The 72,089-nt window shown below is 46.2% G+C and overlaps 1 protein-coding gene across 2 annotated transcripts; it reads left to right on the top strand.

Moving 5' to 3' along the window:
- The first annotated feature begins 15,395 nt into the window (after nucleotides 1-15,395).
- On the top strand, nucleotides 15,396-45,326 carry LOC138285508 (uncharacterized). 2 transcript variants are annotated; one of them, XM_069225502.1, is made up of 2 exons: nucleotides 15,396-15,768; nucleotides 41,900-45,326. In XM_069225502.1, exon 2 carries the CDS (start codon nucleotides 42,029-42,031, stop codon nucleotides 43,730-43,732), a length of 1,704 nt encoding a protein of 567 aa, XP_069081603.1. In that variant the 5' UTR covers nucleotides 15,396-15,768; nucleotides 41,900-42,028; the 3' UTR covers nucleotides 43,733-45,326. The 2 variants fall into 2 exon arrangements, with proteins under 2 accessions (XP_069081603.1, XP_069081602.1); XM_069225501.1 differs by lacking the exon at nucleotides 15,396-15,768 and adding an exon at nucleotides 16,016-17,017.
- Nucleotides 45,327-72,089: the final 26,763 nt, after the last annotated feature.

Raw genomic sequence — 72,089 nt, forward strand, 5'->3', positions numbered from 1 at the left:
TAAAAGAGAGGCTGCAGAGCTGCCATGGCAGCCTGCACAAGGAGCCTGCTGCTCGAGTGAGACTCTGCCCACACCAGATGCACTCATAGTCCTTGTTACTGCCCATGGACAGATCGGTCACCCCTAAAGCAGGCCCCCTCTAGCCCAGAGAACATGGTGCACTGTTTCATGAGTGAGGGCATATGTGCAGCAGCACATCTGTCCCTGTGCTGGCATCTAAAACGCAATGCCGGCCCGAATAACGGAGGTCCATTGAATAACATGGGCTGGCATCAGACCAATACTCACCTCGTGTTTGGTATCAAACACTGTGCTTTTTAACCATGAACATGATGCCCATGTTTAAGATTAAAAAGCAGATGCCCAGATGGCACCCTTGGAGGGTGCCCACCAAGTTACCCTGTCCTCTACTGTTTTGGCGGGCTCTCCTGAGCCGCTGCCGCCACAGACAGAAGTCTGACCTCCTGCAGGTGGTGCTAGCACCTTGGCAGGACATAAGACAAAGGGCCTTGGCAGGAAGCAGGTCACACCTCCTCCCTCCCAAGCTGGCTAGTAAGATTAGCATCAGGGCTAATGTCTCATATGCCCAGAGTTGTCCCCCCGGTGGGGGACAAAGACCTTCCCGTCCCACCCTGCCCGGCAGGTGGGAAATTAGCTATGCAGGAGGCATGCACCTCCCTCAAACTAGCCACACCTCTGAGGTGGGCTAGGAGATCTGCACAGCCAAGGAAGGGTATTGCCATCTTGCCAGACCCTAAGAGTAGTGGGTTCTGGGTAAAATAATGACATACTCCCACAAGAAGTTGTCATTGAAGGGGAGGACTAGCCGCAAGGACAGTAGCCCATTGGCCACTATCCCTCACACCTTTAAACCGCCCTAAATCAGGATTTAAGGGGCTCCCCGGCACCAGAACTTGGATCCTACTTGGAAAAGAAGAACGAAGCACAAAGAGACATCTGCACCAACAACAGGACCTAGATTCCAGGCCCAGCACAAAGAAGAGGACACAGAGTGACCTAAGAAGACCAGTACTTGAACTGTGTGCCCAAGGTGAAGATTGGTTGGTGCCAGCTAGAGGGACCCCTGTGGACACTAAAACTCCAAGGAAGACTCCCCTGACTGGTGGCACCAGTCCCTGTAAACTGCAGAAGTAAAGAGGGGCTGAGATCAAAGAACTGCAACCCAACGGACTCTGTGTGTCTGATCCTAAAGAAACTCCGTGCCTAGTATCTAAGGAGTGGGAGTGAGGCCCATGCCATGTTTCAAGCCTTTACTCCCTGCCAAACGACCTCCAGCTGCCAGAAAGTCAGTAGACTACCCTTGAAGCTACCAAGGCTTGTCTGTTACCAGCATGGAACCTGAGGGCCACATGATGTTCACTGACTCCAGGCTATTCCCCCCCCACCCCCCCCCCCCTGCATAGAGACCAACGTAGCCAGCGACCCCTCACCTGTGGGACTGCAGCCTGAAGGATGTCACTTCGACTGGAATAGCAAAGCAGCTTTGGCACGACAAGCCCGAAGATTGACAGCTAGGAGCTACCTCTGCACCTGGAGCCACCGGACGAGGTGGTGAAGATCCCAATGTCGATTCATGGTCCTAGCCCCCCAAACACCTCTACATCCGAAGGGTACAGAGTGAGTCTACCCCCCCAAGTGCAGTTTTGCAATGGACACCAAAACGCACCAACAACTGCGGACCATTCAGCACCAAGGACAGCCAAGTCACCTGTGCAACCGGACACCCTGGGCAAGGTAACAAATGTCTGACTGTTGAATCTTGGTCTAGGTCCCCACACAACCTTAAGTTCCTGTGGGTTCGCCGGAACTCACTGTACAAGTGCCCAAGTGCACACTGCTATTTGTCCCATTGACTTCAACAGAAGCCCTTTAAATCTGCAAAGCACTATATTTTTTAAAGACTTCATAATTAACAACTCCGGTTGCACAAAAGCTACAAAGTTCAGTTTGGTGTCTAAATTAGGATAAAAATCTAATCTATTTTTCTAAATGGGTGTCGGGTTTCTGTTGAGTCGTGTCATTCACTTATCGTCCATGTTGGCAATGTGAAATGTTTTACACATGTACCTTTAAGTAGCCGGACTGCTTTTTGCCGTACTACCAGGAGTGAGCTAGGGTTTGCTGGGAGGGAATCCAAGGTCCACTACTAGGTACTGTGTTGGTATTCCATGGTAAGACTACTTAGTCATACCATATAATACCTTCACCTTGCTACAGATACAGAAATGGTTGTGGTAAGATCAATGGTTTTGCAGAATTGTCTTGCGTTAGACATCCTTTTAGCAAAGGAAGGCGGAATCTGTTGAGTTCTAAAAACGCAACACTGCTGAATGTACATACCTGAGAGCAGTAAAGAGATAAAGAAATACCTTTCAAATCTGAAAAGTCTGAAAAATGACTTAAATGACCTGGAACAGACAAACATTTGGGAAAAGTAAGTGAAGGATTCTCTAAGGTAGGATCTTGGTTTGGAAATTTGGGAAATGGAGTTGTGAGAATGATTCTGAAACCTTTATTGGTTGTGACAGTCTGCATAATTTGTGCACTTGGGTTTTACAATTTCTGGAGAAGACAAAGAGTACAGAATAGACAGAGGAGGGAAGAGATTGAAATTGAAAATAAGAGAAACAGATACAAGACCATGAAGAGAGCTGAAAATTACTGCAGACCTACAGCTATGTGTTATCAGACTACAAGATTTTGATTTTGTCTCTTTGTAAATATCCTTTTGTGATGGCATAAATTGCCCTCAGAGGAGTGACTAATAGAGATCAAATTTGACTAATACATTAGTGGCATATAAGTTAGTGGCATATAGGTTAACATACAGTGACTTATACATCTTCATTTAAATGCCTAACAGAGAAATTAACACGAAATGTAAAATGTGCTCATTTGATTTATGGTCGACAATGTGGCCTCCATTTGTGGCATCGAGTTTTAACATGAAAGATATTGTGCACTTATATTAGAGTTAAATACTGATGTGAATTAATATTGAAAGTATTATTTTTAGAGAAACAGTAGAGATGAGGTATATCATGAATATTAAATGAACAGGAATTAACGTGAGATACATGTGAGCAGAGAAATAAATGCATGTTTAAACCATTTCTAATGTGTCATGAATAATGTTTGCAATTAAATCATTTGCTTTGCATATTTGATTCAAATTACAAGGTGTATAATAGGATATATGTTTTAACTGTATCAATGTGAATTTAGCATTTCTTAGCTAAACTAGACCTGAAGATTAAGTTTTGCAGAAGTAGAGGAAAATTACTCGTTTATTTTGTTTCCTTCTGACCTGAATTATTTTCTAGGTAGATGACTTGCTGTTGAATGTCCTATTGTATTAAAGACCGAAAACATGTTTCATTGTTAACAAAGTAACACTATTTGTTCTAGCTGTCGAACAAGACAGGAAGCCTTATTAATTTCACGTGAGAATTGGTCAAATCATCCTGTGTTCAGAGAGAAAAGATCCCAAAGGTACAACAAATAAATATCTTATTTTGGCAGAACTGTATGAACTCATCTAGATAACCATGCATTTTCCGGAATAGTTGGAAACCTGATGGGTGCGTGGAATTCTTATTGGATGCTGATCCTTGTGGGCAAGATGAGCCCACCTGGAGTAGCAATCGGAAACTTGTGGACATTTCTAGTTAGTGAGACTTTTGAACGTTTTAGTTAGTCTGCTGCACTATGCTGAAGCCTGGGTGTTCTTGGAAGTTCATGCTGTCACCTCCTGTCCCTCTACTATTCTTCTGCCATATTTAGTCTTTATGATACGAGTTTCCTTTTAATTCTAATTGCCTCACTTGTTTATGCTGTTCAGTACTAGTATGCCCAATTAATTCTGAACTGCTGACCTGCTCTATGTGCAGCCCGTGTTCTGTACTGTCCCGACGCTGCTGCCTAACGATGCTGTAAAATGGTGAATGCTCTGCTTGATTAAACTTTCCTGTCTGCTGTCCCATGAGAAGAGATATAATTCCTAATGTGGTTTCTTGTTTCCTTTTCAACTTAGATAATTACACCAATGTATTTTTATAGTGCGTTACCATAGCTAGATGATTTTCCAAATTGTTTTGTGTCTTCCTTTGTTTTGTCCACATGTTAGCCTGTTCCCACACATGCAAGTCCAAATTCATATTAGAGATAAGGATGGCCCGGCTCTGAAACTAAATGTTATTAACTGAATTTTGATGATTTACTGATGTCACCATCTTCTGCTTTGAAATCTGACTTTAAGGGGCATATGATAGTCTTGTTAATCTGTGTCATACTTTTGGAGTGTTTAATTGCATTGATGTTTGGTAGACTTAATCTCCTTAGACATTTCGGTCAGCCTATGCCTTTCATGTATGTTTATAACTTCATTTTGTGCACCATTTGTGTTACATTAGCCTTGTTTTTGTAATAAAGCTTTGAAGCTTTATTCAGTTTGGAGTTTTGTTTTATGGTTATGTTGGTCAGGGTGTTTAAAATGTTTATATATTTCATGTTGTTGGTTTAAATTGAATGAGTCCATTTATCACACTTCTCACTGACATCCAAGAACCAGTCGACTTCCAGTGGTGATATAAGGTATGATGTCCCACCAGAGTGCTTGCGGTTTCTGAACCTGAGGCGGGAAGAAGGCCTCCGTTGGCGCTCCAGCAGAGCCTGCCTGTTGTTAGACAGGTCTGCTGCAGGGTATCATATCAGTTTAAACTTGTTTTTCCTTATGATCTTGCTTGAAATTGCTATGACCAACTTCCACTCTCCGGCATTCAGTACTCTTCCCAGGTGTTTATCACAGCTACTTCTGAATGCTACTAATTTTTCACTGTCATTGCCTGCACGACCCTATACAGCAGAATCTTTTTGGTGTTATACAGGGGTAGCAGAACGTAAAGGACTGAATGTGTTTGTGTTTCTTTTCCATCAGTTCCCCAAGTGTGCCTTACTGACATCACTAAGGCCTCATATGCTAAATACTGTCCCTTGTTCACATGTTAAAGGTTTATGAGTTCTTGAAAGGCGAGAAGCTCAGTGTCTTCAAAGAAGCATCTTGTGTAATGTTCCTTCATCACTGCATTTTTTATGTCTACGTTCATCATTTCTCTAAGCCTGGGGTAGCACCATATGAGCAGGTCATGGGTGTATGCCACACTGGCTACCTTTATGAGTGGTTTGAAATTTTCAGTATGTGCAATAATCTTTTACCATACATACTAGAATTTCAAGTTCTGTGGCAAACACCTCCCCAAGCAATTTTCCAGAGATAAATTTCATAAAGATCAAAGCCTGGAAAATACTGAGACATGCAGATTTACGTGCAGTTGGCACATAAATCACTTTATGCCACAATTTACAGGGGTAAATTTGTAATAGGCCATTGTTATCACAGATGTTAAAAACCTATACACTACAGAATGAATTTAACAGATGTGATAATTATTGTATTCGGGGCTGGCCAGTAGTAATAAGGGCTTACGATGAGCGTGCGAGAGGCAGGGCCTCCAGCAGTGTCCCACTCTAATGAATAATCTGTTCGGTTCGGTGGGTATCCAATGGTCTCTGAACTGGGGATGAGGGTCCCACAATAGCACATCTCAAATATTTAGCCTTCTCAGTAGTCTACTTCTTCATACAATCACCCAATGCAGCTATGCTGCCAGGTAATGCAATTCATATGTCCTCATTACAAGTTGGTCAGTATAGGGTGGGGTATTTGGACAGGGAGGAGGACCGCCAGCTGAACATGGCTACACCGGGTGTTGGTTTTTCCAAGGCCTAGGGGCTGTGGGTACAGTGGCCCTTTGGGGTCAGAGTTCTTCGTCTGGATCTTTCGTGGTCAGAGGTTCCTCTGGATTCCCTTTGCAGGCGCCATCGTGGAGGGGTGGAGAGGTCAACCCAGAGTGGGCACTTGCTCTGAATCGCCTGGGGATCCTCTCTAGGTGGTTGGACCACCTGGACACGGGCCATGGGCGTAGGGTGCAGAGTGGTTAGGACCCACGCATTCGGAGTGAGGTAGGAGCCCTTAGTTGCTGGTTTCTTCTTGGAGCTCTTGGTCCTTTCGGGTGCAGGGTAGTCTTGTGGAGCATGGCAGAGGTCGCCGGCCCCACCCGATGTGTCGCTGTTCTTTTGCAGGTTCTTTGAAGCAGGAGACAGACCAGTAGGGATGGGGCCAAATCAGTTGTCTTCTCTGCTGAGGGCTTTAGCTAAGCAGTCCTCCTTCTTCTCAGGTCACCAGGAATCTGGTGAGCTAGGTTCAGGGAGGCCCTAAAATCCTAGATATAGGGGGCGTTTTAGGGGTCAGAGGGCAGTAGCCAATGGCTAATGTCCCCGAGGGTGGCTACACTCTCCTTGTGCCCACTCCCTTTGGGGAGGAGGGCACAAACCAAATCCTATTGGTCCCTGTCCTCCAAACCAAGATGGAGGATTCTGCAAGGGTGGGGGGGGGGTGTATCACACCTCTGGACACCTCAGGGGTGGTTACTCCTACTTGCTTTCCCTACTTTTCCCGCCAGACTTGCCGCCAAAAGTGGGGCTTTGTCTGGGGGGCAGGCAGCTCCACTAGCTGGAGTGCCCTGGGGCAGTGTAATCTAAGGCTTGAGCCTTTGAGGCTCACCACCAGGTGTTACAGTTCCTGTGGGGGATGAGTGGGAGGGTGTGAAGCAGCTCCACCCAGGACAGGCTTTGCTTCTGACCACAGAGTGCACAAAGGCTCTCACCCCATGTGGTCAGAAACTTGTCTGAAAGTGGCAGGCTGGCACAGACCGATCAGTCCTATACTAGCAGTTTGGCTAACATACAGGGTGCACCTCTAAAATGCCCTCTGTGTGCATTTTTCAATAAATCCTGCACTGGCATCAGTGTGGGTTTATTGTGCTGAGACGTTTGATACCAAACTTCCCAGTATTCAGTGAAGCCATTATGGAGCTGTGGAGTTTATAATGACAAACTCCCAGACCATATACTCAATATGGCTACACTGAACTTATAGGGTCTAAAATGGACTTAGATACTGTAGGGGCCTATTGCTCATGCAGCTATGCCCTCACCTGTGGTACATTGCACCCTGCCTTAGGGCTGTAAGGCCTGTTAAAGGGGTGTCTTACCTATGCCACCGGCAGTGGTTTGTGGATATGGCACGCTGAGAGGGGTGTCTTGTCGACTTTGCCTTTTTCTCACCACCAGCACACACAGGCTGCTTGGTGAGGGGTCCCCTAGGGTGGCATAATACATGCTGCAGCCCTTGGGGACCTTCCTTGACCACAGGGCCCTTGGTACCATGGGTACCTTTTACAAGGGACTTAACTGTGGACCAGGGTTGTGCCAATTGTGGAAACAAAGGTACAGATTTAGGGAAAGAACACTGGTGCTGGGGCCTGGTTAGCAGGATCCCAGCATACTTTCAATCAAAGCTGGCATCAACACTAGGCAAAAAGTGTGTGTGTGTGGGGGGGGGGTAACCATGCCAACAGTGGCACTTTCCTACAAACTCCTATTCAGAGTTTCCAACATGGAAATGAGGCATAACATGCAGAATTGTTTTTTAACATTTAGCATTAAGCTGGTACCTGCCTATTGCACCCTGTGACTTATATGGGCCTGTTTCTCATAAGTGTCACTGCAAACTGGAGCGAAAGTGGAGAATGAGCCAAGATGTCACAGGCATGCACGTCTTCAAATGCGCCCCAAGATGCTATGTCCAGATCAAGAACAACAAGCTTACAGCATTCACAGACTACATCGATGCCAGCAGTAGCAATGAAATATCTGCCATCATTAAAAGCTTTACCTTACCTTCGACCTGCTCCAGTAACATCACAACCTCACATAACCACTGCAACACACTCTCTGAATTCTTCTGTGATAAGACCACTTTCATATACTGCACCTTCGATCCTCAACTGGACCCCGTCTCCCTTGCAACTTGACTTCCCAAAGAACCTGAAGAATGGACTCTGACCTTATGGTCTAAGTGTTCTGACGTGGATGTCTGGAGATGTCACATTTATGCCTGGCACAAGCTAGTGGGTGTGAATGACCCCTGGGGACACTCTAAGCAATGGAGTAAAGGTTTCCAGGCCTAACCCTACCTTACTGCCCCATTTATAATATTGGCTGAAGTCTTTGGCCACACTAAATTTGGGCTGGAGGTGTTTGCGGGGAGTATACTATGATAATCCAGGCTCCTCACAAATCTAACACTATACTAGATGTACAGACAGACGTCTAGTACAACAAAGGTGAGCTTTCAGCAACCAGAAAGAGAATAAACACAAATTCTGTTTTCCTGCTTTAAAGTATGCTACGAAGGTCATAGGAAACCCCCCAGCATACCTGTCAAGAAGGTTCTGACACTGTGATGTCAACAAGAGGCCCATTGTAATACAGGCCGGTCTTGCTGGAGGGACAAAGAAGAATGCAGGCCTGGGTGTTAGATACATTTGCTCGTGACAGGGAAGGCCACTTTGAAGTTAATAAAGTCCTTGGGCTTAGCCCTCAGGCCATCTTGTCAGGACGCAACACCCCCTCTTTACACCCAAGGCCTTTTGGGCTCACACCCTCATTCACACCAACTGAAATGTAAATTAACAGACAGGAGAGAGCAAACTGCTGGTTTAGGTTTCAGGGCAAGGCAAATGTTACTTTTAAAAGTCATCTCTCCAAATTCTTTATTACAAATCTAACTACACCAGTTTATAGGGCTTGTAATAAACATTTCAAAAGGTCTAAAAACTATATTTGTTGCTGTTTCCTATGCAGAGATAACATTTAACAAACCTAATATTGTATCCCAATGCTTTCATATGGAACTGCCAACCCTGTTATAGTGAAAATAGCTTTGAGGTGTTAGTCACAGTAAGGATATGTTTAACATTAATCTTTTCATGTCATATTTTAAAATACCATGCATCCTGCCTTATTGGTCAGTAAGGCTTATTTAGGGATGTTTTAGGTCTGTCAAATGGGTTATTTTGGCTGGTTGATGTTGCTGTTTAAACTGGTACTGCCACGCTACTGGTAGCGGATCTGCAGTTATATTTGCTTTGTCCTTACAGAGGGTGGCACAATGTGTGCTGCAGCCCAGTGGTGACTTTTAACTTACAGGCCACGGGTATACTATGGGTGCCATATACTAGTGACTTATAGGTAAGTTAGGAATATACCGATTTTAGAATGCTTAAAGAAGGAACACAGGCACTTTACCACTAGCGAGCCAGGGTAAATTGCACAGAATTACATAGCAGGCAAAAAACAGGGTTGAGCAAAACAAGGGCTGACCCAGCAGAAAGGGCAAATTTATAACACATGTTAAATAAATTTTAATAATTGTTGCATCACCTTTTTGAAAGAGCTAACTTTCTTATGGCTACCAATGTGTCTTCAAAAAAACTCGCAGGAGCTATTGTCATTGCCACGGTCTTTTACCCATGTTGTAGAGCACGGTTGTTGCTGTGCAACATGGCTTCAATTTATAAGAAAGCGCTATAAACATTATAAAAGAATGCTATGATGCAAAACGGTAAAAAAAAAAATGCTTATAACCCCTTTTGTTTTATAACTTTTAGCCATACTGCTCTACAACATGGCTAATATACACTGGCAAAGCTAATAGCTCTCATATTGGTGAGACGTACGGCCTTTTACAATGTTTGTTTTGAGTTGGAAAACAAATTACGTCCCACCTGGATACCCCTCCATCATCCTGCCCGTGTTTCTCGCATGGCATCCACCAGGCTGTGTGAACACTCAATCGCTCTGGGGATGTTGTTTTGAAATTATTAACACAGCATCACTTTAAACATGCGAATAGGAATTGAAAAATCTTCTATATAGCCGTCAACAGCCTCCTATAGCACTAGCAAACACCTCTGGCAATATCATATGTAAAAGCTAAAAAAAACTTAAATGTGTTGCTGTGAATAAGCACTGAGTGCCTGGGCTGTTAAGCAAGGCATGAGCAGGGAGAAAGGGTTTTCTTTTTCCCTGCTGTAGTTTTACCTTCCATGAAATGGATGAGATCCAGTGCCCACTGTTCCACCCAAAAAAAATGAATTTAATAACATTGGAATATATTTCTGCCATTGTCTATACAAACATTTTACTGGAGAAGGCAAGGGTAGAACTACACCGGAACACATGTGGATAGACGTTCTTTACGATCCAGCGGCACCATCAAGAGGAAGAAGTTTAACATGGAGATGGGTAACTAGCATTCAGCTGTGTCTGAAAAGGTAGTACTAGCATCAATTAAATTGCCACAGTGAAGAAATATAACAGAGAAAATTATACATCCCATCCCGTACTCAGTGCGGGGGCTCAAAAAAGTGCAACTTGAATGAACATACGTTAATTCTTAGACAGCACTCTGTCTGAAAAACTGGAAGTAAACGTTCTGCTTCCTGGTAGCCATGGAGCATTCATCCACGCATGAGAGCATAAGGCCCTCAAAAATTTATTAAAATAACTAAAAAAACAGGATGGTAAAAAAGTGCCATGAAGCAGTCAGTGATGGCCACGCCATAGGTTTTTTTTTCCATTATGGCAGTTGGTGGGGAGCAAGAGGGACAACAAGGGGCTTGGAGAGGAATAAGCAACATGGTGGGGGAGTGCGCAGGGTATAAGCAACAAGGCATAAGTAAGAAAAATAAATTACTTATAAAAACAAATCTGGGAACTTAAAAAAAAGCACAAACATTTGCACGAACTTGAACCACTGGTAGGGGAGTGAGTGCGGCATCAAACAGCTCCTGCTTTTACTTGGTATCTTCCCTGAATGCATTCACTGTGCACACAAGGCCGGTCGGTGCCATCAAGGAAACAAGTGCCGAGAGACAGGTTACTTGTGACACCAGCCTCCAAGAAGATCTGACAGTGGAGAGGCAATGGTGCTATTCCTCTACACTAAGAAAAGAAAACCACCCCTTCAAGGGATGCCAAAATGCAGGGTGCTAAGCCACCACCCTCTGAACAGTCCTCTGTACACTGCTACACAGTTAGTGCTGCGCTTGAGGGACTGCAAGTACGCAAGGCAATGCAGTAACCTGATGACTGCAGTTGTTTTTGCAACTGGAGCAGCAGGGTTACCTGAAGCAGCTTTTGCATCAAAAAAGGGGCAACTGAACCGAAAAATAAAAAGTGATTTGAAACAGCTAGCATTTGCCAAGCCAAAGCGTTTTTTTTTTTAATTCCATTACGGCAGTTGGGAGATAAGCAAGTGGTACAAGGGATGGGAGGAAAATAAGCAACATGGCGGGTGGAAGAATACATACCATGGATGGGGTGGGAGGAAAAGAAGCAACAAGGACAGCAGTACTGACGGGTCTTCTGTTGCAGGGGAAGAAGAAAATTATATTTTTTTAAAATAGTACCTCCATCACAGCAATATAGGACTCTAATCAAGATAAATCCATCCGTTTTTGAACCTGCTTCAGCTATAAGCGGAGGAAGTGAAGCCAGCTTGCGCTGCCCAAATAGAAGTCAGCAAATGAGTGATAAAGCCTGCAAATGGTTAGTAGTGACCAGACAACCAAGACTATTTAATCCAATAACTCTTGCATGCGCTAAGTGCATGCTCACGCAGGTTTGACCTATAAAATTACTTTTCTTCCGCTAATGTTTAACGTGTCAGGTTCACCTATATAACGTCTATTGTGGCATGTATTTGCATGTCCCAGGATCTGAATGATCTCCCACACAAATGGCAATGTCAGTAACTCTTGGTTGTTCCGAGTGGAAGACCATCTAAAACAGAAAGAGAGGACTTGTCTTTCTTTATGTGTCAGCTGGACTGGTCCAACAACTGATCTAATTCCGTTACAATCTGCTTCGAGGCTGCAGCTACATCGCGAGACAGAACATCACATCATTTGCATATAGGGATATGGCACGTACATAACTGTGTGCAGGAGGCTGGGCAACCACAGACGTAAACACTAGAACATTTAAAGCTCCATTTTTTCTGGTAGCGTGGTCGAGCAGTTAGGCCAGTTTTGGAGAAGTGCACAGCATTTGTTAAACTCACAGTATCAGAATAACTCAAGACAAATTTACAAAAATACTTCAGATTTTTATAAAGTGTTTAACACCAAAATCATCAGAACTGGGTAAGTACTTTTAAAGTCATGATTTTTCAAAGTTTAGAAAATGTCTTGCTTTTGTGCGTAGTTACGCACCATAGGAAACGATAAATATACATACAAAATCAGGCAATGTGGATATCAATGGCTCCTTTTGCTTTTAAGTTGACGTTGTCAAGAAGTCCTGTGGGCCAGCCAGAGGAGAGCGGGAGGTTCATGGTTTTGGCTGGAAGAGCTGCTGAAAAGTCCTGGGAGTTGCTGTAGGACCACTGCGGGGGACCACTTGGAAAAGCAATATACAAGTGGAATTCAAAGGGAGTACGGTGGGTCCCGTTGGAGTGTAGAGGTTGCAAGGGGTGGGGGACCCATAAAGCATAGCTGGTTCTTCAGTGCAGGGCCCGGGGAAGCCAGATGCAGATCAGATAAGTAGCCAAGAGCTGTGTGCAAAGGTGCCCTTGGAAGCACGTCACTTTGAGGGTCAATTGCAGATTAGCAGGGCCACTCTGCGGGGGTCGTTCTTACATGTCCTGAAGTCGCTCGACTGGGGCTTGCGCCTGGTCGTTTCGGAGTCTAGAATGGACTTTTCTTCTGGGTGTCTGACGTTGGGTGTCCAGTACCCCAGGCTATTGCATGGGTCAGCCACTGGTGGTCGCAGTGCCATCAAACTTGGCACACTTGTAGGATTTGTCATCTGGGTCAGTTGGTGGAATTTGGTCCGGCTGTTATGTCTGGTTCCTTGGTCAGCAGCTGGTCAGTGAACTGGACTTTGTTGGCCTTTTCCTCCTTTGTTGCATGGAGTGATGCATTCAGTATGGAGGGAGATCTTTGGCGATTTTTAGAAGGGAGGAGGTCCTCTGGGTTTTGGTAGAGTCCGTTTGACATCCATGCAACCCCTCAGCTGCAATTTCAAGTCCTGGGTGCAGCAGGCAGGGTCGAGTGACTTTTTCTATGTGCAGCAGGAATGCAGTTCTCGAGCCTCGGGTCTTCTTTGCTGCAAGCCTTCTTGTGTTCTTGGAATCTGATCTGCAGATCTAGGGGTACCCACTAAATACTGCATTTAGTAGGCATTTAGGGGAGAACCTAGTAGTGACCAATGGATCATCTACTGTAGACAGGCTACACCCACTATGTGTCCATTTCCCTAACCCAGATAGGCTATTTTTCTACCCTGCAAGATGTAGGAAAATTAAATGGATGGGTTACCTTGCATGCAACACCTTAGGGATGGCCACTCCTCTGGTCCATTGTACATTTTCCTCCATTGCTCCCACCAAAAGTGGAGGTTTGCAACAAGGGTGGCCATCTGCTGCTAGAAAGGGTCAAGTGGCAAGGGCAGTAAGCCCCTTGCAGCTCATAGGCAGGGCTGCGCACATTCCTGGGGGAGGAGGTGTAACACCACTGCACAGGAAGGGCTTTGTTCTCTGGGCCTAGAGAGCACAGGCTCTCATCCCAGGGTTCCAGGATCGTGTCTGGGGGTGGCAGGCTGGTTGTAACCAGCCAGCAACAATGTCAGGGTAGTTAGTTTTTGCATAGGGCACCTCTATGGTGGCCCCTGTCCACATTTTGCAATAAATCGAATACTGCTACCACTTTGGACTAATCATTCTGAGTTGTTTGATACCAAATAACCAATGTTGCAGAGTGGCCATTTTGTAGCTGTGAAACTCGTACTGACCGTGTCCAGCACATGCATGTAAAATGGCTGCTCTGTTCATTTGCTATGTCCCAGGTTTGGCACGACACAGTAGGGGCGTATTGCTCATGCATCTATGCCCACGCATGCAGTATAGTGCGCCCTGCCTTAGAGCTGGAAGGCCTGCCAGAGAGGTGACTTACCTGTACTGCATGCAGTGTGTAGTGGACAGGGCAGAGAAGGCTGTGGGGCATGTATGTCAGTTTTGCATTTTAGGATTGCACCAGGACACACAACCTGCAATGGCAGTGCTGGGTGCACTTGGATGCATGGTCCCTAAGGATGGCACAATCTGTGCTGCTGCCCTCAGGGGCCTACCGTTTCTACCTTATGCCCTTGGTACCTTCGCACCATTTACTAGGGACTTATAATGGTACCTAAAGGTGTTTCCAATTGTGCCAATGCATCACAAAGGTTTTGGGGAAAGAGATCTGGTCCAAGGAAACTTGTTAGCAGGGGCCTTGGGAACGAACAACTTAGAAACTACATCAAATACCAGGCAAAAAGTGGGGGCTAACCATGTCAGAAGAGACCCTTTCTCACATCTGTAGCCTTATTTCTTCCTCCTTGTGGGTCTTGTATTTTGAATCTCAACATATCCATTACCAGTGCAAATAAAAGGGGTGAGAAGAGGACATTCCGGTCTAGTGCCTCTGTGCACTTCCGAATAGGAGATGATCAGGTCATTTCTTACCGTCAGGATAGAAAGAGTATTCAAGAGTCTAATCCACATCAATTTTTAGTTTAATGTGGAAGGACAGATTTTATAACAAAAAACATTGGGGCAACAGAGGTGGACATAGGGCAAACAAAAGTGAACAACGTAAAAGAGACAGCCTGACATGGGTATTATCCAAAAAGATTTGCTTTCCCATATGCATTTGTCACTCAATGATATTCTTCTTCCGGCCCGCGAGTACATTATCCTCCCTTATTAGACACCACTCCATTCCCACATTCACATTAAGTCCATAGAAGATTTGTTTTCCCCTGAATTTGAAAATATCCAGTGTTTCCGTGTCTTTTAAATCCCTGACCGGTCATGCTGTTTACGTTCAGAGACTTGCTGTCTCACTATACCATTATAAGTGTGACCTGTGTTGTTATTATATTTTTTTTAAGTGGTTGAAGCTACAATATTGGCATGTCTAAACATAAAAGTCTTTCTAAATCGTGTCTGTTTTGCTTTCGTGCATTTGTAAGAGACAGCTGTGCATTTAGGAAAGGCATTAGAATTTCACTGTGTTATATTCATATCGTTTGAAGCATTACAGTTCTAGGGGTGCCACGCACAAGAATGCATGTTGTACAGACATTAATTGGTAGGGTGTTTCTGAGATCAACGCTCACTGTTGACAATGCCGACTAAACCTTACATCCTTCTAAGGTCGGTAAATTGATTGCCTTAAATAAAGTGATAGCAACCTCTATTGTTTAAAGTGCTTAGACACGACAGAAGGGCAGCATGCAGAGCCATTTAAATGTTTATGATATATATTGTTGATATTTTGCATTGGTTCTTGAGACAAAACTACAAGCATATATAAAAACGATTTACTGAAGGCTATGTTTATGCTAATTTTCATAGGGCACTGGGATTACCCTGCCCTTGTATTTGAAACAGTTCTCCGAATCTGGTCACACCGACAAAAGAGAATGGTGGTAGCAAAGAAATGGCAAATGACCTGGATGATGAGACGAAATACCTTGAAGAAGGGGGTGAACAGAACAGGTGAAACATGTGGAAGGCCAGCAACAACAGGTGAAGAGGCTCCAGCAGAAGGGCAAGAAGGAAACTGGTAGCAAGGACAAGCGAAAGGGGTTAGCAGCATTAGCAGGTAGGCTGAATTGGACGAGTCGGAAGATGGAGAGGTAGGCAGAAAAAGTTCCAAAAGAAACCTCTGCAGCAACATAAGTCTGAAAAGTCTTGAAGCGACGCAGAGGGAGACCAACGGGAGGTGCAGACTAAAGGTGAGCAGACAAGCCTGGAAGGCGGGCAGTTAGAACTACAGAAACTAAACAAGTGGCCTATAGTGAACAAATGAGTGGCGCTAGTAAATGACCCCGGCCTGCCATGGATGGCATGGTACTGGCTGGTATAGGACCAAACCTTTAAACGCAAGGCTGGGGTCAGCCCGGCGGGTCAAATAAGGGAGAATTTTAAAGGTACAGCGGGGGTCGGAGTCTTGCCACTGGCAGATTACTTGGTCTAAGAGACTGAATGAGGGAACGGCAGAGGCAGGTGGCAGGATATGGAATGAATGGTTATTATCCCCTAACGCAAAAGCAAGCAAGCCCTTTCCTTGGTCGAGCTGGGCTTAATCCTCTCCCTGGCCTTGGGGCGGAGGACGAGGGATGAGCAGAGGGAGGAGGAGGGGGGACTCTGTTAATCTGTAACGGCCTCCGTGGGGGAGGGGTGGAGGAGGAATCAGTAACGTGTAATCCTGGGAGGAACTGAGGGAGTGCGCGGCCTGTGAGGCCCGGAGATACATTCAGAGCCCCGTCCGGGGAGAATGGGAAGAAACCGGTGAATTAATCGGAACAAAATTGGACCGGGGACTAGAAGAGGCCGGCGAGTTCGGCCCAAAGACAGAGAACAGAGCCCCATCCCGTGTGAGATCGGGGCAGGCCCGGTGAGAGCCCGCGGAGTCGGGGCCTTGCCCGGAGAACGGCTAGGGTACCCAAAGAAGGAGACCGGCGCCGGGGTTGGGGCCCTTTTCCCAGAAGGTAGAAGCGAAACCACGGTTTTTCCTGCCGAGCGAGGCGGCTGTGACGCGCCGGGAAGACCTAGATTCGGGCATAAAATACCCGGAGAGATCGACGCGCTGCCCAGGACGGTAGAAGACGGAGAAGGGCCCGGCGCTGAAAGAGGCTAGGACCCGAAGAGAAAGGCTCATCGCCGGAGTGGGAACCTAGGGAGCCGTCGATCATGGAGGCTGGGGGGAGCCCGGGCTCGCAGGCTGCCAGCCCCGGAGCTCAGCCGCCTGCCACGGGGGCTCCCTCCGGCCCCCCCTCCTCCTCCACTCTTTCTCCCGGAGCCCCCGGCGCCAACTCTCCTGGTGCGGGTTCCGCCTTCCAGCGCTGGAAGTACCGCAGCGCCTTTACCTTCTGCGAGGAGAAAGGCAAGAACATCACGGTGCAGTGCGGACTGTGCAAACCCAAGGTCAAGCTGCTTTCCACGGCTCGCACCTCCACCAGCAACCTCAAGAAGCACCTGCAGGTAAGTCAGTAAGAGGAGGGACGCGGGGCCTACCCCTCGGGTAAAGGATGGGACCGAGAGAGGAATTTCATTATACTAACCTCGAGAGGGAGCGCCTATTCAGCGGGGCTGAGCCTCTACGCGAGGCCGGGGATTAGGCCTACCTCGGCCGAGCGGGACAGTGCAGCGAGCGTTAACTAACAAGTGTTTAGAAAAACACACTATGTAAGAACTACTCGGGGTTGGGGGTCGTCAAATCGGGGGGTGGGAACTGCCGAGTTAAGAATAAACAAAATGATCTTCTTTCAATAAAGGAGGTCGGAAACCGCTGAAGATGCGGGTAGGCAATAACAACAATCGACGATGAAAGGGGAGGAGGACCGCCGAAGGAAATAATAAAAAAAAAAAGACGGTAGGAAACTACCGAAGAAACGTGGAAAGGGATTACTTTTGTTAAAAAAAGCAGGAACTAGTAAGAAACCAGTAAGTACAGCTGCTGTCCTATTTCGTCGCTCCTCGCGTGCATAGGGTTTTCAGACCTGTTTTGTGCTTCGTATTCTGGGGCATGTAGTACTGTGTAGACTTAGTGATGGATAAAAACCTGTAGAAAATAAGGTTTATTCCAGCCTGAACAGAGGAAGCATCAGCTCCGTTCAGAGGTAACTGGTCCACGGTATGTTGTCGTTACAATATCTTCTGGAACGTATGCTTATCTCAATTATGGAATGAAAACAAAACACATTTGAAAATGAACAGTCTCCCTCGTTGAATTAATAAGACCAAAATACCATACCATGTGTTAAAATAATAACTAAAACATACATAACAATAATCTAGGCGCTATTAACTTTATACAGCTGTACTCATAATCTCTCAGTTTGAAAGGTAGTTTTGTGATTCCTATTCCTCTGCTTGTTCGAATCAACCTTCATTTCCCTCAGTTGCTAGTGTTGCTGCAGCAAATCCAAACACAACAACATTTCCTTTCACACTCATGGACGGGGCAGTTTACCTCCCTATCCATGTGCAAATCCATTTTTGCAGGGAGGTGAGAATTCTGACTTGTGCAGCGCTTTCCACTTAAGTAATTACCACATGCCATAAAGTCCGCACCCATCATTGAATTTAGGCAGGTAAAATCTGCCAGAATTTAGCATGAGTCAAGAATGTGGTATTTAATCTGACGTGTAGATTTTTGGTGCAGTAAGGGCATAATTACGTATGTTTTTGCTCACAAAACTCGGAGTAGGTGTAATTTATCGCACCCGGTACATTTCGGACCCGGAGTTAGATTTGGTTGGGAGCGTTAAATAGTACCTATCCATTCCAGCATTTGTAATCCGAACCTCTGTCTCATCGGTTGCTCTAGAATCACACATCTTAGTGGATCTAACCGAAGTTCCTTTAGTATTGTCCCCAGCCCTAAGTTATCCTCAGCATTTATACTGTCCTTCTTAAATTCAGCACAACTGCACAGTGTCAATTTACTAAAATTCAAAACCTTACGAATTCTTAAACGTAGCTGAATTGTAAAGCAAATCTGCATCTCTCAAAGGTTCTCTGTATCTTGAGTTTTACTTGGCGATTCTCACCCTCGATTTTTCGTAGACACATTTATAGTCCAAAATTAGCTTCCACCTGTTTTGCAACAGTTTTATCTGAAAATGTGGCATACATATTTTGAGCCAGCTGCGTCTGACTGTTCTCCACATGAGGTGTCCAGTCCACAATGTTAAACGTATCCATCCATTCAGTTGCGTCCTTAGCGTTTGGACGACTAAACCCTGTGGTTTTTATTAACATTGACTCTCTAAGGTGAGTTTCTTAACTTCCTTTCCCCAATCAAATCTTTCTCTTATACAAATAGCTTCCAAAATCTTTATCACTACTTCAGAATCTCCCTTCTCTGCCACTTTCAATTCAGTCCACTTTGACAACAGATGTGTATGTACTTATACTACTGTTCTTATACAATATTGACTTACAGTAGTAAATGCTATTTTCTCCCATAGGATACTAGGACAGCTACTTGGGTGCAGAGGTGGCCCAGGCGATTTCTGTGTTTTGTTAGCACACTTCCAGATGGTGCAGTCCCTGAAAACTTTCGCAAAGACATTATCTAAACCAGGCCACAGGCACACTTTTCTTAACGTAGCCATAGTTTATTTGATACCCATTTGTCTTCAAGGCTAGATTTATTATCCCAGAAGCCAAATTAATGGAGTAATTATCTTTCGTTCCTCATCACTACAGTGTTCTTTTCTGACAACTCTCACATTATTTTCCTTACAATTCTTTCATCCCCGGTTAAATGAGTCTTCTCTGGCTGCTCAGCTTGATGTACTTTCTTTAACATACTTAAAATCCTATCTCGTTAATGACTCTTGTTTCATTCTTCCTTTGTCATGACGTCATCCTGTATTATATACAGATAAGTTGCACTATAATTATCCCACACATCTTCTTCAACTGATGCAGGTAGCCTTTCCTTTTAAACACTGAATATTTCTCTTCTGTCGTAGTCAATGAACGTGAAGCAAAGGCGGTTATTTTTCCTTTCCTCTTATCTATTTGTGGTTACTGTTCTCTTCCTTTGGCATTTGTTTTAACAACACTCAGTTTGTGGGTCAAACCCTTGCAAATAAGTTTCAGAAGATATTGCCTTCTTTACACAAGTCAAATGCTTTCAGACAGTCCTAACCCCATACAGACTTCACTTTCATTTTAGTCAGTTGTCTTTGGGTGTTTTGGTGGCATTATTACTAGCTTTGAATAAACCCTTAGAATGACCTCAATTGGTCTTTATTCTGTGAGATGGGAACTTCTTTTACAATTTTTTTGACTTATTCTTAAGTTTAATTCCATCCATGCATATTTTATGACCCAAGTTTGTTAAACTGTGTTGTGAAAACTTTCATTTTGGGTGCTCCACTGCGAGTCCTCTTTCACACAATTCCTAACACTTCCACTAGCTTCCACAGTGGCCCTTTCCCAATTCTTTCCCATAGTTAAAATGGCGTTTTAAAAGTATAAGACTCCTGCTGTACCCTTCATCAATCTACTTTCAAGCCTTTAGAATACTGTCACCACTGATTCTAAGCTGAAGGCCATTTTCCTACACTGTACAGAGAGCACTCCTTGCTTTTGGGGTGCAAAGGCCTTCAGTAATATGCTGTAGACAAATCCGACGCAATGAACCAAAAAGCACCTTTAATTAATTCTAGGCAAGGGAAATCTGTTAATGGTTGTGTTATTGTTAAAGTTTTACCAGTGTACACATAATGTCACTTTACTGTTGGAATGTCTTGTCACTGCCAACAGGATTAACATTGAGGATGCCTCTAATACCTTTAGATTTAAGATTTTGCAGCTCTTTCACGAACAACTGGTAGGTCCATACCTAACTTTGTGTATCACTGCTGTGGCAATAATCTTAACTGTGATGAGCAGAATCTTTCATTTTGCTAATATCCCACCAAAAACTGGAAAATTTACCAACATTTATTTCCACTTGTTCTCCAGGTCAAATACTTAGAACATGCTCCACACTATTACGATTAAGAACAATGTGGATAATTCTCTGGGCCATCGAGTCTAACACTGAGGGTCCTTTTTATGCCACATACAACATTCCCATTGTTCTATTCTTAAATTTAAAACGCCAAAGTAGGACAACCAAACATGTCAGTTGTTTCTCCACTGTATTCATCTGGGTTTATTTCTGTGGGACATAAAACATTTTCCTATATCCCAAAACACACTTTTCCATAGATTTTTGTTTTGTTTTGTTATGGTAAATGATAAAGCAGAATTCACAACTATGTAGGTACGTACCCATCCTAACAGTTGTCATGGAAAAACTAGTTTCCTGCTTTTCACATTATCATTAGTATGCCAAATGTGACTTTCCTTGATGTTGAGTACAAAACTATCACTGCTGCTTTTGTTACCGGTTTCTTTTTTCCTTTTACACACTTCACTCCCCCTTTCTATTTTTTTCTGTACATTTCAGCAAAACAGTCAATTATCTTCGACTCCATACAATTTACTTGCCTGTGACAAGCCAAGTGATTACCACCGCTACAGGTATAAAATCTAGAGCCTTTGTTCTAGTTCCCTTTACTCGTATTTCATGCAGATTTCTTCTGCTTACTATGGCTATTGCTTTACCTTGGACTGATTTATCCAACCAGTATCCCTTCTGCACATCTACGTCCTTCTGGTGTTTCTGCCTTTGTACCACCACTGCTGTGCCTTTCAGTGGTGCTTCATGAGTCCTAACCTTTTTTGTATGGTGGTGTTAACCCTTTTTTATTTTTCCCATTTCCGTCCTGTATCAAAATATGCTTGTTAATTTATAAATCATGGAAAGCATCATTATTCATTTTTTGGGGTGGGAGGTGGAGAGGGGGGCAGGTTTTATTGTGAAGTGACATGGTGGTGAGCAAGATTTTGAGGAAAGATTGCTGTGGGTTGTTGTTTCAAGGGGGGAGTGTCAAAGTGGCAGTGATAGGGGTGGGAAGGGAAGAGGTAGTTTTAGCATTGTGTTACAGGTGGTAGTGTGGTGAGTTGCTTTTGCAGACCCCACAGCATTCACAGCACTTCACGATTCTCAAAATAATTGCGAAATAAGTATAGGAGTGTGATGACTGCAATATTTATCTTTTTGGCCACAAAAAAAGGTCTCCAGCTGGCAGCAAAAAAAACAAGCATTTGCAATAGGTCTCGCATTTGCTCGACTTAGAGCTATTAGCGTTGTTACGTGTTACTGGACTTTTATTGCCACATAAAATGAAAAGTAATACAGTTTTACATAAGCAACCCGATTTAAAGCGTCACCCCATGAGCGTGAAGGAGCACACAAAATGAAACAGAAGTTCTCTTGCAGTCAAACATATCAGCAAATGTGCAGCGAGATCGCTCTGTGTAGGAAACGAAAAGAAAAAGTAGTCCAGAAACAATGCTGAAAACATGGAGCCTCGTATGTTTTCAGTAGTTGGCCGGTGCGCGTGAGGATGGCTAAACACCGGAAAAGGCATGACGTGTGCACGGCTTTCACAAATAAAATCAAGCGATTTTTAAAAGGCAAGCCCACAAACCAACAAAACGGATGGGCGTGCGTTGGGCTTGGTTAAAAGCTCACAGAGAGATTACAGCAGGCTAGAACCCATGCGTGCTCGACCTTAAAAATGGTGCAATCTTATTGGCTGTATGCACACACGTCACCACGTGGCGCTGTACAGCCTTAATAGCTGCCTGCTTCCTCCTGCCTCATTAGGAATTACAGAAACAAATGTACAATTGTGTCAGTGGGCCCTGTGGGACATCACGTTCAGAGCTTGCATTCTCTGGTGCGTGCCTCACAACAAAGGGGAAAGCAATGTTATTGAAAGAAAGACAAGAAAACAAAAGTAGCTCTTCACTGACAAACTCTGTAAAGTGGCTCTAATGTGTTTGGGTGTGAAGAAAACCAATCCACCGGCCATATTGTCTTGTTTCATCTATTTTCCCGGACTTTGAACATTTTGTTTTCTTCCCTTTTTTTTCCTCTTTGGAAGGGAAAAATGTCAGAAAAAAACATTTTCAGCAATGTTTTTTTCTTCTTTTTTGGATTAATTTCACAGGGGAACAAATGAAGGAGAGGAAAATGAGAGGAAAGGGCCGTTTCTTGAAGTCATGGGTTTCAGCAAGTGAGGAGGAGCAAGATAGAAGTAAAATGATGAGACAAAGAGAGAGAAAGAGCTTCCAGCAGCCTCCGCGCCAAAAGCAAAGCATGAGTACAATTTTATCAATGCCTCTCAAGCTCTGTTAGATGGGCTCATCGCCCCTGGCTATGTTCATAAAGCCTAGTTCAATCCATCTGAGGCAGCTGTAAGGATTCACAAAGCCTGGCCCTCTTGTAAGAATCCCACAGGACCGAGTCATTGCAATCAGAGACTGCAGCAGCCGAGGAATGTACACAGTGAGGGGCTTAGTGGAAAGGAAGTTATAAAACCGAATAATTATCTGTAACCCAAAATTCCAATTCAATAATGAATTGAAATACATTCACTCATTGAGCTGTGCATGCTAATATCTCGCTGGTGTCTGGGTTTCTGCAATGCATTTACCTCTGTTGACTAACTGCTTTGAGGTTGGGGCTTAGGTTATGCCATTGGCTGTCACGGTGTTGTGTATTTTTTTTTTCTTTGGTGGTCGAAGTTTGGCATCATTGAAATGCTTGAGCAAAGCCTAAGGATGGAGTCCTTGGGGCGTGAAAAGGCTAGAGTGAAACCGCAGAGACTATGTGTGATCTTGGCCAAGAACCCATAACAGAAAAAAACCCACAAAGAGTACAGCAGTGCACTGCGCATATGTGGAGTCGGAGCCATAAGACCTGAGGGCAATACCAGAAGTGCAATGGAAGATGGACTACTGACAATAAGTCAGTTTGAATTTAAATATCCCACCTTCATTCTCTGACTTAAAAAACACCCTTTGGCAGGGAATCAGTATCTCATGCACAATGATCAGTGTGTTCCCTCCACAGTGTTCAGCACCTGATGCTCCCATACTGCATAACTCTCAGTGCACCCCTGATGAGGAACACTTATCAGTGCCCCCTACACTAAATGCTCCCTTGAGATGCATCACTGTGCTTGTTGCACTGTGTGAATGTGTGCTTTTATGTAAGCTGGGCTTCATTAAAATGGATGGCGTTGGCCTTTGTGCATGTGTTATGATCTGTCTGTGCATTTGTACCTGTTTGTTGTGTGCCTCTTCATGCATGTTTTATACAAGAGCCAAACCTACTCACTTTGTCAATTACTTTCGCCAAGCAACGATGACTTTCCTCAACCAATCTGGTAACATTTGGGGTTAGCCAAGGACAAAACTGCTCATATACAAGCAAAGCTGTTGCATCATGGGCCTTTACAGTTTCTTGTGTTCCACCATGTACTTTGACCATCAGCGAGTCCACGGAAAGTGCTACATGCTTTCCTTGACATACAATTCCCCTCAGAGCAACAGGCTCTGCTTGGAAGGAAGTGGGTCCAAACTGAACCAATAATCACAGAAGAGGATGCCTACTGTACTCTCCAATCCCATCATATGGCGTTCAGGGTCGGACTGGGACAGAAAATAGGCCAGAGCACCAAAATAAAAGTGGCCCCCCATTAGTGCATCGGATAGCTACAAAAGTGCCCATATCAGCAAATAGGACTGTTTTGAACTTTTGGAGACACATTATATAGGTGTTTTGTAACATATGCATGCATTTGTGTTTGCTACAAGCAATGTTTGTGGTAATAATAGTAAAATCAACAGTAAAAACCTGCCCACCAGACCATAAAACAGCCCCACAAACCTCCAAAAAACCTTCCCACACACTATCATGAGACCAGCCCCTCAAGCATTTCCTGATTGCCCTACAGACCAGTCCGACCCTAATGGATGCTGATATTCAGCGGAACTTAACTTGATAGTTTGGGCGCACAAACCATTTTTTTCTGTACCACTAGTGAGAAAACAATCTACAGCCCCCTAAAGTATGCTAAGCACCTGATAAATGGGTTCCTTTATGTAACATCTTTATGTGTAGTGTGTTTCGGTCCATGTCTGTTGTTGATGGTAATTGGGTGTTGAATGTCTTGTATGTTTTTCGAGGTTCTTGCATGCAGCAAGCAGTGGTGGTCCCAGGCCAGTTATCCTGCCCCTGAAGCAGCTCCTGGGATGCACATTAGACACCCTATTGCAATTTCACCCTTTTTGGTGTTTTTTATTTTATTATATTTTATTTTGTGTGACCCCTGCCAAATATTTAATGGAGAGCTCGACCAGAATTCTTACACAAAAAAAGAAAACATCAACAAATAGTGAAGATGCAAATTTAAAAAAACAAATAAAATCACATCTGTCCTTGGAGACCCCATCCCTTGGCATACTACAAGTCACATAAAGGAATTATTCTATTTGCGAAATCTAACAAGAGGTGAGGCGAAGAAGAAGTGCAAGGGTAATATATGGTAATTGCAGGGCAGCTGCTGGAAAACCCTGAGTTTGGCTTTTGCACATAGTGTGAATATCAAAACATGGTGTCCTACAGCAGCTGGCTTTGGGGCCTGGAACTGCTAATCCCAAGTCTGCATAATGCCTCATAAAACTGGATGACTAGCAACCCTGTGCTATTGTGCTTGGCTTAACCTATCATCTAGAATGTTGCCACAGAGGAGAATATAGTAAACAAACGCTGTCAGGCACTTTAAACATGCCTATTTCAGAGTGGAATACTGTCTAAAACAGTTTCCATTGATTTAAGACTGAAAAAAATGATTACAAGTAAAATAAGTGGTGCAATAATGCCGCAAAGTGTCAATTTTAGTACTGCAAAATTTGCAAATCTATGCCACAATATCCTTCGGGGGCTGCTTATGGATGTGATAGTGGAGTAGTATGATAGCTGAGTAATAGTGCCTTGGTGGCATGTGGTAGTTTGTGCTGTGAGGTGGTAGGTCAGCACGGGGTGCCATCATGATTACAGCTGGTGGATCATGTGTCTGGTTGTGCAATTGTATGGGTTGTAGTGATGTGCTAAGGTGGTAGCACACTCTTGAAGGGTGTTAAAACCTTGTTGCAGGGGTGAGATGGTAATGGGGTGCTGGGAATAGTGTTTAGAATGTGTCTGTGAGGTGGAGGTTCAGTGGTACTTGTAAATGGTAGCATGGTGCTATTAGATAGTACTGCATTCTAGAGGTATGTGTGTCCAGTGCTGCGAAAGAAAGAGTGATGCTGGGGTGGAAGTTCAGTCAAGCAGGAGTTTGAATTATGCTCTTGTCAAGTTTGGTGGCTGTGCACGGGTCTTCAATGCCAATCCCAAACTTCTCCCAAGCTATAGGTTGAAAACATCTGTGACAAACTGTTATCAATGATATACTCAAACAATTAAGGGAGGGGGATAGGTTGGAGAACGGAAGATCCTGACTGGACTCGGCATGTGCCAGAGAGTGGATGTCACAGCTACGGAGGACCGGTAAATGGTCAGGATACAGTTTCACAATTTGGAAGGGAATCACACAACTGGCTGTGTACTCTTAAACCGTACCAGACCATTTGATTCATTCTAGATAACCACTCAAACCACATTAGTTTGGCCATACCTGCTTCTCAAAGGGATAGGTGACAACGAGCCCTATGGAAACTGTGATACAAGCCTCAAACACAGCAGAAACAGGAGAGTTTTGCCATCCAAAAATGGGAATAAAGAAGAAAGAACACAAAATCCAACAAACTAAACATGAGGGAAGCGAAGGGAAACAAAACCAACTTGAAGGAGAAAAGCCAGATCATAACTAGTAAGACGAGTGATAACCTTACAACTCACAAGTTGAGCTCACTCTACCTCTTCCTGAACTGTGACTACTGAGCTCCATCCCTAACCTGTACTGCAGCCTCCATAGACCTGTACAGCTTTTATATACAAGTTAACTTTCATTCCCATCTCCTCTGTCTGGTCCCTTGCCACTCCTATCCCCATCAGTAACTCTGCTCTTGCCTCTAGTAAGTGACCGTTGACCCACAACAATAGTAACCAACAGGTATTGTTTCCTACTTTAGAAACTCCTAATTCAACCTCTCTGAATGCTAGGCCCACCCAGCAAAGTGTGTTGATTGAGTATGCTGCAGTGGCGGCTGCCGCAAATCTCAAGGGAGGGGGGGGTTGTCTCCTGTTGGTGTCCCAGCAGTCCCTGGCACACCAGCACAGGTCCCCCCCCCCCACACACACAATCCTGGTGCTGCTCTCATGCTATACCTAGCATGAGAGTAGCACCAGGATTGATCTGAGCGGTTTGGTCTGCCACTCAGACAGTGCCCTGGGGTCTGTGTTGTTTCCCCAACCCGGCTGTGCGCATGTCAGTGTGGCTGGCCCAAGAGGGCTGGCCAAACTGACATGCGCACTTAAGTGGAGAAGACTCCAGTTCTTCTTCTCCCCCTCATATGGCCCAGCCCAACCCCTCCTTGCACATGCTGGCCGAGCCAGCAGCTGAAAGATAAAACAATATTAAAATATTTTATTTTTCAGCTGCTGGCTCTTAGCCAGTGGGGCGACGCTCCTTCGCCATTGTGGAGGAGCCTCCCCTGGTGTGTGGAATACTTCAGCTTACACAAGATACTCTGGAGATTCCCTTGGTGATACCTTTTCCGTTGTCAAAGATATTTATGGCAGTATAGGAGGTGTGCGTGACAAAGGGGGCTCCAGTCTTCCACCACCCAGGTATAATTTCTCTGACTGTGTTGGGGAAATATTGGGTGAAGGTCATTTCCCATGCTGTAGTATTGTGTGTCAAGAAAAAAAAGCCAGCAGTCATATTGCCTTTCACTGGGTTGAAGTAGGAGTCAGAAATAAAAATCTTAAGATCTGAATATATTTTTGCTTTGCTTGAAAGTAATTGATGAAGGGTATTGTATCTTCAATCAATCAATCATGACATTTATAAAGCGCGCTACGTACCCGTTAGGGTTTCAAGGCGCTGGGGGGGGTGGGGCTGCTATTGGTCAAAAAGCCAGGTTTTGAGGAGTCTCCTGAAGGTGAGAAGGTCCTGGGTCTGCCCAGGAGGGTGTTCCAGGTCTTGACGACGAGGTAGGAGAAGGATCTGCCGCCGGAAGTCTTGCGTTGAAAGCGGGGGACGATGGCGAGGGAGAGGTTGGCAGAGCGGAGTTGGTGGGAGGGGACGTAGAAGTTGAGTCTGTTGTTCAGGTAGGTGGGTCCGGCGTTGTAGAGTGCCTTGTGAGCGTGGGTGAGGAGCTTGAAGGTGATCCTCTTGTCCACGGGGAGCCAGTGGAGGTCTTTCAGGTGGTGGGAGATGTGGCATCGGCGGGGTGCGTTGAGGACCAGTCGGGCGGAGGCGTTTTGGATGCGTTGAAGTCGTCGGATGTCCTTTGCTGGGATGCCTGTGTAGAGTGCGTTGCCGTAGTCTAGTCTACTGCTGACGAGGGCTTGGGTCACCGTTTTTCTGGTTTCCGTCGGGATCCATTTGTAGACTCTACGGAGCATGCGGAGAGTGTTGTAGCAGGAGGAGGAAACTGCTTTGACCTGCTTGGACATGGTGAGGGCGGAGTCGAGGACGAAGCCAAGGTTGCGTGCGTGGTTGGCTGGCGTTGGAGGGGGTCCCAGTGCGTTGGGCCACCAGGAGTCGTCCCAGGCCGAGGGGGTGCGTCCGAGGATGAGGACTTCCATCTTGTCGGAGTTCAACTTCAGGCGGCTGTGTCTCATCCATTCAGCAATGGAATTCAGTCCTTCGTGGAGGTTGGCTTTGGCGGTGAGTGGGTCTTTAGTGAGGGAGAGGGTGAGCTGGGTGTCGTCGGCGTAGGAGAGAATGTTGAGGTTGTGCTGACGGGCCAGGCGTAGGAGAGAATGTTGAGGTTGTGCTGACGGGCCAGTTGTGCGAGGGGGGCCATGTAGACGTTGAACAGCGTCAGGCTTAGGGAGGAGCCTTGGGGTACACCGCAGATGATGTTGGTGGCTTCGGAGCGGAAGGGTGAGAGTCGGACTCTCTGGGTTCTGCTGGAGAGAAAAGAGGAGATCCAGTTGAGGGCTTTTTCTTGTATTCCGGCTTTGTGGAGGCGTGTAAGTAGGGTGTGGTGGCAAACTGTGTCGAAGGCTGCGGAAAGGTCTAGGAGGATGAGGGCTGATGTTTCGCCGTTGTCCATTTGTTGTCTGATGTCATCTGTGGCGGCGAGGAGAGCAGTCTCGGTGCTGTGGTTGCGTCTGAAGCCGGGCTGGGAGGGGTCCAGGATGGAGTTGTCCTCGAGGTGGTGGGTGAGCTGCGCGTTGACGATCTTCTCGATGACCTTCGCCGGGAAGGGGAGGAGGGAGATCAGGCGGAAGTTTTTGAGGTCGTTGGGGTCTGCCTTCGGTTTCTTGAGGAGGGCGTGGATTTCGGCGTGCTTCCAGCTGTCCGGGAAGGTTGCGGTATCGAAGGATAAGTTGATGACCTTTCGAAGTTGGGGTGCAATGGTAGAGTCGGCTTTGTTGTATATGTGGTGTGGGCATGGCTCTGAAGGGGATCCTGAGTGGATGGAGTTCATGATCTTGCAAGTTTCGGCGTCGTCTACGTGGGTCAAGGTGGTTGGTGCAGGCGGAGTTGTCAGGGGTGGGGTCTGGCGGAGGCGTGGTGTTGAGGCTGTTGTGGATGTCGGCGATCTTCTGATGGAAGAAGGTGGACAGGGCGTCGCAGAGTCTTTGGGATGGTGGGATGTCGTTGGCGCTGGGGTTGGAGAGCTCTTTCACGATGCAGAAGAGTTCTTTGCTGTCGTTTGCGTTGTTGTTTAGGCGTTCTGTAAAGTGGGAGCGTTTGGCGAGTCGGATTAGATGGTGGTGCTTGCGGGTGGCTTTCTTGTGGGTTGTCAGGCTGTTAGGTGTGCGTTCGAGGAGCCATTTCTTCTTTGGTTTCTGGCAGGTGCGTTTGGAGGTGATGAGTTCGTCTGTGAACCAGGTGGCTTTTTTCTTTTCTTGGTTGACGGTGGGTCTCTTGAGTGGTGCGAGGGTGTTGGCGCAGTCGTGGGTCCACCGTCGAAGGTTGATGGCGGCGGTGTCCGGGTCGGTGGGTGGGTTCTGGGCGAGGGTGCTGGTCAGTTGGTCTTCGGTGACTTTGCTCCAGCGGCGGTGAGGAGGTAGTGGGGGACGTATCTTGGAGCTAGAAGCACCGTGGCACCAAAATATAGTTCCGTAAAGATGGTTGGGGTCATTTTTTGGGGCTGTGTGTTACTGGTAATATTTAACCTGAGATTGGAGTGAGGAGGCTGAGTAGGCCAGAATTCCCAGAGACAGAATCAAATCATATATTAACCTTTGAGTTTCAATTAGGGCAGCAGTTTGGTGGAGTAGGAATTACACCCTCTGGATGTGAAGCCACTCAGGTAGGCTGATGGCGCCCCTTGGGAAGGGTAATATTTAAGACTAAGGATACATTTACCAGTGCAAGGTAATCTCCCGCTTCGCAAGGACCATGGCCAAGCCCACAAATCTAGTGGTGATTTTATGGTGAGTGTGTCTTGGGAATCCCCCGAGTAAGCAGGCAAAGGGAGTATGTGGGATTGCTGGTTTGGGTAACCTCATTTATACAGTTCATAACCACTCTCCAGTACTCGACCAGCAGGGGACAGGACCAGACCACGTGAAGCAGTTTGGCACCCTGCTCACCACATCTACGGCACACTGCCTTAGTGACTCGAAAGAGCTAGCTATTCTTACCAGGAATGAGGTATGCCCTGTGCAACAAGTAAAAGTTAATTCATTTAAATTTGGCATTCCTAGATACAGTATAGGTGTTTGCTAGCATCCCACTTCAGCAATCGCAAGCGCAGTATCCTCTTCCCATTGCTCAGGTGGCTCTACCAAAGGCGTAATAATGTTGAACTGCAAGGCTTGGTCTAAGCATGTTATTGTCCTAGCACGTTCCTTCAAGGTACACAGAACTTGGCAACAACTGTGATGAGAGGGTTCGGCTGTGCCAGTCCATCAGTGATTGCACAGAGTTGCATCCACCCCCAATGTAGTAAGAACTGACCTCCCAGCACTTTTAAGGTGGCTGAAAAGTCATCAAAAGCCAGAAGTGCCCCATCTCTGTAGAGCTCACCAACCCAGGTCACCCCATATATGGACCATTCCTCTAGGCCCCTCAGTGCTGCTCCCTGATCTATCTGCTCTATCCCCTGCAGTGGAAGATCCAGTGAGTACAGCATACTAGTTCAGGTGTGCTGGAGGGAACGCAGTGTTGAATAACCTGCAGATCCATGGCACCCTCCTGAAGTGGTCATCTGGGGTTTAGGAGTACCTGTTATAAAGTAAGGCGACTCGTCCCAATGATGCCATCCCTAGGATTCATCCGCAAGTGAATCCACTGATTAAACCACTGGAGCTGTGCCGCCAGGTAGTAGGCTTCGATATCCACAACCACCAGACCCTCCTCTGCTGTCAAGCGCTGTTGGCCACCATATCAGTTCGATCAACAATGAGTCCAAGTCCCAGAAAACCCATTGGAGAATAATGATGGGTAGTTTGGAGAAGAAGTGCAACAATTGGGGTAGTGTCACCATCTTTGCTACACCATTTCTCCTTGCACGGACAGCGGTAGAGACTTCCAAAAGTGCACACTGTTGCAGAGACCTCTAATGGCCACACCAATATTACCCTCCAGGTGGTCAAAAGGGTTGTGATAGATCTTAACCCCCAGATATTTCAGGAATGTCCTTTCCCAGGCAAGGCCATGCAGATTCCTTGGTTGGGGCGCTGCCTACAGAGGGAGAATTGTTGGGAGGTCTGCCATTTAATACACAGGCCCAAGGTGCTACCAAAACGTTTCAGGAGAGCTATTGCTCCTGGCAAGCCTTTGTCTGCATTACGCAAGAATAGAAGCATGTTGTCTGCATAAAGGGCGGCATAGTGTGGTATGCCCTGTGTGCCCTGATCTAATATGCTAGAGTGTGTGCTGTTAACCAGGGGCTCGACTGCAATGGTGAATAGCAATGGGTAAAGTGGGCAGCCTTGCCTAGTTTCTCAGTCTATGATACAGGATTCAGAGGTTTACCTACCGGTTTGGACTTGGATGGTACGTATTGAGTACAGTCCACTGGGCAAACCTAGGCCCTGGGCCCCTTTTCGCTAGTACCTGGTAGAGGAAATCCCACGAAGACTATCAAAGGCTTTTTGTATATCATTTTCCACTGTATGCTTATCTGGCATTTCTGCTTTGAGGATCGAAAAGAGTCTACGGATATTGTGTGCCGTGTTAAGCCCCGGGATGAACTTAGGTTGGTCAACATGGATCAGTTTGTGCATAAGAGACGAGTGGCCAGGATCCTGCTATGAATTTTATAGTTCATGTTAGGCATGGACAGGGGGCAGTATGCCCTGACATCATGAGGGGAGTGGCCCGGTTTCAGCAAAGGAACCACCAGGGCCTCACCTGTGGAGTTGGGCACACACCCTGCCTCTTGGGCTGCTACATACAGCGTGCCTAACTTTAGTGCTAGTTCTTCAACATAGGCTGCATCGAATTCCACCAGCAGGCCAACGGTTCCAGTGACTCTGCCATTGCTTTGATAGCAACCCGCACCTCCTGAAGCACAAGGGCCCCGCCAAGCTCATCAGCCTCCTCCAGTGTAATCCTCAGGAAGACTGCCGGGTCGAGGAATTCGCTTATCAATTTGAGGGGGGGGGGGGGGAAGGTTCAACAGCAGAGGATGGGACATCAGTGCAATATAATATTCTTCAAATCTGCTATTGATGCTGTCCTGAGTTTAGAGGCAAAAAGAACAGATGATGGATGGAATGCCTAACAATGCAAACATTCACCTCCAGTCACAAGGATCTGAGTTTAATCCATCTTTTTTTGCCCTCCACGCCACCCCAGTTTGAACCCAGCCATATCCAAATCAGTCTTGACCCTGTTCCCCATGGGAACAGTCCAGCAAGAAGCAAGCATCCTGGGACTGGCTTCAGCGTATCACCCTTCATCAGCCAGGTTAGCTTGAATCTAGTGGCGCTGTGAGCATGGGATCTACGTATCGGCATACCCTTCCCACTTAGGGCAACAAAAGCAAAAAGAACAGATGATGGACGGAGATGCTGAACAACGCAAACATTCACCTCCAAGCACAAAGATCTGGGTTTAATCTAAAAACAATGTCTTAAAAAGTAGTCCCATTTGGCTTTGCCAATAGTATGTAAGAACACAGGGTCCTCTAGGGGTCTCTACATGTAGGTGCCAATCTGGTCTTTGGGGGCTCTTCCTATGCTAACCCAAAGAGAGCAACATGAGATTGTGGTCTGCGATCATCCGACACAGGTACTCAATATTTCGGACTACCCAATGTACTACAGGGAGCATAGGAGAGCATCGAGACACGCGTGTAATGAATTCATACCTGAATAAAATGAATAGTCCCTGGACTCGACGTGTAAGCGTCTCCAGGAGTCGTCCACTTACCCTCGTCCATACTGCAGGTTCGAGAATACCCGAGCCAGATGGTAGACCTGAGAGTCCTCCAGTGGTGGGTGAGATCTATCAAGGGCCAGGTCCGTGACACAATTGTAAACACCCTCCAGTAACATGTTCTGTGTCATATATATGGGGCCAGAATTCTAGACATTTCGACAAGGAACCCCCCCCCCCCAGTATGTATTAGGAGCATAAATCCCCACAGTGGTCTAGTCACGACCTGCTAGGTGACCCGTCACTACTGCATATCTCCCATCAGGGTTGATCAATTAGTTTGTTTTTTTGCAACAGCCCCCTAGGACAGATGCACAGCAGAATCCCTCTGTCAAAAGCAAAGTGTGAGGTGGCATATAGCTGTTCTACCTACCTCTTGCATATCTCCCCCCTCTCTGTGACAGCGAGTTGGGTCTCCTGTAAGAGGGCTATGAGGGCTCCCCTCTACTGTTTGGTCATATTGGTAAGACCCCAGCTGAGAATATTATAGGTTAAGGAGTCCGCCATAAAGGTGTGTTAAAGTAGTATTCTCAGTTGTGGTACTGGATCCCTGAATTCTTACAGTGGGTGGGGGTCCTTAACCACCTTGGCATACATCTAATTAGACGGGCAGAAGTGTTCCAGCATATAAACCCTAGTAACTTTAACACAGTAGTCCAGCTCCCCAACCCCAGGACCAGAAGAAACAGACTCCCCATCCAAACCATGAAACAAACTTGCAACCCTTGTGCACTCATCATCGTCACAACGTCAATGGGGGGTGGGGGAGATTGCACCAGCTATGACGTCTCCCGGCTTCACATCACACAACCCAACAGGCAGACAGGATGAGTAAGCCCACAATAGGTCCTGAGAGTAAAGAACAGCAGACCTGACACAGCATGCTAACACATTGATGACTCATAGACGGTATTGACCCATAGCGATAACAGTGGTACTGTTAAATCATTTTGTATGGTACCAGGGGTAAACCGAGACATTGAGTCTCTGAAGCTACGCGTGAGGATTCAGGCATAGTCCGAGTCCTTCAGATCATTGTCTACAGTCACAGAAGCAGGGTTTAAAGTCCGCTCCACTGGTGGCCGCCATCCCCCACGCTTCTCTGTTCGTGCAGGGCTTAAGAGCGAGCGGGGTATGTCCCAGTTTCCCTCCTTACTTTCTTCCTCGGAGGTCTCTGTCTTGCTCCCTGACTGTCAGCAGCGGAACATTCCCCCACCTGGAGGAGGCAGTCAATCCAATCGCAAAGCACTGGGGGTTAGTTAAAGAAGTGTACCTCATCTCTATGGGTTACCCGCAACCTAGCAAGGAAAAACATAGCATAGGAAAATCCCAGAGTTCTGAGGCGCTTTTTGGCATCCATTAATGAAGCTTGCTGTTTTTGGACCCCCTTGGCGAAGTCCGGAAAAAACATTACTGTGTGTTTTCCACCATGATGTCACCCTTCAGCTGTGCCTGGACCAAAATGTGTTTCAGGATCGCCTGTAATGTAAATGGCCGTTACTGGTCTGGGAGCTGCCTCTGGCAGTGGCACACATGCCAGCTTGCAGTGCGCACTTTTTAGTGCGTATAACGTGTACAGTCCTTCCGGGGCCACCTCATTGCAGAGCCAGTTCTCCAGAAAGTTAATCATGTTTCCTTTGGGGTCTTTTGTGTGCTCCAGTAAGCCTATAATCAGGTTATACCGCCTGGGCCTATTTTCAGCATCTTTGGCTCTGCCCTCTAAAGATTGAAATCTGTCCTCAATGTGTGACATTCATTCACAAATGGATGTAATTTCTAGGGTAATATCCTCCAGTGAAAATAATTTTCTCGTGATCCTTTCCACTAATTTCCGGTGATCGTCTCTTAGCAGCCCTATATTAATGGTTGCCATGTCGGTTTTCCACTCAAGTGCTTCTCGAGAAGAGGCGATAACCTGCAATATAGTGTCTAGGGTTATGTCCTGCTGTCCCACTGGGGAGGCCCAGTGCCCGAGGCCACCCTGTCCATGACAGCAGGTTTGAAATCCTGAGAGGCAGAGGGGTCATTCAGTTCTTTACTTTTTGAGTATTTACCCATTATTGCTACTCATTGTAAGTTACAAGCAGACCATATAGTCTTCTGGGAGGAGGTGGCCAGGTGTCAGGATCCTCGTTGGGAGTGGGGGCCAGGGCCTGCGTCAAAAGTAAAGCAGCAGGCGGTGCAAGTATGAGCCTCACTCATACTTGCGCTGAACCACAATAGCACATGCAACTGTCTTTCGATCTGCCGTAGGCTGTCTAGGGCTCTGGAGCATTAACAGACTCATAGCATCTCAAGATGGTGAGGTCGCAAGTCAGTGGCCCTCAGCGGCCGCATTCCCCGATCGGGATCCATCTGCATCCTCCGATCCGGAGGCAGAGAAGGGGGAGAGCGATCCTGCCCCTGAGTGTAAAGTCCGAAGGGGAGTGGTGGAAGTTACGGTAGGCATATCCTATACTTGTGTTTGGGGAAGCGCCCAGGTTGCAGTGTCGACGTGGAGGTACAGAGGTTCGGGCCAATTATCAAAAAAAGCCTGTAGGTGATAGCGTGTCCCTTGGTCTACTCGCTGGCTCGAGGCCAGGTCAGGCACTTGTCGGCATGCAATACAGGGCGCAGAGCTGTGGAGGTCATATAGGTGCGTCAAAACGCTAGTGTGGTGAGCAGGCCAGGCTGCTTCCCAATTAGTCTGTAGGGTGCAGCGTAGGGGCAGAATAGTGGGGTGTAAAGAGCCTGGGATTGGGGGTGGGGGGTGTTCACACTGTGTCCACTCTTGGCGTGCAGGCAGGCTCCTATTGACTGGTATCAAAAGGGGTATGCACTGGCAGAGCCGACCCCTGCCTGCCAGGGATCGGCAAACTAGCCTCTCCTGATATGCTGTGTATGAATGGGGTCTGTCCCTAATATCAGCTTAGTTGGGGGCCTTTAGTGCCGCCACCTGGTCAGGGCTGCTGACCTCCGAGTCCTGGGCCCGAGATAAGGGCTCTGCAACTGGTTGCTGCAGGTGGACCTCATCAATCCCTGGGTTCCTGCTGAGCCATGTCTCGCCTTTCTCTAGGTGACCCTAACATTTCAGGCATGGCCCCCGGGAAATTTAACTCTCCACACCTTGGTACCATCCCAATGTTTGTGTGCAGCCGAGGCCCTCACCAGTTATCTTCAGTGATGCACTTCCCTGCTGCAAGATGCGTTGTATGCCCTCCTGTCCCTTGCATTACAGATGGCTCCAGTGTGCTTCCAGTCTCTGATTGTGCACCAGAGGACTAACTGGCAGTTCCAGGTGGCCACAGTGTCGGAGTGGGGACTGTTCTCAGCCTCGTCTGTTCCAGAAGTAGCGTCAGGGGAGAGTTATCCAGCACACCGGTTGTTGGGCTAAGTCTCCCGTGGGAGGCCTCTGAGCCATAGACCACAGCTTCACAGGGCACGTGACCTGGGTTTTTGCCAGTGGCGGCACATGTCCCTGTCTTGCCACCTGTGCGCCCCCTCTGAGGGGCTACCGCAGTCCATACCGGAGCTCAGTCCACCACTTCATGCCACAATGCTCCTCAGCCGCTCTCTGGCAGAGGGCCACAGGAGTTTCCACACAACGCCCACTGCACAGTTTTCCACCAGTTAGGTGCAGCTGCACACACGGGGCTTGACAGCCCGCATCTATTGCTGGCAGCCAGCACCAATTTACTTGGTAGGGGAGGCAGAGGGGTCGATGATGCACAGCTCTGCTTTCACTTCAGTGCTGCTATGCCGCCGTCTTGAGACCCAGCCTTGCCTGGCTTCCACTTTCATATAGTCAGCTGGCAAAATCGACTTGAGCTTTGAGATGGGTCGCTTCCGCATAGGGAGTCTTGGTTTCACACATCCCTAAGCCAGTTTGGGCATTTGGCATGGAGAATGCCCCTGGAAGCCAGAGTTCGGCCAGGAGTACTGCAGCTCTCAACCTATTCCATTGGCGCCTAGCCACACACCCACATTCGATATTCAAACTTAATGCACAGTTGGATCCCTGAAGGGAAGGTAGTGAAAGGCAGCACATAGGTTTGAGGTCCCCAGTGCACCAGGAATTTTTTCCCACAGAAGTGATACATACCAATGAATCCATAGTGGAGTCACCACAGAATGTGGCAGGCAGATGGACTGGGAGCTGGGATGCCAATTCGTGCAGGCAGAGGGGCTGGCTAGTGCAAAGTGGCTGGCTGGCGGCAACCTCAAATCCTCCAGATGGCCCATAAGCACCAGTGGTGCCCCTGGTGCCAACCCAGCAGTCTCGCGAATGGGAACAGTCCCCAGGATGGAGCATGACCCACCGATCTTGCAGGAGCACATCATGGGCCGATTGCTCTCACAACAGCAACACAGGAAGTCCATAGAAGCTCGGAAGCAGTCCTCAGTGTTCAAATAGACCCATGAACAGAGGAGCCCCGAAAGGCAAAAAGGTAAGGAAGGATGGTAGAGAAGATAATGACAGGCGCCATAATCGTAGGATGTTGAGGATAAAATACTGATATAAGGAGCGGTGTTCAGAGCTATGCACGGCTACTCCTGCCATTCTGCCATCTTGTATTCTGTGTGATATTGAGCTCTGTGTTTTTTGTTGAACAGTTATAATACGATGAGACTTTAGAATTTAAAAAAAACCTTGAAAAAATGAAGGTCCAGGCCCAGTGCTGGGGGCTGGAGCTACACGTAGCCTGAAGATCCCTTGGAGGAGATGTAAACAAGCCTTGACTGTCCTACGTGGGAAGGCAAGGGCTTATCTCCACCAAAGTTGGACAGCTTGCAGAGAGGACCAAGAGGATTACTCCGGACTGCCACCTGTGATGCAGGAGCCACGCAGCTCATGATGAGAGGAGATCCATGCAGACGGTCGTCATTGCAATTGGTGCCTGTGGATGCAGGCCAGTGACTCCTTCATTCCAAGGGAGATTCCTCCTTCCTTCTTGTGCAGATTAAAGACTTGCCGTCCTCAGAGGATGCACAGCAGGGGAAATGTTGGAGAAGCTGAAAGGAGCTATGGAAAAAATATTGCAAGCAGAGTCTTTGTCGTGGATGCAGATTGTCGGTTCCTGGAGGGTCCAGGCGTGGTTCCAGTGGCTAGAAGCCGAAGTAAGGTTGCAGAAGAGCCCTGCTGGAATCTTGCGAGCCGAATCTGAGGACCCACCCAAGAGAGAGAGACCCTAAATAGCCCTGAAAGGGGGATTGGTCACCTAGCCAGGTGACCACCTATCAGGAGGGGGCTCTGACGTCACCTGCCTGGCCTGGCCAATCAGATGCTCCAAGAGGCCCCTGCCAACCTTGGATTCAAGTTGGCAGAACCCAGGGATCCTCTGGAGGAGCTCTGGGCACCACCCCAGGAGTGTTGATGGACAGGGGAGTAGTCACTCCCCTTTCCATTGTCCAGTTTTGTGCCACAGCAGGAACTAAAGGTCCCGGAACCGGTGTAGACTGGTTTATGTACAGAGGGCACAAAATATGCCCTTCAAAGCATGCCAGTGGCTGGGGGGGCTACACCCTGTTGTAATGTATCTGTGCCTAGTATAGCAAATGTGGGGGTTAGGTGTGTGAGTATCATCTTGCATTAGGAAGATTCATGGAGTTTAGTATGTTCTAATTGTAGTAGCTAGTATTGCATATTCCGTCTTTATGTGCTCTGGTACCAGTTAATGTGTACTGATGGGATGACACGACAAGTGCAGAGCATGTGAGACAGACTACCTTGATGGGAGTTGTTTGTGTATGTTTCACCTCCTTGAGGCTGCAACAAGTTCAGGCAACTAGAGGTAAAAACATTACTGTTTGCAAGTGGCTTATTTGTGTTTTACCGATTAGGTTCTCTGGGACCAGTTATTCAATACCAATGGAAAGATTTAGCACGTGTGTGGGGTACTAGAGAATGTGTACCTTGGTGTTTGTGCTGTTTGTCAGGTTGCATGTTTTGGGTTCAGTTAGTGTGCCATACGGATGGATGTGGATATAGATGGGCATGTGTTTGGTCTTCCAGTGGCTTAAGTGTAGGGTGTAGCAGGCAGCTGCTTCTTTATAATTGTTTTAACGTTTACTGTTCATCCCAAAAAGGTGGCAAGATATATATCATTTGGATCTTGTAAATTACGATGGCCACAAGCCAATTTGGCATGAAGAGTAACACATTCAGTTAAATGAGTTTCATCTTTCTTAAGCAAGAGATACTTTCTGGTGTGCTTTGTACCCCAAACCTCAATCCTTTCACTTGCCCTTTTTAACCCATATATATGGGTATCCTAATAGGAGTGTCATACATTTGAATGCCGATGATACAAAGTTGCACCTTTTAAAATCTCATGTTTTTGTCTAACTTAAATTTAAACATTTTCCTGAAACAATCTATAAATTGGATGTTCTTATTTTTCATGAAACTGAACCTGTCAAACGCTCGTTTTCTCTGCTTTCATTCTAAAGACTTTCTCCCAAGAGATTAGAAATTGTTGGAATCATGTGGCTCTTGACATTAGATTTGACCATCTCCAGTTTGATTTTCTGAATCACTTTATTATATCATTGACAAACAACTGACTTTAAATGAGCACATCTCCAAAATCTACATATTTGCCTCTTTTCAAAGCATTCTAGTAAAGAAACTGAAATCATCCATTCTACCTTTGATATCAGAACTGCTGCAGTCACTAGTAGGTTCCAATTTAGACAGTGGTTACAGTATATTAGCTGGTCTAGCCAAATCATGCCTAACCACTTTCAAGGCCATTTTCTATACATCTGTGCACCTTGTAAAAGGAGCAAAGAAATCTGGTCACATCATTTCCATTCTCAAGGACTTACACTGGTTACGATGGAGGCCAGAATCCAGTTGAAAATGTACGAATTATTCATCGAGCCACTGACGCCCATGTTTTGTAAGACCAAAATTAATTTCACAGGTGGACGGAGGTACTGGAAGTAAATTCTGCTTTCTAGAAATTCTGAAAACAATAATCCAAAACAGTGAAATAATTTCCCTCTTCGAAGAACTAAGACTGTGGAGCCGCTTGCCTGGTGAAATAGGACTCGGCCACATCTTGCTGTACTTCTATATTACCTAGATGCATCCTTTGAAAATGCACATCAACTTATTTTCCTTCTCACCTATTCTTTGCCTGCCTTAATCTGGTTACATTTAGTTGTTTCTTTGTCCTGATCTGTGTGAAGTGTCCTGATGTCATTGTGGCTAGTTCTGTTCTACAAATAACATATAAAAATCTTTTAAGATCCTTTGTAGCTTGTAATTGCCAGCTTGTCAAATTTCCATGGTACTCGAAGCAAATATCAAGTGTTATGTTTATTATCATTGCTTTAGTTCAGCTGTTTAACTCTTGCTGGTGGCACCCAATTACAATTTAAAGTACAAAGTAGACCTCGGTTTCTCTCTGCTAATCTGTAGCTTTTGGAGTTCACTGGCTGTGGAAATTGCTGGCTACTCACCACTGTGATCTGGTGGATCTAAACCTTAATTTTCAATTAAGAGCCGCTCATTGGCATTGTCTGTTTTTCATCTCTGTCCTATCGTATCAAACTGTAATTAGTTATAGATAACAAAGTTATCACCCTCACTGATGGGGTGAAGAAAAGTGTATTGGAACTGCAAAATGGTTCGCTTCACCTTTCAACTTTGATGACTACAGAATCTGCCATCTGATTGCTCCTTCAGATAGTGGCTGATCTTTGCCAGTCTTCCCATCGTTGTATGTATTAGTACTCTGAGATGGCTTTACAAATCAGGATGGATAGATAGATTAGAGCCGAAGGGTAGGATGGATGAAAGTGATTGGAATGGATATATGGATTGCAATTAGAATTTGGATGGGATTTTGGATTGGGATTGATTTATTGGATTTTTCTTGACCAGTGAATTGATGCTGGCAGAGAGGGTTGTCAGAAATCCTACATTTCCCCTTATCATCTTAAATATGGGAATGGGCGGAGTACAAGTCCTGTATTAACAGGGTGTTGCTATGCTGCTCCTGAATTCACAATATTCAGGGGTGTGGTAGCTACTGGGTGTGCAATTGCTACACGCCTAGTTTTTGCCCTCGAAATTAGGAATTACTGCAATATTATGTATTGTGCACCGATTTCTTTATATTTTCCTCTCGTCCGAGCTCTTTTCCCCTGGATAAATTCTTCCTTCTTTTCACTTTCAAAAGGTATCTGGGGACAAAACAGGGAGGCGCTGGCGTTCCTAGAGAACACGTAGGAAGGCTTCATTCACGAACTCGAATTCCTCAAAACTCGTAACGTGACTTTGTAGAGGATATTACACACGCCACTGTTACCAACACCCATAGTTGTTGGCAAAAGTTCATTCCTCCCCATCCTCCAATGACATTTAAGCCAGCAGATTAGAGTAGCGACAATATCCTCTATAAACATCCAAGGGCAGACAGTACATTTATCACAAGCAGCTTTACCCATGGCACGTTATCAGTTAACCTTTGCTGTTTTCTCTAGACCCCAAGATGTTTATTGATCACTTATAGTTATGAATAAAATCAGGGTCATAGCTGTTCGATCGTCTGCAGCATGAAAGACACGACTTCAGCTGAACTGGTTACTGTGCCTTTGGATTTGGCTTTCTTTCATTGATACATAACTACAGGTTTGAGAGCAACCACAATATATAGAAAACAATATTAGTAGTGCCAATACTGCTACGTGTTAGAAACATTTAAAATCGTAAAGACGCTAAGAGGAATACAAGTGAAGAAACAGATAAAGAACATGCAGAAAGAGTTTATTAAAATAGAGAATTGTACATTTTGAGTTATAGTGAATACCTTTTATAAAATTACCTCACACTAAAAAGCATCTGAATAGCTTCTGTTGTCAGTCTTATTTTTCATGTGTGGTTTGCATTTTAAACCGTGTATGTTTTGAAATTAAACAAATCTGTGTTTTCTTTTTGCAGAGGACTCATACAGAGTTTTTCCAAGACACACCTAGTCCTGTACAGGTTTCACTGAAACACAATGCTACTTGGGATCACAGTGCTGATGGGGAAGTGTACGAAAGCTCAGTTGCCCCATTTAAGAAAATTATGCTGTACCCCCATATTCAGTCGAAACCTATACTTTTAAAGACTGTGGAGCCAAAACTTTGCCAAGTAAGCTCGTCGTCACTTGATCAAGAGCTGGTAAACCGGCTGGTGGTGGATTTTGTGGTGCAAGATGTTCAGAGGATCAGTTTGGTGGAGCAACCGTCTTTCATTGCCCTAGTCAAGGGCCTGGCACCCTCCTGCGAGGTCATGTGTCGCCAAGCTCTTGAAGAGCAGGTGGAATGCACTTATGAGCGGATGACTGCAGATGTGAGAACCAGACTGAGGGACATCCCCACGGTGTGCACGACTGCTGACATCTGGAGCTGGCATGGGTGCAGTTTCCTTGGCATTACTGTTCACTGGATTGACCGCTCCTCTCTTAAACGTCAATCAGCAGCTCTTGCGTGCTGTCGTTTGGCAAACAAGCACACATACAGCCATATTGCATCCAAGATAATTGAGATTCATGAAGCATTCGGCATACAGGGTAAGGTGCGCTGTATTGTGACAGACAATGGTTACAACTTCATGAAGGCATATCAGGGTTTCCCGTATCTGGCTGAGGGGTTTAAGAAAGTTCCTACTAATATAAAGGAGGAGGAAAATGAATCATTCCATGTTTTTACTGAAGTGAAGCAAGAGGAGGAAGAGGATGCACCTGTATTCCTGGATGTTCATAAACTTCTCACAGAAGGTCAGTCAGACTCTAATGCCCCACGCATTCTACTTCCTCCTCATCACCAGTGTGCAGCCCATGCCTTAAACCTTGTGGCCTCTCAAGATACACATGTCATTCTAAGCCATGGGCCTCATACTTTGAAGACTTTGTACCATTCCATGATAGTTAAATGTATTGCACTCTGGAACAAGAGCAACCAGTCAATACAACTGCCAGAGATGGCAGTTGAGGATGATTGTATCAGGGGGTGGAATTCCTTTTACCAGGTATGCAACCGGATGAGGAGTGTTCCTGTGGAAATCCTGCATGATATTTGTGATCATCTTAAGCTGGAGCGCCTCCGTCCGCCTGAGCTCACCTTCTTGGATGAGTACTGCCGCATTATGGAACCTTTGGCCTGTGCCCTTGACATATTGCAGGCTGAGTCTAAGTGCCTAATTGGTTTCCTTCTTCCTACCATTGCAGCCCTGCGCAAAAAGCTTGAGGCACTGCGGCTTAACCTGACCCTCACCACCCCTCTGGCAGATGGCTTACTTGACGCTCTCCATCGTAGGTTCAGCAGCTGCTTCAAGAACCGTCACTTGGTCATTGCAAGTGCGAGCATCCCTCAGTTCCGGCTGCGATGGATGGAAGACAAGACAGCAGAGCAGGCAGTTGGCTACCTTCGTGAAGAGGTGGCTTTCATTAAACCATCCGAGGTGCAGCAGCCCTCCCCAGAGCCTGCAGATGTGGACGATGATGAGGACTTCTTCCAGTTTAGTGCCAGCAGACCCGCAGTAGGCGAAGAGGAAGTCCTCCAATTTCTGACTGATGGTGACAAAAGTCTTTCTTGTCTGCTGAAGTACCCCTTGGTCAAACAGGTGTTTGTCATCCATAATACCCCTTTGCCTTCCAGTGCACCCGTGGAACGTCTCTTTAGCCTTGGAGGGAGAGTTCTAACCCCGACCAAGCAAGGACTCAGCGACTCTAACTTTGAGAAACTGGTGCTACTGCGTTTTAATAGCAGTATGAAGCTGACATCGTGACTGATGCTAAGTAGATAGCCTAATGTCTGGTTTTAGTACCCTTTTTAATAACAGGTGAATGCAGTGTCTTGGTTGTAGACTCATGCAGTTGTTTGTCACAAGCTCCTATAGTGAGCACAGATATACTTGTTACTGCAAAAACTGCTGACAGCAAATGCACATTTCCTCTCACTTTAAATCTGCATATCCTCTTGTTCCTTCATGATCATATCCTCCATGAATCTGTGACTTTCTGTGGTATAGGAGCCCCACTTCACCTTGTTACACATGGTACATATTGTATGCATTAGTTCCTTCCACCTGATTCCTAAATGGTGTCAAAAGCTTGGGGGACATACTTCGAAAACGACCTGCCAGTCCCCTTTTTAGAACTTTCCTTACTGAATATACACACATTTGCACACAAGCAAACAACCTATCACCCTATGTTCACCTCTCCAAATTCTAGTCTGCCTACTCTGCCACTGTGAGGCATACAGGTAGTGGAGCAGTACAATTTTGACCAAAGTGGTCGATGTTTCAGTGCAAAAAGAATTCAAACTTCTGACCTGAAAAATCTAGACAGAATGTCGGATTTCTTTAGGGCTAAAAGGTGGCCGTCCCTCAGATGTCCGCAGGCTGAAGTTTGTTTTGTGAATGTTGCAGCACGTTTTCACTCTGAAATTATTGTCAGTCACCCAAATTAGCCATCATCCTACATCTCACATCCTCACAGCCTCCGAACGTTCTTAAACACATATTCTGGTTGTCATTTTTAACTCTAAAGAAAATACAAGACTATGTTTAAAGAGGCGCAATCATCCAGGAATAGTAACGACGCAGTGCCCACAACTGGCAAAATAATTAATGCTTGTAAAGTCTACTTGTGAGAATTCTAAACAGAGCCCCATTGTCAGGAACGTGTACCTTTCAGGCTACAGTGAGCAACTTCAGGGAAGCAAAAAAGTGGATATTTAAGGGAATGTGAACGTGACCTAGGGTCACTATCTACTGTTTTATTCCTGCATAAAAGAATAACAAATAAACACACGGATCAAACAAAAATCAGTTGATGAATTTTCTTTTGACTTATACAAAGGTATAGTTTCATAATGTTATGAGAGCTGGTGCTACGGAAATCGCAGTGTGTCAAAGTTCAAAAGGTTTTTGATAAGTTATTTTTCTCTGTTTCAATTTAATGATTGTCCTAAGTTTGATGACCATTCTCTGTGGCATTCCTAGTGCAATTTTGGTTCTTCCAGCTTGCGTTTCTGTTACTCATTGCCCTGAGCATTACCAGGAAAGGGTAAAACGGAATGAGGTGGCCCTTTAAATAAGCCGTATGCTTAATGTGCGAACTGTGGACCGTGGCTCCTTTTTCCAAACTTGCAGACCACAAAGCTGAATTGGTCAAAGTATTGACCGTGGTATTCACCACACAATTGCTAAGGCGATGGTGACTCAGGTTAACTGAGCTTTCAATTTGTTGAAATTAAGAGATGGACTCCTTCATTGAAATACCTTTTTAAATGTTGTTTATTTTGCTCTGACTTCGGGCCTTTCAACTATAGTTTGAAAGGCGTAGACAGTTTGTAAATAAAGCACGAATCACTTACTTTGAAACTGACATTGTAGGCATTTTTTAGATATTATATTCATGCATTATACCTGGTTTGTAACATTGCGCCTTTTAAAAACAATTTTCCACTGTCTCAACATATTGTCAAGTGATATATGCATTGGCTTTATAGATCAATTTGCGTAGTACCTGTCTCACTTCTGCCTTTATTTTACTTGAAGCAACAACAAGGTGATGATGGAATGCTTGACTCAATCTCAGACACTGGCAATCTTACTTGAATCACAATCTCCTGGAATTAATATGTTGAATCTGATAAACGCAATATGTCTATGGGGCTTATGACGGACTACTTTATAACGTTGTATTATAACAGGTTACCATTGGAGTCTAACAGTACACTTAAAAATGAAATCTGACACCCAAGTTCAAAACTCAATATAAAAATACAAAATATCACCACATGAAGATAAAAAGTAGTTTAAAAGATCATGGGACGTAGCATTTTTGTGGGCGTGATAGAGGGTAGGTGGTAGTTAAAAAATGATAGCAAATTGCTGACCCATTCATATATTGGGAACTGGCGATCAGCATCTGTGAGGCAGGTCCTCTTGGGAATGATGTAACAGCATATATTGAGCAAATGTACGTGTACTGAACAAATGCCACTTTAATTCTAGGGATGACTTAACGAGACGATGGAAGAGTGCAGAGATATTACTATGTTGAATTCCGCTGAGGAGAGTGTTGATTGTTTGGCATTCTAAATAAGTGTTGAAATCTGTTTTGGGTTTTCTTTTGGCTTCGAGAGAGCCTGTGCAAACCAGTCACTTGACTCCAAGAACCCCAGAGTCAAGCTTGTTAAAAACTTTGCTTTTTATGCAATACTCGGCCACCGAATCCAAGCTAGGTCTAGAAAAGTTCAAAGCAAATTAATAATTTTCTTGCCTTTGCAGAGAATTAAAAAAATGCTCGCAGAGGTAGAAAATGAACTTCGAGTTGGTATGGTTACTTTATGCTAATGAAGGTTTTTGGTTTGCATGGAGAAATGTATGGATTCTTGTGTAGAGCAATCCACGTGTGCTTGTCCGAACCGAATATAAATGACAGAAAACCTACTGCTAATTTTTATGTATGCTAATGAGAATTTTCCAGTACTTAAGCTCAAAATATGCATACTAAATAACAGCCAGTTAACCTGAGGCGCCTTGGTCCTATGCCCATCTCCTTTCCCGGGTAAAAAAAATTCCCTCAAGCATCCAGAAGCTGCTTTTCTGAAATATGCACTGTATGGGTTGTTTGTCCTGCAAGTTTGTTGTTAGTGTGCATATGTCTTGTGTCTCCTAAGTACACTCTTTTACCCTCCTCATACAAGCTTTGAACAACAACACTTGCTCTGTCATTCCTAATTAGCAAGGCAGATAGAGGCTTAACAGTAGATAAAATAGGCCTCTTCTTTCCATTTACTTCTAGCTCATTTAAAATTCAATCTTACAATTACCTATTTTCGGCAATAAGTTCCAGTGATTTGTTGACAGACAAAATAAATCAGTTAAAACCCGTTTACATCCTCTTGATGAAGACATAAATTCTCAGTAGTTAAAAATCAGGAATACATTATCAATATTTTAAAGTTTGTTTTCCTTTGACTAGGAGCCTTGTTTAGAGTTTGGCATACAGGAACTAACCTGGCAGACAATCCTTTTCCACCAAACTCGCGGGTCGCAAGCTTTATTTCAAGTAACGCGAATCATCATGTTGCCATTGGGCTTCTGCTACTGGAAACCTTTGACTGGCAACCCAACTGACATAATTTCTCACATGTCCTCCCTATTTAAGGTGCATGTTCAACATAGTTTTTTCCTGTTTGGGACCGCCAGGGAAATTCTGGCAATCCCAAACAAATAAATGACCCCCCACATGTTGGAAGAAAAATCCCTGCTTTTTGAAGACGTTTATTTTTTGTTTGCCAAAAACTGCTGTTTTGGAAGTTTGTTTTTGAGAAACAAAAATATTTGTTCTGTGGGTGCACTGAATATAGGTCTCCCAGAGCAAAGCTTCTCAGCTGCTTCTCTGAAAGCACAGAGATATCCATCAGGCAGGTGAAAAGGAGTACAGCCCGACAAGGGCTAAGTACGCCCCTAAGACATAGATAATTTGCTATCTCTCCAAAATTGATTTATATATTGAATTAATATACTGGGATGTGATTTGGCTTTGTAGCTTACCTTGTGCATATTTAACATGATGAGTGTCATTCCTTTTTGTGGAATGACCTAACTCAACCAGTCTTCTAGTTTTAAAATAAGCTAAGCCAATTTAAGGCTTTTTTTTTCGTGCACTCGTTTCTCCCAAACTAAATCTTCACGTCTCCACCCACAGTGGACTTTCTCTAGAAATATATTTTTTCTGTGATCCTTGAAAATAACCTCTGAAATGTTATATTCCACTGCTAGGAAGAAACGCTTGCTCCACCTGCTTCAGAAATCCTGCAAACTACTTTAACCATGTCATCTAAAAACAAGACTCTTTGCTTTTGCTAATAAACATAAGGGATTTACACCTCATTCTAGTGTCAACCATAGGTTACAGTCTGGGCAGGTGGATTTATGTGTTTGATAAACTGCTGAGCTTGTTTAAATAACTAAGGATTTACAGCACTATGCACATATTCCACTTTCTGCTGCTTAATGTGTAGATTTCAACAAGAAATGATTTTCTTTCTCGCTAGAGATCACAAGTTACTAAAATAAAAACACGCTCCCTGTGCTTCAGCATAGTGGAAATCCCTGCAAAAGTTAAACTTTTACTTGTTAACGGCATCGTTCAGTTATTGAACTAGTACTTATCAGGTGAAACTTACTTCTACACGTTTGATGTCTCGAATAGGCACTCCTCCCGGGTGAAAACTAGGGCGGATAATAAACTGTTTATTATCGTTTTGTAGAAGGGGGGGGCGGGTCATTGGGAATGCCGAGCACTGAGGGGGAATGCAATTCCCCCCGCCCCCCAGTCCCCATTGCGCATGTATGTTTGGCCAGCCGTCTCGGGCCGGCCAAACACACATGCGCACTTTGCTCTCTCCCACCCGGCACTGTGTTGCCAGGCTTGAGAGAGCAGGTACAGGCTCCCAGTCTGCCTTGGAGCGCCCTGGCTGGGCTCTCCCATCCCAATCCTAATGCTGCTCTGAGCATTGTCAGGATTGCGTGCAGGGCAGGCTGGGAGCATGTGCCTGCAGCAGAGGAGTGGCGTGGCGGTGGCAGCGACGATGCAGGTGAGTGTATTTTTTTTTTTTTTGGTGCTATTAATTCCCTCCTTCCCCCTTCGCGAGCCGCTCCTGCCAATAGGTGGATTTGTGAAAGACCTTTGCCTTCAGCATGAATAGAATCTTATATATTTAAATTTAAAGAAAGCAGGGTGAAAATATTGATTCCGTATTTGTCATTATTGGTTTGTCATTCATGAAAGTTAACGATACACCACACCCTGCTCTCAAATGCAGCAGTTCTGAAAACCAGAGTGCACTATGAGCATAAAATTAACCAAAATTTAAACTCCTCCTCCTAAGGCTGATTTCTTGAATCGCACTATGCCACTTTGTGAGACACTTGCATTATACATATGTGATTTACTGCAGTCAGCGCTAATGTACTGTATCGCAAGACCGTGTTTTACTGGAAAGAGGTGCTCCTAGAGATCCGTAAAATGCTCACAGAATAAATTGAAGTCCAGCTGTAGAACATAAACAAACTGCCAGATGCACACATTTTATTTTCAGAAGAAACGTTCACTTTGGATTCTGCCGAGTGCAGTGTTGAATTTTTTTATGTTTTCTAATTCATTATTTTGTTATGCTTTGTACCACAAAGAAAAAGAGCAGCAAGAACCCTTGGTCTTTATGGCCAAGATTAATAGAAACATGGGGTTATGTCATATAATAATAGCTTTCTATCAGTGTTTAAGACAAGTGCATCATACGTCAACATTCAATGTGACGTGAATGCCTAAACATTGGTAGCCTAAACTCTGCATCTCTCTCAAAATGGGAGGCACTTGGGGTGCTTTTGCTATGGTGATGAAAGTGCTGTCATCATTTAGGAGGAAAGTTATCCAGCTAAAAGAAATGTAAAAGGTTGGTTGAAGGGAGGAAGAAACCAAACATAGGGATGGAATTGTAAAGGGAATGGAGCACACCTAGGTCCGCGTCCTAGATAAGGTGAATGGGAGAACAGGGGAAGAGTAGAAGGCGGTGAGAACAAGTAGCTGGAGAAGGGGGTGAGGACTGAGGCCTAGGGTCTGGCTTGGAGGCTGTTGGGAGGCATAGAAAGGAGAAGCCCAAAGGTAGGGATCCCAGAGGATGAAGAAATGTGAGCCACAGGTGTAGGATGTGTTCCTTTAGGTAGAATCCTCATTACACTAAATTGTTTAAAGAGCCTCAGGGTTCGGCTACAAGATTAAGGGGTCATTAAGAGTTTGGCGGACGGAAAAGGCCGTCCGCCAATCTACCGCGGTCCCCTTCCCGCTGGCCCCATTAAGAGTTTCCTGCTGGAAAACGGCCTATAACATTAGCGCGGCTCATGTTTGAACCGGCGGATATGTGTAGTGTAAGCTTTTACATGGTGGGATTACTGCTGTGTAATCGTCGGCAGAGAGGGGACTTGTAATCGCCGGAGCAGCACTGCTCTGGTGGATTAGCACCGCCAGCACCTCTGGTAGAGGAGAAGTAGCAGTCCGAACGTGGCGCAACCGCCATGGTCATAATGTGGCTGTCGGATTGCCACATTGGCGGCTCTCCGGCGGCCACTGTGACCGGGGTCATAATAAAGCCCTAAATGTCTCTTGGCTTTCAGGCATCACACAATGAGAACATTTGGCCTCGGTGTACTACCATGACCCCTCAATCATCAAGTCTACTGTGTTCTATTTTTCTACTCCTCTTAGGTTGATCACCACTTTCATGCCTGCTGTATTCTCTTTTCATCTGCAGCATGGGCAAGAACTTTGGGCGTCACTCTACCATACTTTAGTTTATTGTAGAATTTTGCAAGAGCCCCATTCTTCATGAACTGGTGAATGAGGAAGGCCATTTTCTTCTCCGTGCGATAGTAGAGCTGTCCGGTCAGAAGTGAATGAATGAAAGAAATTAATTTGTAAACTACATTAATACCCCAAAGAGCATCCTAGTGGTGTTAAGGACGAAGAAGGGAACATCTCGAGGAAGACAAAAGATAGCAAGCCTGGAAATCGCAGGTTTCTGATGGATACTTCTAACAGCAGGCTCCTCACCTTTAGAACATTCCCTAGGCACCAGACTGGATCCGGACATTTTCACAGCAGTGCTTCCACACAATGCTAGGTGGGACCTTGGGGCTCTTCTCTGGGGCAGAATGAGGTCAGTGGAGAGGCACGCAGTGCCACAGAGAGGCACTTGGGAGCACAACTATGAAATCTTCTGCATATAAGCTCCACCCCGCGCATTGATTTCAGTTGTTTCCTTTCCACACCTCAGATCCGAAGCTCTGCTCCCTTTTTCATTAATTGACGATTTTCTTCAAATTGAATACCAGTGTATAAGGAAATTATGTCCCCACTAAAGACTATACGTTTTAAATCATGCTCTGACTGTCGCAAACAGACCCATGTAACTTGCCTACATGAGGTATGCCTGTGAGTTTGGAGCATGACTGAGTCACATGAACAAAGTGCCCTCATGCACCCAAAGGGACTGTGAAGCGAAGATCTACATCACCGAACATTGAAAGACTAGGTCACTCTCCAAGTTGAGGGTGTGCACCCGTTCATGCTTTGAGGTCGCTCCCGCAAGAGGACGTCTTTGCAGTCAAATTCATCCAGTAAGTCCAAGTCAAAAAAGAATCTTAAGTCAAAGTGGCAATCTCTAGGAAGCTGGTTCTGTATATACTATAGCAAAATGAGATATAGTGTGCACAGAGTTCAGGGGTTCCCGAAGGCTTAACGGAGGCCAAAGTACATAATGCTAATGCTCTCTTTTGTGGTAGTGTGGTCGAGCAATTAGGCTTATCAGAGGGTAGTGCAAGGCATTTGTTGTACACATACAGACAATAGAAGAAGCACACACTCAATGACTTAACCCCAGACCAATGGTTTTTATATAGCAAAAGTATATTTTCTTAATTTATTTCTAGAACCTCAAGATTCAAGTTGCAGGTAAGTGCAATAGATTTGTATTTCACACATATATCAATAGTACTTTGTTTGAAATCGATAAGTTATACAGTTATTGAAATTTTGGCAATTTTCAGTTTTAGAAGTTGACTGCAATTTTCAGAAACCGTTCCGGGGGAAGAAATGTTAGTACGATTTACAGGTAAGTACTCGACTTACAGTTCCAGTCTCCGGGGGTTAGGAAGTCCACAGGTTGGGGTTCAAATGAACCCCAAACAACAACCACCAGCAACACAGGGCCGGCCGGGTGCGGAGGTCAAAGTTGAGCCAAATTTAACATGGGCTCTTATGGATACTGGGGCACTTGAATCAGGCCTGGCTGCAGGTAAGTACCCGTGACTTTGGAGGGCAGACCTGGGGGTATAGAGGAGCACTGGGGGGGGCCACACTTAGGCACCAAACATACACCCTCAGCGGCACTAGGGCGGCCGGGTGCAGGGTGCAAACAAGGTGTCTGGTTTGCAGTGATTCTCTATGAGGGGACCCCCCAGGAGTCACTCAGATGCTGCAGGCGAAGTCCAGGGGGTCGACTGGGGCAAACCACAGGCTGGACAGGGAGGAGGGCCACCTGCTGAACGCAGCTGCACCGGAGGTTGTGTTCTCCAAGGCCTGAGGGCTGTGGGTGCAGTGGTCTGATATCTTTGTCCAGAGCTTTCTGGGGGTCTTCCGGATTCCCTCTGCAGGCGTCTTCATGGAGGGATGGAGAGGTGAAGAACCCAGGATGGGCACTTGCTCAGAATTGCCTGGGGATCCTCTCTAGTTGGTTGGACCACCTTGATTCAGGTCGTGGGCGTCTGGTGCAGAGTGGTCAGGACTCACGCATCTGGAGTGGTGCTGGAGTCCTTGGGTGTTGTTTCTTCTCAGACAGGACCGCTATCCATGGGAGTTCTTGGTCCTTTAGGGTGCAGGGCAGTCCTCTGGAGCGTGGCAGAGGTTGCTGGTCCCGCTGGATGCGTAGCTGTTCTTGTGCAGGTTCTTTGAAGCAGGAGACAGGCCGGTAGGGCTGGGGCCAAGTCAGTTGTCATCTTCCTTCTTCTCTGGGGGTTCAGCTTAGCAGTCCTTCTTCTTTCTTGTCAGGTCGCCAGGAATCTTTTGAGCTGGGTTCAGGGAGGCCCTTAAATCCTGGATTTAGGGACGTTTCAGGGGTCAGAGGGCAGTAGCCAATGGCCACTGTCCCTAAGGGTGGCTACACCCGTCTTGTGTCCACTCCCTTTGGGGAAGGAGGGACAAACCTAACCCTATTGGTCCCTGTCTCCCAACCAAGATGGAGGATTCTGCAGGGAGGGGGTCACCTCAACTCTGGACACCTTAGAGGTGGTCACTTCTCCCTGTTTTCCCTAATTTTCCTGCTGGACTTGCTGCCAAAAGTGGGGCTTTGTCCGGGGGGCGGGCAACTCCACTAGCTGGAGTACCCTGGGGCACTGTAACCTTAGGCTTGAGCCTTTGAGGCTCACCTCCAGGTGTTACAGTTCCTGCAGAGGGGAGGTGTGAAGCACCTCCACAGAGGACAGGCTTTGATTCTGGCCACACAGAGCACAAAGGCTCTCATCTCATGTAGCCAGAAACTTGTCTGAAAGTGGCAGGCTGGCACAGACTAGTCAGTTCTACACTAGCAGTTTGGCTAACATCAAGGGGTCATCTCTAAGATGCCCTCTGGGTGCATTTTTCACTAAATCCCACACTGGCATCAGTGTGGATTTATTGTGTTGAGGAGTTGGATACCAAACTTCCCAGTATTCAGTGAATCCATTATGGAGCAGTGGGGTTTGTAATGACAAACTCCCAGACCATATACTCAATATGGCTACACTGCACGTAACATGTTTAAGGGTGAGCTTAGACACTATAGGGGCATATTGCTCATGCAGCTATGCCCTCACCTGTGGTATAGTGCACCCTGCCTTAGGGCTGTAAGACTTGCTAGAGGGGTGACTTACCTATGCCACAGGCAGTGGTCTGTGGGCATGGCATCCTGATAGGAGTGCCATGTTGACTTTGCCTTTTTCTCCCTACCAGCACACACAAGCTGCAAAGGCAGTGTACATGTGCTTGGTGAGGGGTCCCCCAGGGTGGCATAATACATGCTGCAGCCCTTGGGGACCTTCCCTGGCCACAGGACCCTTGGTACCATGGGTACCTTTTACAAGTGACTTAACTGTGTGCCATGGGTGTGCTAATTGTAGAAACAAAGTACCGATTTTGGGAAGGAACTCTGGTGCTGGGTCCTGGTTAGCAGAGTCCCAGCACACTTTCACTCAAAGTTGGCATCAACATTAGGCAAAAAGTGTGTGTGTGTGTGGGGGGGGGGGTAGCTACGCCAACAGTGGCAATTTCCCACACAATCAACCTCTTCCCACCATACTCTCTCTAAAGAGAAGTCGCAAGGGTGTGAAAGTGCCAATCGATCTCTGTCGCAATCCCCCATTTCAGCAGATTTCACAACAGGTCCGAAGCTCTCCGAATTCCATGGGCCATTAGCAATGTAGCAGCAGGTTGAAGCCTTGTAAGGAGGCCATACTGCCTATTTTTGGCACACTTCCTGCTCCCTCTAGCATGTCTTTGTGCCTCAAGGATCCATAGGGGCCTCCGGCTATGTTACAGCCAGTGGTGCCTTCTGTGCCCCTAAAACCTGCTTCAAGTTCCTCCCTGACTCCAGTGCATACTTCCTTTCCGCTTCACTACCTATGCCGGTTCTACTTTCGTCAACACTGTTTTTGGCCTCACCAATGCTTGCAGGGATCAAGTTCTGATTCCAATGTCAGGATTTTCTTACACCGCACCCTACTCCTGAGAGCATGGTGATCCAGGCTTCCACCAGCAAAGTGAATCCTAATACATTCCTCACAGCCCCTTTAGCCATGGTGTTGAAAAAGGATTGAAGATTTGGGGAAATGAATGTTCTTTTTGGCGAGCCTAGCATTGCTGTGTGTCAATGTGGTCTGAATACTAGACCATTATTCTAGATTTTCGCAGCTGTTCTGAAAGAGTTTACGGCATTATTGCCTCTAGATGGCCAAGATATAGTCCGATATGTGAATCGGGCTGGTTTGGATACTAACCATTGCTTGGGGCAAGCAGATTGCACTAATGTGTTGCTCTGTCACCAAACGTAGATATGATCCACAAGCTTTTCTAAAGATGTGCTGCCATCCCTTATGGATATGCCTTTTGATTGATTCCTTCTTTTTGGCAAAAAGGCTAATTCCGTCCTCAAAGGCTTTAGAGAAAGTAGAGCCATGGTGTGTTTCTTGGGCCTTTCCACCCCTGCCAGAGAGCTTCCTTATCATTTTGGCCCTTCCTGGGGCCATATATAATGCCAGCCTCCTGACCCCAACAAGTCGCCCCAGTCGTTTTGTGGTTAGGGACAAGGATCAAATCAGGCAGAAATTGCACAGGCCACTTCCCCTGCAGCCTCCAAGCTGCATTAATTTGCTCATAGTGGTGCACAACCACCCTGTGGGAGGCAGGATCAAACATTTTCTCCCAGAGTGGCAGTCCATCACATCCGACACATGGGTCCTCCGGATCATCCAGCAGGGCTTTGCTGTTCTGTTCCCTTCCATCCCTCCACAGCTTCCACTCACATCAAAGCATCTTTCAGAGGAGCACTTCTCCATCTTCTTTCAAGACAAGTGGACTCTATTGTCCTAAGGGGCTTTTGAGAGGGTTCCACACACGTAAATAGGGACAGGATGTTACCATTTATTTGTGCCGAAGAAGGATTTAGACCTGTCCTATTCTAGATCTTTGCCCTCTAAATGACTTCTTGAGGAGGAACAAATTCAGAATGCTCACATTAACCCACGATTTGTATGCACTGGATCCTGGCAAATTGATAGTAGCCTTGAACCTCCAGGATGCATATTTTCATGTTCCTGTCCTGCAGCCCCACAAACTTTACCTGCAGCTCAAGGTTGACCAGGAGCATTTTCAGTTAGCGCGCTCTCCTTCGGTTTTATTAGCACCACTCAGGTGTTCAAGAAAGGGATGGTGGTGGTCGCTGCACATCTTTGGAGGTTGGGGATATCGGTTTTCCCCTACCTCAACAAATGGCTGTTGAATTCGGGCTCGTCACAGTCCATTGTAAACCACCTTCACCTGACATTGTTGGGGATCTTCATCAATGAGCCGAAATCACACCTTAATCCTTTGCAGAAACTTCCTTTGATAGGAACTGTCTTAGACATTTTGTAGTTCAGGGCCTTTGTCCCATACAAAGAAGTCCAGGACATTCAGGCTAGGATTCTGATGTTTCAGCCTCAATCTTGGGTCTTGATGAGACTGGTTCTGAGGCTTCTGGGCTTATGAGCCACTGGAGTCTTGTCAGCTACAACAGGTGGCATATGCAGGCTCTGCACTGGAATCTGAAGTCTCAGTGGGCCCAGAACCAAGGAAACCGGGTAGTTTGCATCCAGATGTTGGAGGTGACTGCATGAGATCTGCAGATATAGATGCTCAACCGCAATTGGATCAGGAGCTGCCCCTTCTCCCTGCCCCAACCCGAGCTGAGGTTAGTATTGGATGCATTTCTGCTAGATTGAGGAGTTCATCTGGTGGAGGTGGAGATCAGAGGTGGAAACCCAGCTCCACATCAGTCTGTAGGGAGTTGCGAGCCATTTGCCTGGTGTTGAAGGCCTTCTTACCATCCATCAAGGGGAAGCTAGTGGACGTTCTCATAGACAACACCACAGCCATGTGGTATTGCAACAGCAGGGTGGAGTGGGGCCTGGAACCAGTGTAAAGAAATGCTGCATCTCTGGAGTTTGCTGGAGTGCCAGGGCATTTCTCAGATCGTGAACCATCTAGAAGGACCTTTAAACAGTAGGGTGGCCGGGCTAGACTGGCGGGCCTGTTGGATCACGAAGATGGATGCATCCCAAGATTTCACAGGGCATTTTCCGACAATGGGGAGAACCCTGGTACAAGGAATTGGATTATTATTTGGGCTGGTTGACTATGCACACCAAGGAACAATCAACCCTTGTCAGGGTGAACCCTCAAAGTGACTAAATTAACCAGAGCGCAGCCCTGTTAGCTATGTCATAGAACTGACAGGCTTAACTTAGGGCAATGTGTAAAGCATTTATGCAAGTATGTTTAACCAAGAATGTAATAAATTCAAAATACCAAACAATAAAAATCACAGGCCAGATCAGAAAACTAGAATGCAATTTAATAAACAAAAAGATCAAAAGGGGAACCGGAAATATGAATTTTGAATGTTTTAAGTAGAAATGGTGCTAAAAAGCACACAACACCATTGATAGTCAAAGATCACATTTGACCAGGACCTAGATGCAATTTGAAGATAACCGTGATGAAGCGTAGGTCGAATACACCAACCATGTCCATCCTGATCAAAGATTTTACCTTCTGATTTAATCTTTTAAGCCCCAATCAATTACAGGAGTACACTTCTAAAGCTACCAGGACCAAAGGGGAGCCACTCAGAGGGGGGTGCCAGACAGAGGCCAACAGCTGGGTCACGGGGCCAGTTACCACAGGTCAGCTGGGCAGTTGCAGGAAAGATCTCCTGTAGCTTGTACAGGAGATCACCGTTATGACCCTTGGAGTCCACCTCTTCATCCAGGGCACAAGAGGGAGCAGGTCCAGTCCATCAGTGGTCCTGCCAGATCAGAGACAGCAGGTCTGGTCTTCTTCTGTTCTTCCTCGGGTCTGGTATTGTTCTGACGTGGGTGACTAGAGATGCCACATTTCTGCCTGCCATTAGCTAGTGGGTGGGAATAACTCCTGGACATGCCTTAACCAATGGGGTAAACGTTTCTGGGGCCAACCTTATCCACTTTGGAATTTTCAAGGTGGCAAAAGTCTTTGTCCACTCTGAACTTGGGCTCTGAGGGTGTAAGTGGGAAGTGTAGTTTAAAAATCCTAGTGTCTTTCCCCATCTAACAATAAAATCCAGTTTGAGGCAGCCACTGTACCCACAATAAACCCTAAGACAAAAGTCTGGTAAGAAAAAAGCAGGATTCTTAAACAACCAGACAATGGTGGCAAACAAATTGCCTTGGCATCCTGTTATCTTCCTCCAAAACGTGCCCCAAGTTTTATATGTATAACACATAGACAGAAGTCTAGCAGGACAAAAGCATGGTTATTCAACAACGAGACAGCGGATACAGAAGAATTGCCCAGGCATCCTATTTGGTCCCTTTTTAGTGTTACATGTGGCTCAGTAGACCAATTGAGCAGGATTTTACAGTGCTGTAAAAAGGAGGTCCACAACCCTACCCGTCGTATTCTGACAAACTCAGTGAAGTCATCTCAGTGCACTCAGGTGAGTCTGTTTTTGCTCAGGGGAGACATTTCTCACCTTTTGTACACCTATTCAAAAGGTAATCACTGACAGGGAGCTAGATTATTCTAATTAGCCTTCTGGCAGTGTAGGCATGTAAAGGATAACTTTCTAAAAGTTAATTTTCCTTAATATTTATTAAAATTCCAACTTCACCTTTTACATTGGATTTTTATTAACTATTACAAGTAGTTGTTTGTCTAGCTGGTCCTATTCCTTAAGCTACAGTCTCTGGATTTTGACCTGCTCTATGGTTTTATAAATAGGACCTCTAGGCCTGCCACAGTAAAATAGCTTTTGGGTGCTAGTCACTGTAAGGACATGTAAACCTTAAATGTCTGCATGTCCTACTTTTAAATCTATGCGTCCTGCCTTGAGGTATCCAAGGCCTAAGTAGGGGTGATTTATTTATATTTAAAATATATGTCTTTATTATCTGTCAAAAGGGTTATTTTTAGAAGGGTTGAATTTCAGTTTTTACTGCTGCAATCAGGCTACTCAGGTTAGGCCTGAAGCCATGTTTGCACTATCAGTGTAGTAGATGACACAATAGGCGTTTAACTTCCAGGCCCTAGTTATACTGTGTACCTTATACTAGGGACTTATAAGTAAGTTTAATCTACCAATTAGGAGTATGCAGTTCAACCATGTTTAGAGGGGGAGCAGAGGCACTCAACGACTGGTTAGTGAGGGGTAAAGTGGTCAGAGTTGTAATCTAGCAAAACAATAGGGTCCTGCAAGAGGTGAAAAATCTAGGGTGACCACACCGAAAAGGTGGATTTCCTATAGCTGGCTGAAAGCTTTCTTTAAGAGACACATTCAGGCTAATGTGGAGCATTGGACTCTTATACGACTTTCCGTATCGGTTGCTCCTGCCTCGAGTTCTGAAGAGGATACAGAACGGCCGTGCCCACGCCATCCTAGTGGCTCCTGATTGGGCTGAGAGTGTGGTACCCAGAGATTCTGTGCATGAGCACCTGTTCTCTCATCGTGGTACTGCTCCGAGAGGAACTTCTGTTGAAGTAGCTGGGCAGGGTTTTGCACTTGAACTGTGCAAGGTATTAATCAAGAGGTATTTTTATAATGCGACTTGTCACCAGAGTGGGTAACCAGGTGCTTGCAGGAGGTGTTTATTTGAAGAGCCAGGTTTTCAGTCTCTTTCTGAAGTGGGTCAGCGAGGGTGCGGTGCAGAAGTGGAAGGGGTGGGTTTTCTGGGCTTTGTCTGTGAGGTAGGAGAAGGAGCATTCTCCGGCATTGCAGGAGCGTATGCGAGGTATCTTTGTAAGGGTGATGTGTGCCAAGTGGAGGTTCCTGGTCAGTTGGTGGGAGGGGAAGGCAGTAGTTCAGGTAGGCAGGTCTTTGGTTATGGAGGGCTTTGTAGGCATGTATCGGGAGCTTGAAGGGAATCTCTTCTGGATCAGAAGTCAATGGAGGCCCTTCAGGTGCTGGGTGATGTGGATTCTCTTGGGCAGGTTGAGAATCAGTCTGGCAGCTGCGTTCTGGATCATCTGGAGTCTTTACGTGACTTTGGTGGTGGTGCCTGCGTAGAGTGCGTTGCCGTAGTCGAGTTGGCTTGTGGAGCATTTGGAACAGGCTGAGAAAACGGCTTTAATCCTGGCGTTTCATGGAGAGTTTGCTGTTGAGAATGATGCCAAGGTTGCGGGCATGATCTTTCGGTGTGGGAGTGGGTTCGAGCTCTGTTGGCCACCAGGAGTCATTCCAGAGGGTTGAGTGTCTGCAGAAGATCAGACCTCTGTTTTATCCGTGGTGAACTTCAGGCAGTTGTCCATCTTACAGGTGGATACGTTCTTCATACAATTGTGAAAGTTGGTCTTTGCCTTGGTGGGGTCTGTTGAGAGCAAGAGTACGAGCTGCATGTTGTCAGTGTAGGAGATGATGTTGATGTTGTGCGATCTTGCAATGTCTGCGAGTGGTGTCATCTAGACATTCAAGATTGTTTGGCTTAGGGAGGAACCTTTGAGGATGCCACAGATGATGTGCTTGACCTGTGAGGTGAAAGTGGGGGAGGCAGACTCTTTGGGTGCGCCCCATGAGGAAGGATGCCTTCCATCTGAGCGCATGATCTGTGATCCCAATCTGGAGTATTCAGTTGATAAGTGTGTGGTGGGAAACCGTGTTGAAGGCGGTGGAGAGGTCAATCAGGGCGGCTGCTTCTCCTCTGTCAAACAGGGCGCGGACGTCATCAGTTGCAGCGATCAGAGTTGTCTCAGTGCTATGTTTGGCTCTGAAGCCTGATTGGGAGGGGTCTAGCAGGTTGTTTCTCTACAGGTGCTCGATGAGTTGGAGGTTGATGGCCTTCTCCAGGACTTTGGTAGGAAGCAGGAGCAGAGAGATCAGGTGGTAATTCTGGAGCTCCCTGGGGTCAGCAGAGGACTTCTCGAGGAGGGGTCTGATCTCTGAGTGTTTCCAGGCTTCTGAAAAAGTGGCCGTAGTTAACAAGGCGTTGAGGATGGTGCTGAGCTGGTGGCTGATCTTGTTTCTTCAGAGGTTGAAGATCTAGTGGGGGCAGGAGTCGTGGGTGCTCCTGAGTGGATGGAGCTCATGAGTATGATTTTTTTCGGTGTGCTGAGTTGTCCCCATGCAGTGAGCGGGTGGTCGGCGGTGGAGGTTGAGGGGATGCTGGGGAGGTCGGAGGGTTGGGGATTGAAGTTTGTGTGGATGGATTCTATCTTGTTGTGGAAGTGGTTGGCAAGGGCATTGCAGAGTTCTTGTGGGGGGTGATGGAATTTTCGATGACTGATGGGCAGGCAAGTTCTATGATGATGGTGAAGAGTTTGTTGGTTTGGTTGGCGCTGTTCTTGATCCGGTGGGTCAGGGCCTCCTTTTTTTTTTTTTTTTGCACCTCCAGCGACACAGATACACCTCCATGTGTGAAGGTTGAACAGCAGTAGTTGACTGACTGCTTTCGATCTATACCTGAGGCTGAGAATGTCATCCTTTCTGCCAGATGTCTGTCTGCAAAGCCAATTTACATCTGACCCAGGGACAACCTTGTGGGCTGGTGAGGGGTCCATCACACAGGCTAAACTGTTGGATTTTGTAATGTTTGTTTTGTTTGGCCCAGCAAGGTCTTGCAGTGGGCACTAACAAAGGGTATTTGTTGGTGTTTTTGGGAGGGCATTTTGCCCGTTTGCTTCAGCTGAACATTTTGGACTGAGCCTATTTGCCAGACACTTCACCTTGAGAGTCACTGCTTTGGTATCTATTCTAAATGTGAAGAATGTGCAATTAGAGTTATTCATAAGAAGAACAAGCTACGTACTGTTGGAAATGGCCTTTCTGCAGGGTGAGCCCCAAATGTTTTGCCTTCCTCCTTCTCTTTTTCTGACCTCAATTTTGCTGGCTTTAGCACTTTACCACTGCTAATCAGTGCTAAAGTGCATGTGCTCTCTCCTTAAAACATGGTCACATTGGTTCGTACCCAATTGGCTTATTTAATCTACTTGTAAGATCCCAGTAAAGTGCCCAGGGCCTGTAGATTAAATACTACTAGTGGGCCTGCAGCACTGATTGTGCCACCCAAATAAGTAGCCTCTTAACCGTGCCTCAGGCCTGCCATTGCAAGGCCTGTGTGTACAGTTTCATTGCCACTTCAACTTGGCATTTAAAAGTACTTGCCAAGCCTCAAAAACTCCCCCTTTTCTACATTTAAGTCACCCCTAAGGTAGGCCCTAGGTAACCCATAGGGCAAGGTGCTATGTACATAAAAGGCAGGACATGTACCTGTGCAGTTTATATGCCCTGGTAGGGTAAAACTCCTAAATTCGTTTTTACACTGCTGTGAGGTCTGCTCCTTTCATGGGCTAACATTAGGGCTACCTCCATATACTGTTTGAGTGGTAGATTCTGATCTGAAAGGAGTAACAAGGTCATATTTAATATGGCCAGAATAGTAATCCAAAATCCTGCTGACTGGTGAAGTTGAATTTAATATTACTATTTTAGAAATGCCACTTTTAGAAAGTGAGCATTTCTCTGCACTTAAATCATTCTGTGCCTTACAATCCACGTCTGGCTAGGATACTTGACAGCTCCCTTGTGTATTTCACCCAGACAATCCCAAACACCGGATGCTCAGTCACACCTGTACACATCTGCATATTGAATGGGTCTTCCTGGGCTGGGAGGGTAAAGGGCCTGACACTTACATTTGAAAGGACAGTAGCCTGCCCTCACACAATGGACTGCCAAACCCCCTACTGGGACCCTGGCAGACAGGATGGAACTGAAAGGGGACCTGGTGGGCTTCTAAGCCACTCTTTGAAGTCTCCCCCCACTTCAAATGCACATTTGGGTATTTAAGCAGGGTCCCTGACCCTACCAACTCAGACACTTCTGGACAAGATACCACTGGAGAAGAATCCCTGAACCAGAACCTGCAACCTGCCAAGAGGAACTGCTTGGCTACCCGAAGGACTCACCTGACTGCTTTTCTGCAAAGGACTGCTGCCTTGCTGCCCTCTGGCTCTGCTGAGAAGTGCTCTGCAAGGGCGTGAAGTCTCAGGACCAAAAAGACTTCATCTCTGCAAAAATCTACGCACAGCCTGCATCGCTGTGAGAAAATGTAACTGGAACGACGAAGCCCGGCTCCCTGAGAGGAGATCGAAGCAGTGCCAGCTTTGCGACTGGAACTTTGATGCACGGCCCACTGGATCGATGCAAAGCCGAACCGCAACGACACAGCCCGACTTCCTGCGAGAAGAATTGGCGCAGCGCCTGCTGTGCGACAGAAATTTCCACACAACGCCCACCGGATCAATGCAGCCCCTGTGACTTCGTCCTGCACGCCCAGCATTTTCCCCGGGGCGTCCAAAAACCTTGCAACCCAAAGAGGATCCCAGTCTACGTGCCGGAAATCGACGCAAAGCCTGTCCTACGTGAAAACTCAACAACGCATCACCTGTGTGTGCTGGAAAAATTGATGCACACCTCCCCGTTTTCCACGCATCTCTTCCTCTGCGGCCCCTTGCAGAGAATTTGAACGCAAACCAGGTACTTTGTGCTTGCAAGAGACATTTTTTGCTTTTTAAAGACTAAAGACTTCTTTTATCATTTCCTACAGTGATAATTCAAAGTGTACTTGTCAAATCTTAATCGTTTTTGACCTGCATTATACCAGATAAATATTATATATTTTTCTAAACACTGTGTGGTGTATTTTTGTGGTATTATACTGTGTTATTGTATGATTTATTGCAAAAATACTTTACACATTACCTTCTAAGTTAAGCCTGACTGCTAAGTGCCTAGCTTCCATGGGGTGGGCACAGGATAATTTGGATTGTGTGTGACTTACCCTGTCTAGAGTGAGGGTCCTTGCTTGAACAGGGGGTAACCTGACTGCCAACCAAAGACCCCATTTCTAACACTTACCTTTTCTTATGCTCTTTCTGGTGAATACTCCAACCTCAGATTTCTCACTGCCATCCCATTTCTCTGTTCTGTGGAGTGGCCTCCTTTCTACCATCTGAAAAAGCCTCAAATCACATCAAGGTGCACGGACGATGCTTCTATGCAGCTCCACTCCGTCACTTCTAGGGTAGTACGAGGCTAGTGCAGACCTGCATTTCACCACCTAGTGGTGTGCTGGAGCGCTGCTGTGAAAACATCCAAATCCAGTCTGGCACTAGGGGAATATTCTAAAGGTGATTAATCCGTCATTATAGTGCTCACCAGAAAGAGGATTACTGAAGGTGAGTAACTCATTCTTTAAGAAGTTTCCTGAAGAAGTTGGGAAATCGCCTTTACCACGTGTTTTTACCACCCATATCCCTTTAAAATGCATGTCTTTAGAACGAAACTGTAAGTAAATATAAGGTAAATGTGGTGTGTATGATATATTTATATATAATACACACGTGTATGGGTGGGAATAGGGTGTTTTTAGTTTTTAGGGGTGAGTAAAAGAATTGAGTGGTAAGGGTGTGTTTAGGGTAAGGGTATAGGGCAGTAAGTGTTCTTAGGGTATGGGGTGGTAAGGGTGTTTTTAGGGTTTATGGGTGGGGAAGGAAGTTGGATGTTTTCAAGTTTAGGGGTGGGCAAGGAAATTGGTTGGTAAGGGTGTTTTTAGGTTTTAAGGGTGGGTAAGCGAATTGGGTAGTAAAGTTATAATAAAGAGGGACTTGGGGGCCCCTCCCTCCCCGAAATAAAATATTTATTTTTATATATATATATATATATATTTTTTAATGGGGGGGTTAAAATAAGCAAACAAATAAGTAATGTATGTATTTATATTTATTACCTACTGGCAGTCGCCAGTAGGTAGAGTAGGTAATTATAGGTAGGAACATGTTGTCACAGGACCGATCAGCAGCAAAACAAGCAAACCTCTTTAAAGCACTAAAATGGATCTTTTTTGAAAAGGCAACTACTAAATGCCCTCTGGGACTTTGTATGAGAGGCAGCAGATAAATCTTTCTAATAGAGACTTCTGAATCACCGCTTCCAAAAGGGAAACAACAGATACTGCATTCCCTTTTTGGTACAGACTGCAACAATAACTGTGACTCAGATAATGGATTCCCTGAACTCTACCAGGATGATATTTGGTACAATGATTTATAGCAGGTTAGTGGTCTCGATACTGCCCCAAAAACAGATCTTCTCTCACCCCCCAACCGTCCACAGTGGAATCCACTTCCTACACTATAGTTTGCATAAGGTGGCTGAAGTACTTGACCGCCAGTTCCCCACCTGGGAAGTTAAGGCCAGTGTCTTAACAGAAGTACTCCAGATGAGGCAAACATCTTCTGAGCCCCTTCTATTTAATGAGGCACGCAGAGATACCTTATGAGGGGCTTGGGCCAAACCTTATTGTGACGACCCCTCCAGCCAAAAAATTGGCACACACCGTCGCCCTACTCCAGGCAACCCTGCTTTTCTCTTGTAGCACGCTTCTCCCAAAAGTCTAGTGGTAGAAGCCTCCATGAGCAGGTCTAATCCCAACACATTCCCAAACACTGCATGCCTACAGGGAATCTAAATGGAAACATGGAAAACATTTGGAAAACAAGTTTGTTCCTCTACCAGTCTGGCACTGTGATCAGTTAACACCAGCTGCTTGTTGGGGAGCTATTCCCAAGCTTTTTGGACTCCATGGCACACGTCCTCCTGGTTGTGCCTGAAGGTCTATGACCTGTTCTTGTTCAGCCGATTCAAGCTTGTTGTGATGTGGCCAAGTTCACAATTTGTTGTGGTTTGGACACCATTGGTTCCATTGGGTGGGTTATTGGAACCGGTGATGCCATTCGCCGCCATGTGTGGCAGCGATTGACTGAGCTTCCAGGTGATGTCCAGTCACTCCTGATAAGCATCACCTTTCATAGATTTTACCTGTTTGAAGACCAGGCTGATTCCACTCTAGAGTGTTTTGAAGAGAGACGAGCGACAGCATGCTGTCTTGGCCTGTCTGCCCCACCTCACCAACTGCAACAGTTCTACTGCTCCTTTTGTGGATTTGGTTGTCTGTTTAGCCTCCGCAAACAACACAGCAGTTTCACAGTTGAGGCAGTGGTGTAGCCAATTTAATTGAGCATGCCTCCCCCCCATAGCCCCATCTGCCTAATCTCTTTAGCATGCCCTTGCAGGAGCAGAGCCACCTGGTGGGAGGCTGAATCTATTGATTGTTCCTGGGTTGGAAGGCACTGACTTTGGACAGGAGGGTCTCAGGTCATTCACAGAGGATATGCCTTACCCTTCCTCTCTTCCCCGGCACACCTTCCGTCGTCTGCCCCAGGTACTTAAGGAGGACTGTATCACCAATTTGAGGCAGGAAGTGCAAGCCCTTTTGACCAAATGGGCTGTCGAGAGGGTGCCAGCGATGGAAAAAGTTTTTCCTGCTACATTGGTACTTCAAGAAGGACAGTGGCTTTTGACCTTTTCTAGGCATGTGTCCTCTCAACACCTTCCTCTGGAAGGAGAAATTTAAAATCTTCACACTGGCACAGGTCTTGTCTGCCCTTGACCGTGGAGAATGAATGGTGGCGTTGGACCTGCAGAATGCCTATTTCCATATAACTGTCCTGCTGGCTCTTTGGCACTACTTAAGTTTGTGGTGAAACGGCACCATTTTCAGTTTACTGTGCTCCTCTTTGGTCTCACCAGTGCCCCTTGGGTGTTAACGAACATGATGGTGGTGGTGGCCGCACAACTTCAAAGTTCAGGGGTGCCAATATTCCCCTACCTCTATAACTGTCTGTTAAAGATGGGCTCGCCCCAGGCAGTCGTCAACCACCTCTGGACTATGGCACACCGCCTGTCATTCCTGGGGTTCACCTTCCACATGTCTGTGTCACACCTAACTCCTTCTCAGATGCTACCTTTCATCTGAGACATTCTGGACGTGCCTTGGTTTTGTGCGTTTCCTGCGAGAAATGGAGTCCAGGATATTCAGGCTTTGATCCCGTTCTTTCAGCTTCAGTTCTGGATTTCAATAAAGTCGACTGAGGCTGTTGGGGCAAGTGGCCTCCTGCATCCTGCTGGTTGAGCATGGCAGGTGGCATATGTGGGCTCAAGAGTGGGATCTGAAGCCCTGGTGGGCCACATTTCAAGGGTACCTCTCAGACCCTGTTCAGGCTGCAACAGATCTGCATTGCTGGTTACTGGACCACAAATGAGTCTGCAGTAGGTCCCTCTCTCTACCCCACCCAGAGTTTACAGTGGTGACTGATGCATAGCTTCTGGGTTGGGGCTGACACCTGGGAGAGTAGTATATCGGAGGTTTCTGGGGTCTCGTGCAACCCAGCTTTACATCAGCCTGCTGTATCTAAGAGCTATCTACTTGGCACTGAAAGCCTTCCTTTCGCCCATTAACTGGAAGCTGGTTCAGGTGCTAACGGGCAACACCACCCCATGTAGTATTGCAAAAAACAGGGTGGGGGGGGGTCCCAGACCCTGTGTCATGAGGCGCTGCTCCTTTGGAAATGAGTGGACTGCCAGAGAATTTTCCTGGTTGATGAACGATCTGGCAGGCTCTTTGAACTCTAGGGTGCTGATCACAAGTGGAATTTACACCTGGAGGTGGCACAGGACCTCTACCATGAATCAGGAGAACCTTGCCTCAGTCTATTTGCCACCGCAGAGAATGTGCAATGTTGCCAAGTTTTTACAAGTTTCCAAGGCTTCTTTTGCTGAGACACACTTTACACCTCGAGGGGAACTTGAGACTTCTGTATGCCTTTCCATTGGTACCACTCCTTCTCAGAGTTTTCAAGAAGATCAGGACCAACCAGACCTTATTCATCTTAGTTGCTCTGGACTGGACATGAAGAGTATTGTATCCAGAACTCCTGAGCTTGAAGCATATGTTCTCCGATCAGGCAGCCTCCCTCGGGAGGACCAGCTGTGTCAACAAAAGGGCAGAGTTATGCACCCTGGCTGTTGCAATCTCCATCTTCATGCTTGGTGATTGAGCCGCAACCGATTAACACCTTTGACCTTCCTCCGGAGATGGTTGATGTCATCTTGGCAGCTAGGCGTCCCTCAATGAAAACTGTTCAGACTTTTCGTTGGGACAAATGTGTGGTTTTGTTTGGAACACAGCAATTTGACCCCCTCCAGGCCATGTTATCTTGTTTTGTCTCTTGCCCGATAAGGGGTATCTTTTGGTTCCTTCAGCCATGTTACAGCTGCCAAATCAGCCCACATTATTTAAGTTACCAGTTATGTTTTGATTTTTGAAAGTGCTACAACATATGTTTCCCCCTTCTCCTTTTGTGATACCTAAATGGTATCTTAATCTTGTCCTCACTTATTTGATGTTTGCTTCTTTTGAGCTACATCACTGCTGTCCCTCGTGGCCCCTTCCTATTAAGACGGTGTTCCTCGTCACTATCACCCCAGCACGGCGTGTCAATGAGCTTCAGGCTCTTTGTTTCAATCCACCATACACTATCTTCCCTGACACACAGGTTCTCCGGACGTGAACATGATTGCTACTAAAATTTGTAACACCATTCCACGTGGGTCAGACTATCACCTTGCCGCCGTTCTATGGTCCACCTCGACCTTCTGAGGAGTAGAAGCTCCAGCGCTGGAATCCCAAGAGAGTGCTCAGCCTTTACCCTGATCATACCAAAAAACACTGGGTGGACAATCAGCTCTTTGCTGGATTCTTGGGAGTTAAAAAAGGCAGGGCAGTGCAGAAGAGAAGAACCATCTCTTGCTGCACCGTGCTCCGCATTAAGATTTGCTGCCCATTGACTAAAAAGCCCTCGGAAGGACTGCATGCTCATTCTATCAAGGCCATTGTGTTTGATGGCAGAGTCCCTGTCCTAGACATAAGCTAGGCAGCCACCTGTGTGTCCTGCCATACTTTCACAAAGCACTATTGTCTGGACAGTCAGGTTCGCCAAGAGGGGCATTTTGCCTGCTCGGTCCTGCAGGACTTTCTGGTTTGAGTCCACTTACAGAGCTGCCTTCAAATAGGTATTTCTTTGGCATCTATTCAAAAGGTGAGGAATCTGTGGCTAGAAGTCTCTCAGGAGAACAAGTTACTTTCAGGAACACTCATTTTGGTAGACAAGTCTACTCATTGGTCACAACCAATTTACTATTGGGGCTCTGCATCTGGGGACTTGGACACCTTCAAGTGCAACTGACAGTGCACAGAGGTGGTGCCAAAATAGGCTCCGCATGTCATTTCGGAAGCGGAATGGTGTTGATGCATAGCCGCACAGCACCACCTGACAGCATGCCGAGGTACTGCAAAAACTTTTCTGGATCCACTTTGAAGCCTGGCGAATACTCCAAAAAGTGAGGAATCTGCAGATACGTAAAGTCTCTGTCAGTTAGAGTGTTACCTAATTTAAGTAACCTGTTCAATAGGACCATTGCTGCAGAGCCTTCTTTGTCAAGGAGGGCCTTGAAATCATCCTAGACAGCAAGAAGGGCAGTGTCTGTGCTGTAATTAGGCTAGAAATCAGATTGAGCATGCTGTAAAACATTATGAGACCCAAGATAGAGAGACAGCTTGGAGTTAAGTTTTGGAGGGGAGAGGAAGGAGTGAGATAATCACTGAGTAAATCAGCATCCACTAAGGGATTCTTCAGTAAGTGAACAACTATTGTGTGTTTCAGGCTCCTAGGAACTCATAAGGGAAATGATTGGTCGCAGTAGTGCCTGAGCACAGGGCAAATGGAGTTGGCGGCCTAAAGAAGAATGTGAGGTGAGCAAGGATCAAGTCGAGATCCAGAATTGTGAGACTCAAGAGAGGCTAAGGTGGAGTCTAGAGACAAAAGAGAAAAAATAGGTAAAGCTGAACCGCTAGAAGAGGAAGAAGGAAGATACAATAATTTCAGGGAATCTGTCAAGGGTTGATTGGATTGTGGAAATGTTATCAAAAAAGAAGATGGATAAATGTTGCACAGAATTTGCAACAGAAGTGTCATTTTGGCAACTGGTAGGGTGGATAAAGGGGCTAGCAGTTCAAAATGGGTATCTGGCAGGGTTTTTGGCAGTTTTGCTGAAGTTCACTTCAGGGATGTAGGCATTTCTCCATGGCCAAGACAACCCAGGAGTTAAAGAAGGAGGCCGCAGTGGTGACATGAGCTTCTGGCAGAATGGGGCATTTGTAATGGGCATTGCATAAGCTGACCACGCTGATTTTTAACTAAGAATAAGAAGGACTAGTGCGAGGTGGAACATCTCTGGAGGATGCTTGGTGTGATAGAGGGAAAATAATGGCTCTCAAAATTAACAGACCATCCTGAAGAAAAAGGGATACTGGTGGTAAGGGGTTCTACTTTTGTGAAGACAAGATCAAGAATATGCCCTGCTGAGTGGGTTGATTTGGTTACTTTCTGGTGAGGCCCTGATACAAGAGGGACTCTTGGTGCAGCCGAATCACTGCAAACGTTTCTTCAAGTTGGAAACTGATTAGAGACTTGATCTCACTCATTTGTTCTTTGATGTCCAACTGCCTTCAAAATATGCTCCTTTGTTTAATCTTTGTTCGGGTATAAAATGTTGGTAGAATTTACCTCTTACCATGGGGCATCGTCCTAGGTGTCCTGATGCCAAAATCTCTTCAAACACTTTCTGCAAGCACGTTTCTCCAACATCCATCTTGAGATAAAGTCAAATAGGCCCTCTGTTCTTCGGAAAACCAAGTATCCAAAGAATTTTAGCACAGAGAAAGTTTCCACTAATTCCAGTTTAATAACTTTCCTTCTTTTCAAGACTTGATACTGATTCCTGGAACTTGCCAACCTTTGTGTGCATTTACAAGGTATTTTGTTTATTCTTCTGAGCACCACCATCACTCTGGAATCCAGGGGTCTGTAATCACCAAGTTGGCAAAAGGCAACTGCTTCTCTACTATTCACTGTCTGGTTGAAGACTTTCTAGGTGTACAGAAGTCTGCTCCTTCTGATGGATACAACTACCTGTGGATTCCTCACCTAATGAATTCTCCCATGGCGCCAGCATTCGACGGAAATCTTCTTCCTAGTCTCTGCACGTCGACGAGGACGTCACTCTAGCCCACGCGACGCCGTCTGACGTCATACAGGCAATAAGAGGTCCTCGACGACGTGCCGACGTCAGTTCCCTTTTTTCCGTGCATTCGAAACGGTTATCTTCGAGGGAGCAGCTGTTACTTTTGTGGTTACAGTGTATTTTTGCTGCGTAGTCTTTCGCTGTGGTAATAATGTCGCAGAGAAAGTCTGGATTCAAGCCTTGTCGTGAGTGTGGAGGCAAGATGTCAGTGACGGATCCTCATTCTGACTGCCTTTGGTGTTTGAGCTCCGACCACGACGTCTCGACTTGTGATTCATGCCAGCACATGAATCCAAAGGCCCTCAAGGAACGTGAGGCGAAGCAGTTTATGGCGAAATCGAAAAAAGAGAAGCATCACAAGAAGTCTTCTTCGCCAAGACATCGGCGTCATCGAGACTCCCGGCGCCGTAGAGAATCTCAGCGTCATTCGAGCAAGGAGACTCGTTCCAGGTCTTCGGATCGGCGCCGAAGGACATGGGAGATCAGTCCCACGGTTACGCCTCATCCTTCGACGCCGTTGCCCTCTCCGGCGTCTCCGACTTCACCTGGACAAGCGTCGGTGATTGAGGTATTGGAGCCTCAGGTGTTATCTCCGGCGTCGCAGACGTCGAGGCCGGCGTCGGGGTCGCCTCCGAGACAGGCACCCCAGTATCCGGCTTTTCCCACCCCTGGAGCCGATAGTTCCGCATTCTTGAATGCGATGTATGCCATCTTCCAACAGATGGCTCCAGGGGGTGCTCCGGCTGGGCCTTTGGCCTTTTCATTGGGTGATCCTGCGCCTCTTCGGCTGGCACCCTTTATGCCCTTTCTCCCTTTTGGGAACGTGGGCTCGGCGCCGGTGTCGGCGCCGGTGGCCGCTCCGGTGGCTTCAGAGGGATTGGCCCCGGGGATTTCCATCCCGTCGACGTCGGGATTTCGGCCTGTGACTCCGGTGGGTCCATCTGCTTCGACTGCTCTTTCGTCGGCGCCGAAGTTATCTGTGGCGCCGGATGCGGCGTCGGTGGCTTCTGAAGATCGGCGCCGATCTTCGACTTCGGCGGAGGCATTGTCGACTCCGCGTATTGAGCAACGGCTTCATTCGAGGAGACGTGCTCTCCGTGTATTAGAAGAGCAGGAGTACCAACGAGCCCTGGAAGAAGGAGAGCTAGAGGACTCGGGTGATGGGCTGCGTGGTCTGGAGTCGGCCAGTGGGCTGGACACTTCCCCTGAGTGGGATCTTTCGTCCCCAGGAGAATATACTGAGGAGGCTGCTTCCTTTCACGCAGTAGTACGGAAGGCAGCTAGTTTTTTGGACCTGCCTTTGCCGGTGATGGAGGCAAAACAAAACCTTCTAACAGAGGTGCTACATCCGGCCTCAGCTGCGGCAGAGCCTCTTTTGCCATTTAATGACGCTCTGCTGGATCCGGTGTTAGAGGTGTGGAAGAGGCCGGCATCTTCCCCAGCAGTTCACAGGGCCGTGGCCAGGAGATATCGGGCGGCTCCAACTGACCCTGGTTTTCTGTCTAGGCACCCTACGCCGCAGAGCTTGGTGGTGCAGGCCTCCTGTTCATCCAAGTCAGCGCCTGGTTCTTTCCCGACGGTGCCTGGGGACAGAGATTCAAAGAAACTGGAGGCGCAGTCCAAGAAGATTTTTTCGTCCTGCAGTCTGGCGTTGAAGGCCACCAACGCAACCTGTATCCTGGGGAGGTATATTCATGCTCTGATGGATGACATTTCCTCATCATTTACAGAGCTTCCCCAGGGTCTTTTGGACGTTGTTTCAA

This window comes from Pleurodeles waltl, chromosome 3_1 (genome assembly GCF_031143425.1).
Source record: "Pleurodeles waltl isolate 20211129_DDA chromosome 3_1, aPleWal1.hap1.20221129, whole genome shotgun sequence".
NCBI classification, from domain to species: Eukaryota; Metazoa; Chordata; class Amphibia; order Caudata; family Salamandridae; genus Pleurodeles; species Pleurodeles waltl.

Bases quoted from the DNA above. Each gene is read 5' to 3' on its own strand.
- LOC138285508 (XM_069225501.1), top strand. From the start codon at position 16,727: ATGGAGGCTGGGGGGAGCCCGGGCTCGCAGGCTGCCAGCCCCGGAGCT. The intron at 17,018-41,899 runs GTAAGTCAGTAA...TTCTTTTTGCAG, and splicing joins ACCTCAAGAAGCACCTGCAG to AGGACTCATACAGAGTTTTT.